We start from the raw sequence: 72,089 nt of genomic DNA, 5'->3' as shown, positions 1-72,089 counted from the left end.
CCCAATTGCCATATTTTGATTCCTGAGATCTAACAAGTACTTGAAGTTGACATGACCATATCTCTTGTGCCATTTTGCAGATAGTGGCATCTGTTGCATTTGAGCTGACATGGCATGTTTATCTGGTACGGTAGCTAGCATCCTGTACAAGCGTCCTTCTTTGACACCTTTTGCTACTAGCTGACCTCTTTTGGATTTGTCTCTGATAGTGCATTCATCACCGTCGAAGATGACTTTGTAGTTGTGTTCCGTCATTTGACCTACTGACAAAAGGTTCTTGCTGAGCTTCGGAACATAGAGCACATCTTTGACTAATCCTTTTGTACCAGTGAAATTGTTCATAGGGATAACACCTGTCCCTTGAACCGGATTCGGTGTATTGTCTGCTGTATAGATGACATTCTTTTGACCTTCTAATGGCTTCATTTCTGTGAACCATTCCTGATGATTTGTCATATGAGATGATGCACCGCTGTCAATGTACCAAGGATCTTGTTCCACTTGGTCGACTTGATAACTGAAATCTTCTTTGGGATTGAAATCAGTGTCTAGGTGCATTGTATCAGTCTGATGCAATTCCTCACTTGCAAGAAACATATTGCCATGTTCATTTGCAAAATGACTGTGACTAGAATGTCCACCACGATGATTTCCTCTTCCTCGAGAATTCCCTCAATTACTGCTGGATTGACCGCTTTGGTCATACTGCTTCTTGCGGCAATCTCTTTCATAGTGTCCAAACTTGTGACAATAGTTGCATTGAATGTTTGACACATTGGTGGATGCATTCCCTCGTCCTTGGAATCTTCCTCTATTGGAATGATTTCCTCTTTGCTGATTTTGATGTTGCTGAGGATGCTGCTGATGCTGATGCTGATTCTGACTTTGATTTTGACCACTTTTCTGATATGATCTACCTCTGTTTCTGCCTTTGCCTCTGCTTCTGTCTGAAGCGGTGAATGCCTGATCATTAGAATGACCTTTACGTGCTTGAATGGCTTGAGTCCTGAGTTCTTCACCAAGTAGAACTGACTGAAGTTCTTCAAGTGTTGGAATTTGCCGTTGGATGGCAATACTCTGGACCAGATTCTCATATCCTTCTCCTAGTCCATTCAGGATTACTTGAACCATTTCTGCGGGATTCATAGTTTCTCCTGCTGCTGCAAGTTGATTGTTGTAGTCTTTGATGCGGAGTACATAAGCATGACCGGTTTCACTGCTGTTGCGGAAACTCTGGTTGATCTGGTTTCTCAAGGTGAGAATCCTGGATGTGTTCTTGGACTCGTAGAGAGCTGCGAACATATCCCATGCTTCTTTTGATGTCTTGACTGTGTTGAGCTGTCCTAGCATGACATCTTGCACATTCTGCTTGATCAGGTGATAGGCATACTTGTCTTTCTTATCCCATTCTGCTTGAGCTCTCGGGCAATGGCAGGATCTGCTACTGGTGCGGAAACTATTTGTGTAGATGTAGATCCCGATGTAGATCCCGTTGCTGGTGCTGTGACAACAGATGGAGTAGAGCTACTGGTGGCTGGATCGGCCAATGGTCTAGGTATGGATCCATCAACATACTCCCATTTGTCCTGAAGCACAAGAATGGTCTCCATTCGGTATTTCCATGTACCATAATTGGAGTTGTCTAACTTAGCAGATGCCTCCAGATTGAGGTTGCTAGTCGACATGGTGCAAACAATGTACTCAAAAAGTGTCCTGGAAAACTCTGTATGAATCAACTGCAAATACACTGAAGATGCCAAGTGAAATCTCTGTACCGTCGGTGAAGATAGAACTGCAGTAAATAAGATCTGACCTGTGTTACAAGGCTTGTGGCAATGATGCCGGGAATAGCCAAGAGGCTTTACAAGGCTGAAAAATGATGTGCACGATGCCGTGAGATAGCCAAATAGGCTTTACAATGGTGGCATGTGTGTGTGAAATCAAGTGCTATCTGCCCACTGAATCAATCTGCAATGCCTCTGAACTCTGAAGTCTGCTCACTGAACTGATGAACGTAAGGTTTCAGGTAATGCAATGATGTGAAATCGGATGTGAGCGTATGGACTGACTCCGAGTAGGTACTAGTCGGGAATTTCGGGCATGGCTTAGATTGGCAACTTGGGGAATTCAAAGCGTCCCCTCTATGGCGATCTAGTCTACTCTGATCTAGATCTAAACCAACCGTCGATCGATGAAAGAGCAGCAAATAATTCCTTTTCTTTTGTTCTTTTTAAGTGCTGGGTCAGATGCGTCGATGTAGAGGCAAATGTGCGTGAAGGAAGTGGTTTTGTCGGCGAGGCTTAAATGTGAGTGTAACTTGCGCCGAAATGTGCGCGTGATGTAACGAGCGCGTAGAACACAAAAAATCGAGCGATTTCCTTTTTGGAGCACCCTCAAATTCTTCCTGGATCAAGAGATATGACTTGATCTAGGTGGAGGGGCAAAAGGAGTGCAAATGGTGCTCAATGATGATGTGTCACTGTGAGTCACATGCAGTGATGATGTGGCACTGTGCTTAGCAAGAGGTGTGCCAGTGAAGCTCTGTGCTGAGGTGGCAGTGCTGAGGTGTCACTGATGACGTGGCACTGATGACGTGGCCAGATGACGTGGCACAAGTGACGTGGCAGATGACATGGCACAGATGACGTGGCAAAAGTGACGTGGCAGATGACGTGGCATAGATGACATGGCAGATGACGTGGCCTGATGACGTGTCACTGATGACGTGGCAAGTGACGTGGCCTGATGACGTGTCACTGATGATGTGGCAGGTGACGTGGCCTGATGACGTGTCACTGATGACGTGGCAGGTGACGTGGCTGATGACGTGTCACTAATGATGTGGCAGGTGACGTGGCAGTCGGTGCTGACGTGGCCCACTTACGTGGCGCTGCTGACGTGGCAGATAGGATTGGCTGATGACGTGGCAGATGATAAGATGGTGACGTGGCAGATGCTGGAGTCTGCTGACGTGGCAAGATAAGATGCCACGTGGATCAACCCTATCCTTTCCTAACTGCACCTAGGTTAATTTGAACCAGAGGTGGGTGTGGTTTGAAGAGTGCCACGTGGCCTTATCTGCCACGTGGCAGTTTCTCTCTCAGAGAAAGAGTCGACGGAGGCGACCTTGTCGAAGAGGAAGCACGCTTTGTGGCTACGCTGCCAATAAGCTCGCCAGCAAACACCAGCGCCTCCACCTGCTCAACAATCACCACTCCTCCAAACTCCCGCAATGCGACATTTGCCAGGAAAAGACCGCTTTCATCTTTTGTTTGGAGGATCGCGCCTTGCTTTTTTTTCGCCATAGCCACACAGAGCTCGCTCCTTCATCATGACTACCGCAGCTCGCCCTACCTGGGCTCCCGCCAAAGGTGGCCAGGAACAAGGTGGCACTCGCATGTTCGGTCCCTCGCAGAAATTCTCCTCCCGTGACCTCGCCTCGCATACCAATCTCAAATCCAGGAAAGAGGGCCAAGATACTCAGGAGGAGCTACGCAAAAGAAATCTCAGGGAAGAATTGGACGAGCGCGAACGTAAGCATTTTTCATCAAAAGACAGAAGCTACGCCGATGATCGTGATTGGCAAGAAAGAAGGCAATGTTTTGCCTGTGGAGGCCGCGAGAGCTTGGACAAATACCTTGCTGCAGGGCTACTCTGGGATCAGATGGGAGATTCTGGAAACTATCGAAAAACTCCTCAACGCGAAGATGACTCCTATGCTGCCATTGCGGGGCACGATTACAGCGTCAGGAGATCTGGTGCCGCTCTGGAGAAGAGAGACGTGGAGGTCTCTGCCAGGGAGCAGGCTTCACTAGCCCGCGTGCAGGCTCTCTGTTGATGAAGAGCTGCTTTGTGAAGTGGTCTGGAGCGCAGGTAGCGTAGGAGCTGGTGGTCAGCCAGCCACATCGAAGCTCCTAATCACTGGAGGGCCTTAGATGTCGATGGAGTAGTTGCACCTGTAGTAGCCTTTGAAGAAGCCCGAGAGCTGGGAGTGCACGTTTGGATGGATCCTCCCATCTATCTCTCTCTCAGAGATCTCGAAATGAACCTTACAAAGAACTCTTCTAAAGAAGAAAACACCTCTCTCACTCTCAAATCACAATGGAAAGAACAGATGTTCTTTCAAACAAACGGAAATCTCTAATGAATGAAATCTCACAATGAACGGAATAATCTCTCAAGTGAACGGAAGTTTCTCTCAACGGAAGAGAAGATCACTCAAGAAAAAACTCTCAAATCTCACAATCTCTCTCACACTCTCAAGAATCTCAATGTCTCAACGGAAGACAAGGGAGCTCTGATACCATGACAAAATATGAAGAGGGGAGAGGAGAAGAGTGGAGATGAGGAGAGAGGGCACAGCTAGAGAGCACACCACAAATGACTAACTGTACACTAGAATTAGTTGAAAAAATAGAATATATACAAACCCTTTTAGGATTAGGGTTAGGGGATCTAACCCTTTCCTTTATAGCACTCTATAAGGTTAGTGCTATGCACATATGATCACGTGATGGTGCTATGCACACATGATCACATGATGTTGAGCGTGAACTCTCAACACTCCCATGGAGTCCCCCCCCTCCGACGGAGGCCCTCCCTCTAGATAAATGCAAATGGCATTGCTTTAGTTCTTTTCTATGGACCCCATTCTGATGTCGATGGAGGATTTTGTAGTCTTTTGGAAAAGTTTTAATGTTTTTCCCCTTATTCTCATTAGCATTCGATCATATTTATGTTTGACCTACTTCAAAGGCTTGCATGGCAGTGCAATACGTATTCCCTTCAAAGTGGAGCCCCACTAGCAACCCTATTTATGTCTTTGCAAGGTGGGGCAATATTCTTTTCACATTGGAGGTGCCCTATTTTCTATCTAACCTCCTCTAGGATGCATTAAGGGATGTAGACAACCAAAAATTTATACATAGTGTTCAAGGCTACACCTTAGGATGCAAATGAATAATTGTATATAGGGCCCAAGGTCATGCCAAATGGTGAATTTGCTTAGAATTGTAATAAAAATAAGGCTACCAAAATTTTGAAATATTTACAAACTTTAGAATAATACAAACACATTTCTCTTTCTCATATGTTGTCAACAGGTGCCAAATGGTGAATTTACTTAGACTATTGTAATAAAAATTGTATAATAAACTGGGCCCAAGACTACCAAAATTTTGTAATAATACAAGCACGTTTTGTTTTTCTCATATTATCTTCAACAAGTGCCAAATGGTGAATTTGTTTAGACTATTATAATAAAAGAGTGTGATTTTGTAGTAGAGAGTGTCACTGTATCGAGCTTGTATTTAATGTTTTACATGAAATTAAAGCTTCAATTTTATGTAAAACCTCTGTAAAACATTAAATTGAAGCTTTAGCTTGATGTTTTTGTTGTTGTTCATCTAGTTAAATCCTTAATTTAGTCAATTGTTTGAAGCTTCAACTAGATTGAAGCTTCAAAGTTCAATTAGATGTTAAACATCGAATTGAATCTTTAAATTGATGTTTAACATCTTGTTAGGTCTCCATTTAGAAGTTAGATATCCAAAGTAAATCTTGTACTCAACACCATACATCTATTTGCTTTTAATTAGGACACTTGATTCGATCTCAATGTAAGTTTAATGTGCTTAATCATAGTTGGCAACCTAGTCTACTATGCCATGCTAATTTTTTGTTACTTATCTACTTATGAAGAGGTTATGAAGTTTTGAAATTAAATAAGGACATTCCATTTGATTCTCCTCCTCAATTTAAGGTTTTCAAAGAGTGAGTATGCATGAGGAAGATTACATACCTTTACAATTGCTAAAAGATCTTTGATTTAAATGCAATTCAAAGAGCCCCAAAGATACTCCAAAGATAGTGTGGTATCTATTGAGGAGTTAAAAGAAGAAGAACCGAGCACATTGAGCCATTTTCAATTCCTATTAGACTCTCTACAATATTCAAGCAAAAAAATACTATCTTCTTAGCAATATGAAAAATTGGCTTTGTTGGTGGGTTTGGTTTGTGGATCTAGTGATAGTATTTTTTGTATCCTAGTCACTAGTGGAGCCTTACATATCTGCTTGAATGAGATTTGATATTTTCCCTTTCTAGACAAAGTGTGTAAGAAAAAATATCAAATTATCCTAGATTTGGTGGACAATTGTTAAGTGCAAACTACAAAGGGCAAGACACTGATATGGTATTTCTCAATGTGGTTGGAGAAGGGATTTTGAAGTCAATGAGAAACTCCCAGAAAAAATATTTGAGTGGCCCAAGTAGTATTTGGTCTTTTGTTGGTAAGACAAGAAAATATTATTGTGGAAAATTCTTTACATGAGAAGAGAGAATGGACATCACTTCGTCTTTAAGATAGGAAGTAGTCCCCTACGATTTTCCTTCACTACAACTCTCTCAAGGTTAGAATCTAGCAATATAGTGAATTTATAGTGTGTTGCTAGACAAAAGAGGCAAAAAAAACAAGGCATACTGAAAAGCCTGAGCTCAGATGAATCAAAAGAGCAGGATGTAGAGATTATTATTCTAGGTGGAGCTTGGCTTAGGTTTCATAGCTGGTATCAGAGCCCGGGTGATCTAGCTGAGCATGCGTGAATGCTTATAAGCTCAGCAGCTCTGTGGGAGGAAGGAGAAGCTCTGTAGGAAGCTTTGTGGGTGACTTTACTTGCATCCGAGTGTGCAGAGACCTTGGAGGAACCTTTGGAAAAGTCACTTTGCTTTTGTGAAGTGGTTTTGAGAGCCTGTTAAGTGTTTTCAAAGAAAAAGTCGTTTTTTGAGCTTTTCCCTGTTCCGTTCGATGACAGAGACTCCGTATTGACTTATAGAGGCAACTATTGCTTGCTTTTGGTATCCACATTACTTCAGGAGCTTGGAAACACTTTCATTCTTGAATCTGGGATCATTCCATTGGATTTCTGACTCACTGTGTCAGCTTTTGCATTTTTCTGCCCGGGTATTGGAACTCAAGTTTGGAGCAACCATTTGCAGATCTGTCAGTTCCGGTGGACTCATGAGGTCCTAAAACTTCTATGTTGCTCATCATTCGCACTCCAGTGGAGTTTACAAATAGCTCTGTTTCCAAAAACGTTTTTCAATCCGTGTGTTGGACCCAGTGATTGAGACCACGGTTTCCAAAACCGTCTGTCCCATTGCGTTCCGAATGCCCATAAACCCCTTCCTATCAGTTCTTGCGCGATTCGGTGGAGTATTTTCAGAGTTAGAGATCTCTGTGTATTCGATTTCATCTCTCTGTTATGCATTTTTCATTCTAAGGTTTTGAAACCTTAGATTTATGCCACATGGCAGTGGATAAGTGTTGACTCCCATTTCTCACTCATCGGTTGGGATTTTGGAGTTTTGACAGAAGAGAGATATTTGCAGATTTTCTTGTTGAGTCTGATTATGCAATGGCGCCCATGTATTGAGGCATATCAGGTTCTATTTTCAGTAGCGGTCATTACCGTGGGACTATGATTTCTTGAGGATACCTTATGCAGATCACTCTGGTTGCAGTTTGAGCAGTGTGCGCTCATTTGTGGTGTGCATTGGGTTGCAGTGGATGATTTATAGGCCATTTGGATGCATTGCGGTCCTTATTGGATGTGCTGATAGGCCCAAATTGCCTTGTGGGATGCTATTTTTATGGACGCTTTGCACATGGATGCTATATTATGCTGAGGGACAGCTTTGACACATTGCAGGTGATGCACTGATAGTGCTATGCTCTCTTGCATGAGATATTATTGATGCATATCCTAGTGGACGGTGTTTATGCTTGAGTCATTTGGCACTTATTGGCATTTTGGATTGCCATTACAGTTGGCATTTTCTTTTGGGCCAAATTTGCTCATATGGATGCATAGTATATGCACATGAGTCAGATGCATCTTTTGATGCTTTGAGCTTTGAGTTTTGGTGATATTTCACTCTATTGTGGCATACACATTTGGGTGCACTTGGTATTTGGTGTCATTCTCTCTTATAGGCACTAGCATTTGGGATTTTGCTTTATTTGCATCATGGCATCCTCTTCCATGTCTGAAAAGGAGTTTTTCAACATTAAAAAGTTTGATGGGACAAACTTTACTTTGTGGAAAGAACAAATAAGGGATGTGCTTATTCAAAAGAAGCAGATTAAACCCTTGGCAGGGATTGAAGCTAAGCCTGCAAATATGTCTGAGGATGATTGGAATGAGTTGGATGCATTAGCAAAATCTACTATTAGACTTCACCTTGCAGAGTCATTTTATTTCACAGTAGTAAATGAGCAGACTACGGAAGATTTGTGGAAGAAACTGTGTGCCACTTATGAAAAGGAAACTGCCTCTAATAAAGTTTACCTCATGAAGAGGTTGTTTGAGCTGCAGATGAAGGAAGGGGTCTCCATTGCTTCTCACTTGAATGAATTCAATATTATTTCCAGCCACCTTCAGGCTCAGAAGATGAATTTTGATGCGGAGACTAAGGCAATATTTCTCTTATGTTCATTGCCATCCTCATGGGATACGTTCCGTACAGCTGTCAGTAACTCTGCACCTAGTGGAGTACTGAAATTTGATGATGTTGTAGGTAGCTTGTTGGCTGAGGAGATTAGACGGAAGTCTATGGATGGCAACAAGCAGGATGCAGCCTTAAATGTGCAAAGGGGCAGATCACAGTTCAGGGGGAAGTCCCAAGAAAGAGGGAAGTCTCGTAGCAAATCCAAGGCATGGAACATTGAGTGTTACCACTGTGGCAAGAAGGGCCATATGAAAAAGGATTGCTACAAGCTGAAAAGAGAGCAAAAGGATAAGAAAAAGAATGCAAATTGGGGTGCAAATCAAAAGGAAGAGAGTCGAAGGGAGGACAAAGGAAAAGTGAAGATCGAGGAGATCAATGCAATCACACATGATAGTGACAATGACATTCTCTTCATGTCTAGTTTATCTGCAGAGTTGCTTACCACTTCAGATGATGCATATTCCCAAGATTGGATTTTGGATTTTGGTGCTTCATTCCATGTTACTCCCCATAGGGAATGGTTCTCCACTTATGACAGTGGAAAGATAGGTTGTGTGCATCTTGGAAATGACTATGCATGTGACATAGTGGGAGTAGGTGACATAAAGTTTTCTTTTGCAAACGGGTCTCCATTTATTTTGAAACATGTGAGACATGTGCCTAAGTTGACCAAGAGTCTTATTTTAGTGGGTCAGCTAGATGATCCTGGTTTTCACACCACTTTTGGCTTTCAGAGTTGGAAAATTCAAAAGGGCTTTATGCTTTTGGCCAGGGGTGCCAAGTGTGGGACTTTGTATCCCTTACATGTATCAAGGGTATTTGATCATGTTGTTGCAATAACCGAGCAGCCAAGCTCTTCTTTGTGGCATTGCAGGTTGGGGCACATGAGCCAGAATGGAATGAAACTCTTATGCCGTTTGGGTTATGTACCGCATTTGAGTTTCTTTGATTTTGAATTTTGTGAGCACTATCTCTATGGGAAGCAGACTAAATCAGCCCATAAAAGAAGGGGAAAGAAAGAGTTCGAAAAGCTTGATTTGGTGCATTCAGACATATGTGGTCCCATGCCTACATGGTCATTAGGCGGGGCTGAATACTATGTGACATTCATTGATGATGCAACTAGGAAAGTGTGGGCTTATGCTATAGCTCGGAAGAGTGATGTGTTCCAGGTATTTCAGAAATGGCTCGCCTTGGTTGAGAATCACTCAGGTAGAACGCTTAAATGCCTATGGATTGACAATGGTGGAGAGTATCTCTCTCATGACTTTCAGCATTTCTGTGATACACGTGGGATTAAGAGGGAGCTCACATCCCCTCGTACTCCAGAGCAAAATCCAGTTGCAGAAAAGATGAACCGTACCATTCAAGAAAGGTTGCAATGCATGCTTTCCAATGCAAGTCTTTCTGGTGGTTTTTGGGCTGAGGCAATGAAGACTACAGTGCATGTGATCAATAGATCGCCTAGTAAGAGTTTGGATGGTGGTATTCCTGAAGAGGCATGGAGTGGCAAGAAGCCCTCTTACTCTCATTTGCGTATATTTGGGTGTGAGGCATATGCACATGTGCCAAAAGAGCTTCAAAAGAAGCTAGATCCTAAGTCTAGGAAATGCATCTTTCTGGGTTATGGTGAAAGTGGAGAGATGGGCTATCGTCTCTGGGATCCAGAAGCAAAGAAGATCATACGCAGCCATGATGTAGTCTTCAATGAGAAGAAGATGCGTAAGGCACCCATGAGGGATGTGGAAATGAGGAGAATCACTTTCCAGGATGTGAATCCACCTGCATATGTTGATAGAGAGCAAGCTGTCCATGCACCAAATGTGCAGGAAATGGTACCACCAAGTACTCCCACAGGTATACAATCAAGGGTAGATGATGGATCATCTATTGGTGGAAATGATGAGCCAAATGTGGCTGATATGCAGGTGGGACAGCAAGCTGAAATGCCATTGAGAAGATCATATAGAGTGACTAGACCGCCTAATAAGTTTGTTCCAGGGGTAGACTATGTGATGCTTACTGATTGCAGGGAGCCTTCTTGCTACAGAGAGGCTATGATGCACGAGGATCAACGTAAGTGGGAGTATGCTATGCAATCAGAGATGAGTTCACTTATGAAGAATAAGACTTGGGACTTGGTTTCTTTGCCACATGGAAAGAAAGCATTGCCATGTAAATGGGTCTACAAAATGAAGGTCACAGGTGATGATATGCTTAGGTACAAGGCCCGTTTGGTTGCTAAAGGGTTCAAGCAAGAGAAGGGTGTGGACTTTGATGAGATATTCTCTCCGGTTGTGAAGATGACCACACTTAGATGCAAACCCTATCTTCATTAGTTACTGTACAATGATTTTTATTTTGATTCCATCATACTCAAAGTCTTTATGGAGGCGATCCAAGTTTTGCCCACAAATTGCTGCACCATCTCCCGCATGATGACATCTCTATCCTCCGCCTCTTCTGTCTTCAATTCCAACCCTCAATTTCATCTCTTTTCCTGCTCCTAAATGCTAAGGACTAAAATTTCCATTTCTTGAGGTACACACTGAGTTCTCTCTCTTCAAACTTGTTGCGATCCTGTACTCCTAGTGGGAGGGACTACGGAGCCCGTGGACCCCCCATTGACGGCCAGGGTAGTTCTCATTGCTCTTGCTATTTCATTTCCATTTCATTATGTCTCTCTTCGAGTATTATTATCTCTTTTCCTATCCTACCCTCTCTCTCTCTCCCTCTCCACCATGCACCTTCAGAGAGCAAGGGGGGATGACAAGGCAGAGCTCAGTGGGATTAATTTTTATGTTAATTTTGAGGACTCTTTGACTTAGGTTAATTAGAGTAAGTATTAGGGGGGGGTTTTACATTTTGGATTTATGCATCTTGATTGGACTTTTTTGGAGGAGATTGATTTTCGATTCTGGGGGTTCTATGCATCCTTTGCTATGCCATTAAATGTACAACATTGGAACTCACTCCAATATAGATTGAATGAAACATTGAATATATAAAGACGATTTAAATTTTTTTTTTTTGGCATTGTACTGAAAATGAAAGTGCCAACAATACACCCATAAGATAGAATCTTGAGCTGCTCTTGGGGCTTGAACTCAGGACCAGCACATACACACCCATACCTTTTAGTTGCTTGGTCTAAACAGTGTTGACAAACATAGTTGTATTTAACTCATCACTTTGAATTTAAGCCATTGGTTAGTGCGATTCCTTTTCAAAATTGAAGGTATCCGTTGAGGCAGTTGTCCTTGTAAACCTTCATATGAAAAGGCAATCACAGCCTTTTAAAGGCTCAATATATCTTAGTTTGGTGATCGCTATGAGACCTCAGATCTCTCCATCCCATAATTCTGCAATATTTTCGTAAGGAACAGAGACGGGATTGCATAGATACTGCCCATCGAAATTCTTCTTCTGGTCCATTTTCCTAATAATTTGCTGATCTTCATCGGTACGCTGCCAATCAAAGACCTGGAAGTTTTCTGTTTGTGGAATATCCTGGGAAAGACACTCACTCCTTGCTCCAATCCTCATCTTAAAGCTACCTGTAAAGTCAAGCACATAAAATTTCTGCCAAGCCACCTTGAACAACCCACGTTGAATTTGTCTGCTTTGCTAACCCAAAAAAGCTACAAACCTCTCTAGGGATCTTGCCATGCTTCAATGCAATCTGTTTGAAGAATAGCAACAAAACCCCATGGCATAAGTGGAGCTCCTAACGGAGACCACCAAGCACTGACGTGGATGTTGGCCTTGCTACAAGTCATGCATCTCCACCTGCCGAAGGTTCTCACATTACTCAGTCATACAAGATAAAAGCTAATGCAGCTACAACCCAGCCGTGAAAACCTCACATAATAGAGAAATCCAAAGACCTTGTGAACTACGTCGTGCAATTCTCCTAACCTCGCCTCCAAGTTGCAGTTTAGATGTACCTATTCACTGCTGGAGGGATATCTCCAAAAGCCAATAGGTCCCTAACTTTCTTAGATGAGAAATTGCTTACGCCGATGGCCCGCGTGAGGCCTTCGTTAAAGCAATGTTCCATTGGCCTTTTGCATCAAGAGGGAGCAGATCGTCAGGGCTGGGTTCATTCCGACTCCTTTTCCAAATCTATTCTGCGCGTGAATGAGGTAAAGGTTCAACTAATCGAGTTGCAATTCGCTGGAAAATGGTAGAAACATTAGAAGGGAGTCTACATAAAGAGAGGTTCAAGGAAACCGCTCCAAACTTTGGCAATGACAATTATTAATCTGCATCAGCAAAGCCGATTCGAGTGTCAGCTGAGGCTTTTTGAAGTGCGGGCAACGCGCCCTCCGGATAAGCATCGGAAGCCCAGAGTTTGGAGGTGCAGGCGAAGGGATCCTCGCGCGTCACGATGCCGAATCTGGAAAGCGAAGAAGAAATGAGGGGGAAGGCAGTGGGTCTGGTGTTAACTCGATAGCGGAAGAGATGGCAGTTGTTCGGAGGTGGAGGCTGAGGGAGTCGTGGGATGGAAGCTCTTGTGTTGAGCTTTACGGGGCAACTCTGTGAAGAAAAATAGTGGAACACTGTCAACTTCCTTCACCTTCACGGTTTCAACCTTGCTCCATTAAATAGGTGCCCACAAAATCCCCATTACTACAGTTCGTTAGCGAATTAACTTAAGCTTTCAGAAAAAATTAATTGGATGGAGCCATTAAGCTAAGCCAAAATATCGTGATCCACAAGGTTCGTAGGTTGTCCACTTACTGTTCTAGAATGCCCCATGTCTGTCTTGTGAATACTTTAAATGTGAGAAGTGCATGTACGGCATGCAACGCTCCTGTGGCATGTGAATTGTATGACATGCTTGGCATCGGCGCAACCTACTCTCCTGATCCGAGGCTACGTACAATTGAAATGATAAGGAGAGGAATACTTTTGTATACAAACATATTTATAATATAAAATTATTTTTTGTACATGAATTATCTATTTGCAATAATTGTTTTGAAGGTTTCTTACAAAGGTGTATTGAATTAATATTCCTGTTATTTTCAATTATGGAGGAATTTGTTTACGATGATAATGGAAATGGATCGTTTTCTCATAAAGTGTAATATTTTGTTCTAGTAATTGATCATTGTCATGGCGATTCTCCTTGTTGTCCTCATGATCATCGCCAGCACCTTGCTTGGGGTAACCATTGCTTGTGGTTGCTTCGTGGTACTATATCACCACGGGCCACACATTTTACTAGGGGCCCAGGCACCCACCAACCACCCGTTGTCACACGAGCTGGCTAGAAAACAATTCAACTTAATTTATTTTGATACTCATCTTATATGTGTGGAGCTCCTTCTTGGCTTACTTTTTTGCTGAGGCCATTTTGTATCGGGCAATATATATGCTCCCATGTTGTAACTAATTTTTTTGATGGCCTCATTTTGTATGAATAGTACCAATAATAATATTTTTGAACTATGGACATGCAATCTCCATGTCAAATTATTATTTTGAAAAGGCTGAAGTGCTTCATGTTGAATTATCATACCTTTGAAGTAAAATTGTTAAAAATGCAATGTTGTTGAAAATTGTTGAAGTAATTAACGTGGATGGATTGATTGTTGAAAATTATTGAAGTGATTGATGTGGATGTATTATTATTGTCATACTTTGAAGTGGAATTGTAAATAATGTAACGTCTACTCCACTTAAACAGAGTCTACTCGAGGAACTTTAATAAGAGATCACAATTTGCAAATGATAATTTTGTAGCATCCTTCAGTCAACTTGCACAACTAGGAATAAGTATAATTGTTGAAGTAATTATTATTCTCATAATTCAAAGTAAAATAAAAATTCAATGTTAGTTTCACCATATGCACCCTTTGCAAAATCAATTTCACCATACGTCAATTCAAAATTAAAAAGGTGATTTGCATTGCCTCAAAACAGTAATGTTGGACAACAGGTCCCTTAATGGTAGCAATAAGAGTTGGCAGGGCCCTAATCTCTTAGTCCCTTGCATTTTGAAATTCCTCTACATGCATCACCCAAGAAATGCAACCTCCTTCTTAAGCGAGAGCCAATGCATGTCTGATGACAGACATTACATCTCCACCATTCATCGTCTAGCATCATAACATTATTCTCAACATTTGCGACAACTTCAACCACATCTGTAAGATGCATTGTTATGTCAACATGAATACTAGTAGGTGGTTGCAAGATGGCGGCCACTCTTGATGCACCATCACCTCTGCACCGTGGCATTGTCCTATTAACATGTCCCACAAAGTGCCATAACATCCTTGCCAGCAAGCCTCAAAATTCTTGATGGCAGATATCACATCTCCAACGATTTTCTGCTATCACATTGGGGTATGCTTCCTTTGTTTCTTGGGTGGCACTATCAGTAGATGTGATGGGCATGGCCTCACTAGGTTATGGGATTGCAGTGTTGCTTGTTTTGCTAAAGGGCTCTTTTCTTTTTGAGTGGAAAGGACTTTTTTCTATGTCGCTTCTTTTTGTTGTTATGATTAAGATTCACTGCGATACCACACTTTGTGCAGCCACACTAGATCATCCCCAAGGGTACTTCAGGTTTTACTTCCTTGTGTCAAGAGGCTTTGTTCTTAGTGGGCAGTCCATGCAAGCATGCCAAACTCCACATTCTCTGCACACAAGTTGAAATGTAATGGGGTTACCATTGTGTGGGCATTCCGCTATGAGGTGGTTTTCCCCACAACTAAAACACTTGATGGGTGCTTGATATGTGGTCGGACTTACTTGATTTTAGCATACACTAGAATGAGTCCTTTGGCACCATCCATGTAGTACATAGGGTATTTTGTTTCATATTCAATGAGATTCCAGCTCTTCATGTCGGAGTTGTTGTAGTGGAACTACAAGAGCAATATTGGGAGCTTAAGGATATTGCAAAGGATTGGGATTCCTCAATAGTTGAGGCACTTGTGTCCTCACCAAAAGGGGGTTCAGCCATGGCACTTGTGCATTAGGTGCTAGTGTTGGTTGCCTATATACTGGGATTGGTAGCTATTGGTATTGTTGGGGCCAGGGTTGTGCTACCCTTATATTGTAGAAACATGTATTTACATCATGCCCTGCAACATTGCAAATGGGACACCATAGCCGTGGGGGCTAAGCCACCTCTAGGGGGTTGAGTTTGTTCCTTAGGATTGGGCATTCATTGGTTGTATGGTTGGACATATAGTGTGGGAACCAGACATTCTCTCTCCGTGGGTATTGTGGTGGTTGAGAAAGTTGCAATGAAGGGTCATCTTGCAGCCTTTCTATTTGGACCCTTCTTCTAAACTGCTCAGATAGCAGTGCCCATGTGGCTCTTTCTTCTACGAAGGTCGAGGTACCATTCCAAGGCCTCATGGGTCAAGGCCATTGGAAAGTAGGTGGCTTTGGTTTCAATTGACTAATCGCCTCTGGCACAACATGCTCTGTCGAAGAGTTGAAGAAATCTGATGGGATCCCCTCATCCATTGTACTTTGGCATTTCTAATTTGCCAAAGTGTCTTTTGCCATCGTTGTTGTTGTTGCGATTGCTTCATTGACCAAAGTAATCCTCGGGATTTAGATCATCATTTTCCATTTCTTCTATAATCCTTGTGTCCTCTATGCTGCTTCTCGATGGTGAGAGGTTGAATTCTTGGAGAGCATCAAGGGCAGAAGAAAGTTTGTGAAAGTATGTAGGTGCTAGTATTTGTCCAGATCTGAGGTGCATACACAACGCTTAATTGTATCTTTCAAGTGAGTGCATTTGACTTTGAAATTCACAATTAATTTCAACCTTTGTAGCATAAAAATGGTAAGAAATATGCAATTGACAGGTTGAAATTAGTGCCTATGTAGTCGCAATTACTGAGACTCAGTAAAAAGACTTGAAAATTTTTGTTTGATATAGGTCTTTGCATGCGTGAAATTTAGGTTCAGAGTGATTGCAATTTGGCCTACAAACCGCCAAGAAACGGACTCTCGAAGAAGGGGCAAAATTAGTTAATTTTTCACTATAGGTCCTCCCTTTTTTTTTTTTGAGGGGGATTGGTTAACATAACCTAGCCTAACGTCCCTAACTACCTATGAGTTAGCTCACTCCCCTCTCTCCCTGTTTTTTTTGTGTGTGGGTTGAGTCCTAACTGAACCTCACTATAGTCTCTCTCTCTCTCTCTCTCTCTCTCTCTCTTCTTTCTCTTTCCTCTCTCCTCTCTCTAACTTTCTCTGTTCACTCTTTCTCCTCTCTCCTCACTCTCTCTCCCCCTTTCTTCTCACTCACTGTGGCACGGATGCTAGAGCACGATGGTGGATTCGATGCGACGACGGGAGTGCAGAGTGATGTGGTGCTCAATGACGCCCATGCATGTGGCATGGTGCCCGATGGTGGAAGCATGATGTAGGTGTGCATGTGTGTGGCATAGTGCCTAATGGTGGAAGCACGATGTGGAACTCATGCATGTAGCGAATGCATCACCTAACAATGCTCATGCGTGTGCCATCATGCTCGGTGGTAATCACATAGCGCGATGCCCAATGGCACATACACGTGTTGCACAGGCTTGATGGTAGTAATGCGACATGGCGCTTGATGGTGACAGTGTGATGGGTTGAATGATGCCCATGCATGTGGCAAAGTGCCCAGTGGTGCCCGCAAGTGTGGCATAGCACTTGACGGTGCCTACATATGTGGCGCAATGCTCGATGGCACCCGCACACTTGGCATAGTGCCCGATGGCACCCGTACATGTGGCATGATGTCGGAAGGCACTAGCACATGGAGGTGGCGGCCGCACAAGTGCATTGCCCAGAGCAACGATGTTCGGGAGGCATGTAGCTAGCATGGCACAGTAGTCGAGGTGGCGAGTGACAGTGGCCGAGGCAGAGGCGGCGGCATAGGGGGTGGGGGGGGGAAAGGGCAGTGGCAGATAGGGGGAGAGGGGGGTAGGGGTAGGGGGGGTGGAGGGGGTGGTGGAGAGGGGGATGCCAGGGGAAAGGGTGGGGGGGGGGGGGGGGGGTGGAGAGACATGGGGGGGTGGAGGAAAGAGGTGGAGAGAGGTGGGGGGGGGAGGGAGGAGGGGTGGAGGGGAAATGGTGGAGACGGGTGGAGAGAGGTGGGGGGTGGAGGAAAGAGGGATGGAGAGAGGTGGAGAGATGGTGGGGTGGAAAGGGGAAAGGGGCTATGGAGTGTAAGGAGATGGAGGTGTAGAGGGAGGTAGAGAGATGGTGGAGTGGAGGGCAATGGGGGTGTAGAGAGAGGTAGAGAGATGGTTACCTTGAGTGGTGGAGGTGGGGGTTGGATGGAAAAAGTGGAGGTGGTGGGGAGGGGGGATGATGGGAGGTGGAGATAGAGGTGGTGGAAATGGAAATGGAAGACAGAAGTTGGAGGTAGATGGAAAATATGGAGGCCTGACAGAATTTGGAGATGAAGGAGAGATGGGAGTGGCTTGGAAAAGTGAGGGGGGTGTTGCTTTTATAGGATGTAGGGGGTTTAAGGGATAATTTTAGGCATTTAGTGTATTAATGTGAGTATGTAAGTCAACATTATCCTTTTGCACCACTTAGAAGCATTTTTTCACTTCTTTGCCTTGAGGGATGTGTCTTGAACGGTTTTTTGAAGGGGGTCCTCTTTCACCCATGCAAACTTGTACTCTGCTTTCGCTTTAGGTGCTAAACTCCCCTGCAGCGGTGCCAAAATCTTGTCATTGTTTCTCCCAAGTGTAGGTTTCGAGGGTGTTGGCCACCTACAATCGTGTTGTTGCTCGTTGTAGCATAGGTGTTCACAAGTGTAGCATAGGTCCTCGGGTCGTATTCTGGTGAGAGGTGTAGGTTAAAGTGTTGAAAGCACATCTCATGCATGCACATGGCTTTCACCTCCACAAGAGTTCAAGAGTGTAAAAGAGGGTTGTAGGGTTCAAAAAGGGGACAGGATTGAGAGAGCTATCTTGGAGTTCTAGGGTTTAGAGGGGGTTGCAGGGTTTAGGAGGAGTCCAAGGTTGAGGAGTGGAGAGCTAGTCTCCTTTTGAGTCTCTACACAAAGTGGGGAGACCTAAAAAGCGGGGACCTTTTGGGTCTCTATACAAAGTGGTAGGACCTTTGAGTCTCTACACAAAGTGGGGGGACCTTTTGGGTCTCTGTACAAAGTGGGGGGACCTCTTGGGTCTCTACACAAAGTGGGGGGACCTCAAAAAGAGTAGGCTTTTAGTTGTTCTCCCTCTAGATTTAGTATTTCTCTTTCTAGATCCTGATTTTGCAAATATGATTGGATTATTTCTAGAGAGGATTTTGGCTATCCTCATGCTTTAAGATTCATCATACCATCTTTCAGGCTCAAGATATTACAAGTGACATTGCCGCTACTCTTCTACACACACTATGATCTCGTCGTTGTTGCTCTAAACTGCACTTCTGGCCCTTATTGCCACAAGGTTAACAGGGCTTATGGTAGTTCAAGGGTGGTAGTCCAAGGGTGGGAATCAAAGAGCCCATGTAGTCAAGAGCTTCTGGTAGTTCATGAGTTGCAAAGGTAATCCAAGAGGTAGTGATAGTCAGTCCTTGCATGGCACTTGGTAGCATCTCCTAAGGTCTTCTCTATAGGTTGCCACATTTTAAAAAGGCTTCCTTATTTATTTATTTTTTGTCTATGAGAAATAGGTAGAATAGTTACATGATTAAACAATGTCATTACAATCATACTTCAACTCTCTTATCCATTAAATATTCAAATGCAATATCTACACTTAAAAGAAACAACATGTTTCACACAACCAAACTACACCTTTACCAATACACATGTCACTAGTGATGAAAAGAATACATTTGTGAAAATTAAAGAATACAAAGCACAAAGGAATCTCAATACTGGAATTATTTTGAAAATGCAAGCCAAAGATTTTTTTTTTGAAAACCTAGGTTCGCAACAACAATAGCAATAAAGTAAACATTAAATTTAACATACATGGTTCACTACATTCTTCTAGAAACAAACAAGCAAATAAATCACATGTAAAGTGTGAAATGGGTATTAAACTTTGAAGAGGTGTTAGATTGACTTAGTTTTGTTGACTTGAAAAGTTTAACGTTTGTCAAATACCATTTGTGTGGGTAGGCATGTGTATTTCCTTGTTTTCCCCCATGCAAACCTTGCATATATGACCCATATTAATTGATTGTACATCAAAGGATTAGATAGGTAAAAAACTTTGCAAAAGTGCAAGCTTTGGTTAGTTTCATGATAGTAGAGTTTCATGTCAAATGGATACCTTTTGTGTGAGTGGACATGCATATTTTCATATTTTTCTGGTAAACTTCTATCATATGTCAAAATGTTGGATGGTTATAATAGTTACCAATGGTGTTCATTCTAGTTATTTTCATCCACTACCAAAGTCTCATGTCAATTGGATGGCATTTGATGGGTGGGCATGCATATATCCTTGTTTTTGCATATGGGTCTTCTATCATATGTCAAAGTGTCGGATGATAATGACACTTTATGGAGGTTATTACTTGACATAGTCTCATGCTTTCACCAAGTTTCACATTTATTTTTTGATACCATTTGAGTGGATGGACATTTGTATTTCCTTGTTTTTACCCATGCATAGTGCGTACATGCATTGATGGATTTCTTTCACATGTCGAAGTGGTGGATGTTGAGATATGGTGCCATGTGCACATGAATTAGAGGCTAAGGTATGGTGTAGAAATAGCCACCCAAGGATGTGGACTACATGATGAGAGGATGTGGAGCAAGGACATCCACTAGGAGAATGTGGATTAGAGGATCCCACAAGTGTTGACTATTCTAAAGGCTCTCTCTATATAAGAAGCCTATCTCTTGTATTACAATATGCACATTTGGTATAGATTGAGCATTGCCTACCATATGTCTCTCTCATGGAGTTTCTTCTATAGTTGGATCCTCCTTGATCTTTTACTACTTCCACATTGCACTAGGAAAGCACGATCCACATTTTCACATGGTATCTGAGCTTAGGTCGGCTCTTCTAGATTACTTTTATATTGTTCTTGAATATTACAATATGCACATTTGGAATAGATTGAGTATTGCCTACCGTATGTCTCTCTCATGGAGTTTCTTCTACGGTTTGATCCTCCTTGATCTTTTTCTAATTCCATATTGCACTAGGAGAGTACAATTCGTATTTTCACATGGCATCAGAGATTAGGTCTACCTCTTCTAGATTACTTTTATATTGTTCTTGAGTGATTGTGAGCGATGTCCATTCACCTCCATTGAGAAATCTCTGTCTACTTATTTCTGTTCCATTTTTCTTGGGAGAGTTTAGAGAGTTTTTATTGTGAGATTCTTCTTCTAGTATCCACAAATCTATTGTGAGGGAAAGTGAAGTCTCCATTGGTTAGATAGAGAGAAATCCACCAGTTTACAACAGTCAAGGATAGCGACTCAGACTATTCTACATGGGCAGTCAGCAAAGATAGATTTTATGCCAATGGCCAATTCATCGTAGGAACAGAGCATGAACTAAGGACCTTCAGTCGTGACCAAAGGTACTACTCAGTAGCAAAAGCTCCTACAATAATGGACACAAGAGATACAAGTACCAAGCATCACCGACCTAGCTACAACCGATGCAAACTCAAGCAATAACTACAAAGCATGCCACATCCTAACTACAATGACTCCACGTAGCATCTACATGCAAGCAAAGAAGCAAAGCTCCTAGGGGACTCCAAGCGACCAAGCATTGACACAAAACCCATGACTTTAGAGTAGCGCGACACCAACTCAAGCAACACAAGCTCAAGCTCTGAGCATACCCGATCATTAACAACAATAGCTGCCAGTCAACTCAATGCTTCATAGCGCATAGACACAGCATAATCATGCCAGCCCCGACTCCTCAAAGCAAACGTGGCCTCCTACGCAGCGACGATCGGCTAGAGAAGATGGCGATGATTGGATCAAAGAGGCGACATCTTCTCCTTGTTGTTAAGGGCAAAAGCAGCAACAGCAAAGAGGAACTAGGGGGGGAGTCCTTAGATCATTATCATTAATACGTTGTATCTAGTTTATAGTGAGATATGAAAAGACGGAAGTTCTAGGACCAGGCGGAGAACTGAAGAGGCACGGCAACCATCACGGCAACCATCACGGCAACCATCACGGCAACCGTCACGGCAACCGTGAAGGAGTTATGTGTGCCGGTTAGATAAAAGAGAAGAGAGCGATCATTCGGGGGGCTCATTGATGAGGATCGGAGCAAGGATCAGTGTGATCAGAAGAGGAACATTGTTATGTATCAGAGAGTACGGTGTTGTACTGCTCGGAGAAGTGTAATACAGATATTCTATTGCATCTACCTTATTGTTTTATCATGAATGATTCTGTCGATCACTGTTCTACTCTATGAATTTTCATACGCAGTTCTGAAGTTCGATTACGCATGTAAATCTGTCGCAGTAGTGCGTTTCGAGTTAGTCTTCAGAGTAGAGAGGGCTAACACTTTGGCGACCACGGAAGATTTCCATGTTCGTCGCGGTGGATACCCCGGAGAGGTTGGATGCTCCCCATCTGTAATACTCTGATTCCTCGGTGCGTGGACTAGCGCATGAATGACGCTGGGAGTGAGCCAGGGGGAACATCGCGCTCTCCGGAACGGCCTCGGGAGCCTGCAACTCCAGTATCGGCACGTACAACCCACGAGGAACGGCATGACAGATATGTGGCTCAACGTGATCTTCTCTTCGGCTTCTTCACGGATAGTGAGAGTAGTAGCCGCTCTGACACACCTCCGCTGATCCCAGGAGAGGAAGGTCCAGTCGTTTCCGGTGTTCAGGAGGAAGGCGAATCCTCCGGACGCAGTAGCCCGTTCGATTTAACAAGTACTCCTCCGGAAGACGAAGCGTCACCGTTGCGGAATTCCCCACCACCGAGTCCCAGGAGACGGAGGGGTGGTGTGCCTGCAGGAAGCGGAGCCCCAGGTCCATCACCAGATCCCGGTAGGGGAGGTGGAGGCGGTGGAGGCGGAGGCGGGGGTGGAGTTCCGGCGGTAAGTAGCGCGGCTATTCCACCACTGGTACCCAGGATGACGGTGAAGTACCCCAAGTTTTCAGGACGGGATAAGGAGGATGCGGATGCACATATACTGTCATTTGAGATGGCATGGATGGTGAATACGGCTCCACCAGTGCAGGCGACAGATCTTATGAAGATGGCGACTTTCATCCCGACACTGCAGAAGCAGGCGGCAGTATGGATCGCGCAATATGGAGCTACCCATTTCGCCACGTTTGATCTACTGCGGGATGCCTTTTTGCTCCGGTTTCGGGAGGACAAGACCCGTGTTCATGTCCTGGCCAAACTGGGGAGACTGGAACAGAAGAACCAAGAAGTGGAGGCGTATGCGGCCAGGTTTCGGTCGTTGATCCGCCGCCTCGATGCAGCAACTACCCCGGCAGTCCCCATCCAAAATGCTTACTTCATGGAGGGGCTGATTAAAGGATTGAAAAGGTCCCTGGCATCGTTGGATCTGGAAGCTCTTTCATTGGAAGAAGTCGTCCAAGCAGCGGTGAGGGCGGAACAAGTTCTGTTTACTTCCAAGGGAAGGAAAGGAAAAGTGAAGTATGAGGAGGCTGAGGGAGACTCCGATACCGATAATGAGGAGGAGTCGGATCAGTCGGATGAGGAGGAGGACAAACGTTCCATGAGGCGGAAGGCTGGAAAAGCGGCAGGGAAGTTATTTCCGGAAGGATCTGCTGCCGGAGCCAAAAGCCGGGATAGTGGAATAGGGTCCTCTTCAAAAGTTCGCAAGGATATTTGGTGTAATCGGTGCCGGAATGCAAGACACTTAGCAGAGGAATGCGGTTTGAATGAGCGGTGGTGTGCGATTTGCCAAACAGCGACGCATACCACGGAGATCTGCCGCTATAACGCACGAATAGCCCCGACACCAGCGGTGGCGGCGGTAGTTGCGGCAGCAGCCGCAGCACCAGCCGCGGTACCAGCCGCACCGGCGAAAAGACCTTGGCGGCCGAGAACGGCTGGAACAGGTGCAGATGAACCAGCAGGGGAACGGACGTTCCTATGTTTTTATTGCAATCAACCCGGACATCGAAAGGTAGATTGCGAATTATTTAAGCGCCACAAGGCGGAAAAGGAAGCAACCCGGGGATCCGGAGAAGGCAAGTCCGCACCAGCAGTGAATGCGGTTCTGATTATCGAATGCGATGATGCCAGTCAGCAACAGGATAGCAAGGAGCCTAGTCCGAAGTCCGAAGAAGTACCGGAAGTACCGGCGGGTGTCCCTGTTGAAGGCAAAGTGGGAGGAAGTGCGAGCGGAGATGTGCTCGTGGTCACACGATCCCAGGAAAAGGTGCGGGAATACAAGGCCCAGCAAGAGAAGGGGAGACCTACGGCGTTGGACTGGCAGGCACAACAAAAGGTGCGGTCGACGGTCGGTGAATGGGTCCAGAAAACCCCAACGGTGTTACCTAGGCCGAGCGCGGAAAAGGCAGTCTCGGTGACGGAGAATGGTGCGAAGGTGGCAAGGCGCCTGCAAGGAGAGCAGTCAGAAGCGACTTGTCTACCTACCAGTCAGAAGGACAGCCTGATGACCGGCGAGGAGGGTGTTGAACCATATGATTTATGGCAGGATTTGCGGAAACAGCAAATACACATGACAATGGAGCAATTGTTAGCATTGGTACCCAATTTCCGGAGTTCTCTCATCAAACAATTGACAGAACCAGTCAGGGCGATGGAGTCGGAGATGGAAGCGGTAACAATGGAAGTGTCGTCAGACGAATCTGCAAAGCCTGCAGCGGAAGTACAGCCTCCTGTTTTTGACGAAGCGGTCCCGGTAATTTCCGTAACACTGGAGAACAGCCGTGTGGGAGGGGTGTTGCTGGACGGAGGGTCTGGGGTCAACATCCTGTCCGAACAAATGCTGGTGCCATTGGGTATCACAAAATGGGAATCAGCACCCTTCGCCGTTCGGATGGCAGACCAACGGAGAGTGCAGCCGTTAGGATTGCTCCGTGGATTGAAAATGGAGGTTTGCGGCGTGAAGTTCGAAATCGCTGCGGTGATTCTCCGGATGGAGGATATTAGCGGGTCATACCCGTTATTGCTCGGCAGACCGTGGTTGCGGCAGGCCCGTGTGAAACAAGACTGGCAATCAGACCGCATCACCATTCGGAAAGGAAAAAAGAAGCTGAAGCTCTCGGTACATACCAAACAAGGGCTGAGGACACCATTCCGACCGACGATGGCGGAAGGTATCCATATGATGGACGGAATGGGGGTCGAAGAGGAGGATGATTACTTCAGTAGGAATACGGAGCTGGTAAGCTTGTTCGAGGTCGATGTGGTTGCCGTTTTAAAGCAATATCAGCATCAGATTCCCTCGGCTACGCAGGAGTCATCCAGTTCCACGAAAGAACCAGTCGAAGGGAGTCTACCGGAAGGCACAGGAGACATGCCGGACGAAGCAGGAGTGGCGGAGGCGGAAAGAGTTTTCGAGCAGGAACTCCGTCGCTCGCGGAGGGTCAAAGAAGACGAGCTGCTGGATCTTAACCTCGGGACGGAGGAGGAGCCAAAGAACGTCCGTGTCAGTGCGAAGCTCGATAAAGGATTTCGGGGAAAATTGGAGACATTGCTGAAATCCTTCAAAGACGTGTTCGCCTGGGACTACACAGATTTGCTCGGCATCGATCCCAAATTCTATCAGCACAGGATCAATCTGCAGAAGGATGCGATACCGGTTCGGCAACAACGGTATAGAATGAACCCGAACTATGCCCAGAGGGTGAAGGAGGAGCTGGACAGGCTGCTAAAGGTCGGGTTTATCTATCCGGTTGACCGTGCAACGTGGCTTTCGCCAATAGTGATTGTTCCGAAAAAGAATTTGAAGTTGCGGGTCTGTGTTGACTACAGAAAGCTTAACGCGGCGACAATCACGGATCCGTTTCCCTTGCCGTTTAATGATACTATGCTGGATACAGTGGCAGGTCACGAGATGTATTCTTTTCTGGATGGCTTCAGTGGGTATAACCAGGTGCAGATGGCACCAGAAGATCGAGAGAAAACAGCCTTCATCACGGAGTGGGGAGCATTTGCTTTCCTGGTGATGGCATTTGGGCTAAAGAATGCTCCGGCAACATTTCAACGCATGGTCCAAGAAATATTTGATGATTATTTACGAATCTTTATGCAGGTATTTCTGGACGATTTCAATGTTTTTGGGAGTCGCGAGCAGCACCTTGAGCATCTGAAGAAATGCTTAACCCGGTGTAGGGAGGCACGGTTGTGTCTGAACCCTATGAAATGTGCATTCGCCGTGGGCAGCGGTATGCTGCTGGGTTGCATTGTCTCGGCGGAAGGCATTGCGGTAGATCCGGCGAAGGTCGAAGCGATTCGGCAGGCAAAGGTTCCTGGCAACGGTAAGCAGCTCGGGAGATTCCTAGGGCAGGTTAAATGGCACAGCCGAATGCTGCGGTATCTGGCGGATGTGGCGACACCACTGTATGACCAACTCAACAAAGTACCGGTAGTCTGGTCTCCTGCTTGTGACTTAGCTTTTCGACGGCTCAAACTGATGTTGGCGACAGCACCGGTGGTTCAGCCGCCAGATTGGACGAAGATGTTTCATGTCTTCGTGGATGCCTCGGACGTGGCTATTGGCAGTGTCCTCATGCAGGAAGCGACAAGCAAGTGGTTCCGACCGGTGTATTATGCAAGTCGCAGGTTGTCAAAAGCCGAACGGAATTACTCTACGACGAAGCGGGAAGCATTGGGGATGATTTATTCCGTAACAAAGTTTCATCACTACCTGTTGGGGAATCGGTTCACGTTTCATGTGGATCATTCCGCCTTGTTGTATTTGGTACACAAGCCCGAGCTCACTGGAAAGTTGGCCCGGTGGATGCTGCTTTTACAGGAGTTCGACTTCACGGTGGTCCATCGACCAGGAAGTACACATGCCGTAGCGGATTACCTTTCGCGGTTGGAATCTGGCGAAGACCCGATGGGTGTGGAAGACGATTTTCCGGATGCCCAGCTGTTCGAACTGGAGGCGGTGGTACCGGCAGCTCCAAAGACGTGGTACGACGACATGTTTCACTTTGTCGACACGGGCCAGATGCGCGACGGAATGTCGCGAGACCAGCGGAAACGGCTCGCGCTCAAGAGCAGAGACTTCCGGATTATTGCTGACCAATTGTATAAGCAGGGGCTAGATGGTGTGTTGCGACGGTGTGTGTACCCACATGAGCAGGAGGTCATCCTGGAAGAGGCTCACCAAGGAATCAGCGGTGGACACTTCGCAGGAGAAGTAACCGGACGGAAGGTACTCCAAGGAGGTCTGTGGTGGCCAACATTAATGGGGGATGCGCATAGGTTCGTCAAAAGATGCGATGTGTGCCAGAGGTTGGGCCAGCCATCAGGTCGGGACCGGATGCCGCATAATCCCATACTGGCCCTCGAACCGTTCATGAAGTGGGGGCTGGACTTTGTAGGTCCGTTTTCGCCGCCGGCGAGGAGGACAGGTAACCGGTATATCCTGGTGGCGACGGATTACTGTACCAAATGGGTGGAGGCCAGAGCACTGAAGGATAATTCGGCAAAGGCTGTGGCCAGATTCCTTTATGAAGCCATTATGACACGGTACGGATGTCCGGTTGAGCTCGTCACGGATCAAGGTGGGCATTTCATTAATGCGGTGTTACGGGAACTGGTTACCCGGCACCTAATCATTCATAAGAAGTCCACAGTGTATTACCCTCAGGCAAACGGACAGGCGGAGTCCTCGAATAAGGTGTTGCTAGTCATTCTGAAAAAGCTGGTCAATGAAAATCGGACAGATTGGGATGAAAAACTTTACTCCGCATTATGGGCGTTCCGGACTTCCTATAAGGTTGCGACGGGGTTCACGCCATTCAAGTTGGTTTACGGAGTTGAAGCAGTGGTCCCCATGGAATTTCTAGTACCGAGTCTGCGGATTGCAGCGGCAGAGAAATTGGGCTGGGACGAGTCCGTAGACCGGAGGATTGAACAGCTGGATCGGCTGGGTGAGGAGCGGTTCAACAGTGCGTATCTTGCACAGGTAGTCCAGGACAGACGGAAGGTCTGGGTGGACCGTCATTCAAAGAAGAAGACCTTCAAACGGAGAGATGCCGTGATATTGTTTAACACTCGGATGGGTCCGCATCCGGGTAAGCTGAAGTTACGGTGGGGAGGTCCGTATTGGGTGGTGGAGCGTTATGGTGACGGCACGTTCCGATTAGGAACAGTACAGGGGGAGCTGTTGCAGAAGCCGGTAAATGGATTTCGTCTCCGACCATATACAGGGCCCATGCCACCTTACCCATTTCCGGAGATACCACCTGTGATGATCATTTCCAATGCATTTATAGCCATTTCGGTGGAGAAACCGATGATGGGGGCTATTAGTACGCACGTATGGTATCACTCACCTTATTCCGAGAAACGGTGGGAGCAAAGCTTCGTGTCGCGGAGCGAGGACGCCGCCATGCAATCTACTGAATCTTCGAAGTGGGGCTTTTATCAGGATGATGGGACACTTGATCGTTGCATGCAAACAAGGAGTTCACCAGGGCATCCAAAAGGCAATTTGGAAGCAAAAGGGGGCTTATTTCCAACTCTTTGTTTTCCAGAACTCTTCTCCCTCGCATCCCAGCTTCTCGCCGCTATGGTGGTCTTCCATCTGATCAATCCGTTACCTGTTGGGGATGAGGCTGTGCAGTCTTGGCTGACACGAACTCGTCTGGTGGAGTTCGCGGGTTTGCCATGGGCTACGACACCAGTTCATCCATTGGCGCAAGATATCTTGGCGCAGCTTGCACGCGGGCGCAAGGTCGTGGTGTATGGAAAGACTTTCACCTTGTGCAAGGAGCTGGTAGCGGCCCGGTTGCACTTGCCGGTGGATGGTCCATGCAAAGTCACGAAGCTTACCAGTAGTGCCATGGAGGCAGCTCTCGGCGCAGGTTGCAAGGGGGAGTACAACATGAAGAAGCTGGATGCTTCGAAGAAGATATGCTACAAGTTTATTGCGGAGGCACTCTGGCAGAAGGTGAAAGCAGAGCTACTGGGACAGGCCCAGTTTACCTATTTCCAGAGGGCGGAGCAAGGGAAACCGGTTCCCTGGGCGAAGCTGATGGCGGACAGAATTCTGGAGGTGGCCAAGAAGCTCTTGAAGCCCACGGCAACATCCCGGATGGGGCAAGTCTTATTTCTTTTGTTCGGACCAGATGCGGAACCGGTAGTCCCAGGGTCGTATGTGGAGGTGGAGGAGTCCACAGACGATGCTTCGGACAAGGAGTCCAAGGAGGTGGAACCAGCAAGATCAACAACGGAGGGAGCTCTGACGCCAAGGAACCAGGTGACTCCGGTAGTACCTGCGGTGGAGGTTACGGCGGTAGTACCTGCGGTGGTGGTTCCGGCAGAAGTTCCACAGGGCAGCCAGAGGAGTAGGCCAGCGGTCTCAGCAACATCGAGCCGCATGGCCAGTTTATTGAAAAGAAAGTTGGCTCTTGTGCCGGAAGGAGCAATGTTGAAGAAAACCCGCCCGGAAGCGGAGGCCTTGCAAGGGGAAAGCTCAGTCCACACTCGGGAGGACAGTTCGGGGAGACAGGCATGTCAGGAGGAAACCCGTGTAGTCCCAAGGGGGAGTGGTGAGCTGCAGCTATCTCCGCCGGTGGAGACATATGATCTGGTCACGGCACGACGGTTGGCGGAGCGCTTGCTCCAATGTTTTCAGAAGGGGCAGCTGGAGGAGAATGAGGCGAAGTTGCGCCAGGAAAATGCCAGGCTGCTCGAACGCAATCAACAGCTGCAGGAGCAGTTGTTACAATTCCAACAGATGGATGCCCGGCGACAGCAGGATATGGAGGAAGCAAGGACGGCGATTGTCGCCCAAACTCAAGAATACCTGCGGCTGACGGAACGATGACGGTGGCGGATCCGGAATCCGGAATCCGATTCACCGGGAGTGCCAAGTGTTAAGGGCAAAAGCAGCAAGAGCAAAGAGGAACTAGGGGGGGAGTCCTTAGATCATTATCATTAATACGTTGTATCTAGTTTATAGTGAGATATGAAAAGACGGAAGTTCTAGGACCAGGCGGAGAACTGAAGAGGCACGGCAACCATCACGGCAACCATCACGGCAACCATCACGGCAACCGTCACGGCAACCGTGAAGGAGTTATGTGTGCCGGTTAGATAAAAGAGAAGAGAGCGATCATTCGGGGGGCTCATTGATGAGGATCGGAGCAAGGATCAGTGTGATCAGAAGAGGAACATTGTTATGTATCAGAGAGTACGGTGTTGTACTGCTCGGAGAAGTGTAATACAGATATTCTATTGCATCTACCTTATTGTTTTATCATGAATGATTCTGTCGATCACTGTTCTACTCTATGAATTTTCATACGCAGTTCTGAAGTTCGATTACGCATGTAAATCTGTCGCAGTAGTGCGTTTCGAGTTAGTCTTCAGAGTAGAGAGGGCTAACACTTGTGATGAGAAGAGACGACAAATTCAAAGATTTGGCCAAAGTTTTGTAATTTTTGACACGTGGTAGTGGTTAGGGTGTAGTCACTTTCAAGGTTTAGTTATGTTAGTAGAGTGCCACATGGCACACATGCCTATCATGACACATGTCACACACTGACATCTCAGAATTCTTTCTAAGCACTATTTTGAAAACAGCATATGAATACCCTCTACCACATCATGCCCACTCTTTCTTCATAAATTATTTGACAAGCCATAACTTTCAATCTAGAAAGAATTTGCATGTGCTCCAAAAAGGAAAAATAACCACGCCTATCAACTTAGTCTTAATGTATGCAATTTGACACTGTCATATTTGAAAGTTTCTTCAAATGGTAAGGCCTTTGCAATGGAAATACGCACCCCAACTGTTGAGAAGTTCACTTGGGAATGATTCCACACTTGGGCTAAACAAATGAGGTTTCTCCTGATGCATCAGAAGCTTTGGAAGACTGTAATAGAAGACATATCCACTGCACAAAATGAAGCATGGAAAGCAAAAGATGAAGCAGCACTATCACTCATTGGCTGGCAATTGGGTCCAAACACATAGACTCTAAGGATCATGCTAAAGATGCATGGGATGAGTTGAACATAGTGTTTAGTGCAAAAGCAAAAAACCAAGAAATTCATCTTAAGATTGAATTATATGGTTTGCACATGAGCTTCAATGAATCCATGGCACAATTTGTCAACAAGTTCAAAAGCATTATGACCCAATTAGAAGGCATAAATGCAAAATTAGGGGAAAAGGATGCACTTGCAATCCTCCTTAAAAGCATGCGTGAAGAGTACCATGCACTAACAAACACCTTGAAGAATCTTCCAAAGCCAAAGTTTGGGGAATGTGTATCATCTCTTCTTGAGAAAGAAAGAGAGTTGAAATCATCAACATCGACATCTACATCAACACGCATAATCAATCATGAAGAACAAGCGTTGTTCAGCAAAGCATCAACGAAGTGTTACCATTGCAGAAGAATGGGTCACTATCAAAGTGATTGCAGAGACTGAAGAACAAACCAAAGTGTCACCATTTCAAGAAGCTAGGACACAAAGAAGAAGACTGTCGATTGAAGCAACAACAAGTCAAATATGTGGAGTCGTCATCAAAAGCCATGAGTAGAATGACAACAACAACATGTATTGAGAAGCAAAAGCCTTTCCACCTTTAGCCTATTCTTGTAATCAAACCTGACCACCTACAAGTAGCCATGCAAGCACTCAGGGGAGGTATTGAACACCTTAAGTAACAAGGTACGCACTAAGGGGAGGTGATGGATTTGTAACTCACATCTGACCACCTTGCGATAGCCAATGGATCATGGCACCAAGGGGAGGTGTTGAGATATGGTGCCATGTGCACATGAAGTAGAGGCTAAGGTATGGTGTAGAAAGAATTAAAGTAGCACCCAAGGATGTGGACTACATGATGAGAGGATGTGGAGCAAGGACATCCACTAGGAGAGATGTGATCAGAGGATCCCACAAGTGTTGACTATTCTAAAGGCTATCTCTATATAAGAAGCCTATCTCTTCTATTACAATATGCACATTTGGAATAGATTTAGTATTGCCTACCACATGTCTCTCTCATGGAGTTCTTTGCTAATTCCACGTTGCACTAGGAGAGCATGATCCACATATTCATAGCAGATGGCAGTGATACTTTGCACAAGTGTTGCATTGGGCTATTTTCATACACTTGTAAAGGTTTATTTTGATTGGATTAATTTGTGTGGGTGGGCATGTATATTTTCTTATTTTTGAACGTGTGTAGTGCATACGTGTCAAGAAATATACAATAATTGATCATACAATAAATATCAAAGTGTTATATGGGGAAAGAGATTTGAAGAGGTATTATTTTAATTTAAATCCATACTCTTGAAATTTTTCATATTGGTTCAATATCATTTGTAAGGGTGGCCATGCGTATTTCTTCGTTTTTGCACATGCATCATGCGAAAATATAAACTAATTGATACTAAACCATTTTTCACGGTGTTTAATGGTAAAAACCATTCAAAGGTGTTGATTTTGGATATTTTAATGTTCTTGCAAACTTTCATGTTGATTGGGTAGTGTTTGTGTGGGTGGGATAGTATATTTCCTTTTTTTCTACCCATGCACAACACATACATGCAAGAAAATATGCACTCATTAATTGCAAACCATATGTCAAAGTGTTATATCCATATAATCTTTTCATAGATATTGGGTTGAGTTAGTTGCATGCACTTGCAAAGTTTCATATCGATTGGATACTATTTATGTGGCTGGGCATGCATATTTAAACCTTGTTTTTGCAAATGCATAGTACATATGTGCCAAGAAACATAACTTAGTGATTATAAAGCATAGGTCAAAAGCATATTATTTTACCAAGGTGATAATTTTGGTTAATCTCATGTGCTTTCAAAGTTTTATGTCCATCAAGCATCAATTGTGTAGGTAAGCAATGCTTATGTCCTCGTTTTTGCCCATGCATAGTGCGCATGTGCAAGGAAGTATGCATAATGCATCTCTCCTTATCTTTTCCCATGCAGAGTGTGTATGTACAAGAAAATATGCATTGGTGGGCCTCACTCACATGTCAAATTGCAAGACAGCTATGGTAATTTTCAAACATATCAAGTTGAGCTAGTGTCATGCACTTGCAAGGTGTCATGTGGATTGGATACCATTCTATGGCTATGGATGCATATTTTCTTGTTTTAACCATGCGTAGTGCGCATGTGCAAGGTAATAAACATTAATTGATTATGAACTATATGGCAAAGTGTGAGATGGGTACAAAATTTGTAGAGGTGTTAAGTTGAGTTAAATTCATGTTCTTGAAAAGTTTAATGTTGGTAAGATACACTTTCTGTGGATGGTGTGACGGGATTTTAGAGTTTGTCAATGGTGCGATGTGTTGGAGTATCCATGTGAATTGTGGCCATCATGAGAGTCGAGAGCAATGAGTGGAGGCTCAAGCATATAAAGGAAAAGCTAAGAAGAAAAGGGGAAAAGGGGGGGGGGGAGTAAAGGAGTGCAGAAACATGGGGAAGAGGACGAAAATGCAGATATATTGGTGTCATCGTCTGTAGTATAAGTGTAGCTTAGGACCTCGGATCGTATTCCACTAAGAGACGTGGGCTTGAGTGAACAAGCAAACAAAATTAGAAACCTCACTGCAGGAGCTTAACTATCAACCTTGGGCACCCTCGATTGTGTTCCTTTCTTTTTTTTTACGGAGGAGACGAAGACAGTGAAGGTGAAGTTGAAGGTTGAGTCACTTTCTTATGTTTTCTGAAGGATGAAGGTGTACCTGACTATCTCATTTTCTTTAGCTGGCCAAATGGGGAAATACCTTCTCTTTTTCATGTGGTCATGTGGTCTGGGGATGAAGGAGGAGTTGAGGATGAGGAATCAATGGGTTCAGAAGAGGGAGAGTGTTTGTTCGACGATGGACATTTTGAAAAAACCAACTACTTTCGAGCGGGAGAGAGGAAGGAGGGAGAGGGTTTCTCCCTCCCGCACATCTTCATGATGCCTCAGCTATGTGCAATAGAGGTGAGCCTCCAACAATAGGATGGTAGAACTAAAATTGGCAACCAGCATTGAAGGCAAGGAATCTGTAGAGTTTCATTCAGATTGGCACCAACTACGAGTTACTAAGTGTGGTAGCAAGCCTTTATTGCAACCACTACAAAAAGTGCTAGCTAGTGTATCACCCAATCATGCTTACACCCAGGTAGCATTTTGAGAGGAGATGATTGCTAGAATGGATTGCTGCACAAGTTTGGTAGCTCCTTGGACATTGTCGATCGCGGATGTGGACTTTGGGTTGATGTCATTTATTGTGTCCAAACTATGGATGAGTTTTGTCATATCTTCTTCTTCCTTTCTTTCCTATGTTCTCTTATCCTTTCTTGCTTTGCCTTCTTTCTTTGTCCTCTTCTTTCTGCTCTGTCTTTTCATCCATAATTTCTTGATCTCTCCCTTCTTTAGCAGCCTGTTCCACTACCTCTTTGTATGCAACCAACTTTGCTACTACCTCTTTTTGTGATGTAGGCCATGCTTCTTGGCTACTCTTTGCTTCCTTTGTGGAATTATTTGCATGTGATTGAGTGTCTGTGTGTGTATGCATTGTGAGGAAGACACTCAAGGGGAAGACAACACAGGTGGCTGTATGATGGAAAAAAATATTATAATATGTTTAATAACAAAGAGAGAGAGAGAGATTCTATATGTGATAAGTGTGAGAGGTGCTCAAGATAAAATAGGCATGCATGTGGATGACACACACACACACACACACACACACACACACACACACACACACACACACACACACACACACACAAAAACCTCTCTCCCAGAAACCTGTGTGTGTGTGTGCACGGGCGCGCATGTGTGTTTTCATTTCCTCCTCTTGGCCTAGGTGGTAAATTGCAAATCCATGTCATAAAAGAGGGCCCATTTAGTGAAACATGAATGTCATATAAATATGGAATGCCCATCCATTCAAAATTATAGGTTTACCATCTATACATCACCTATAGTGTCCCCTAACAAAGATTAAGTGAGCCAAGCCAAGTGGTTCCTACACTGGAAGGAGTCTTGAAACTTCAAATCTTATTTCTTAATATTAAAGACATTTTAAGATCCCCCCTTGAAACCCTAGTAGAGGAGGTCTCCTACTTGCCATAGACGAACCATGCTACTCGTGACTACAATGGAGGGTATGATCTCCTTTGAATGGAAAAGTCTTTTTTGCTATTCATCCTCGAATCTACAATGCATGTGGGCACACTCTAAGATCCCATCCTAGGGAAAGACCTATCAAAGCTAACAGATGGCCTTGAGGAAGGTTTGTGCATGTTGGTAATTTGTGTGGTCTACTAGACTTTTGTAGTAAATATTATAAGTTGTATATGAAGAGTAGTATGCATTATAAACAAAGGGGATCTCTTTTTAAAGAGCTCTCCTCAAACACGATATGCACATAGACCCCAAAATGAAAGCCAATACACATTGCAAACATGGGATAGTAATAAAAAAACTCATGGGCTCTTGGACCTCTTTAAGATGCCTCTTTTAATGTGATCAGACACGCATCCTTTGCTATGAGTCTTTGGGACTTTATTTATATTGTTAACATTTAATGGGAATGATTTCCTAGGCCAAAACCTAGGGAGGGGCTTAAGGTAAGGGAGGTAAATTACTCTCAAATCCAAAGCATAAAAAATGGCTCGATGACTCCAATATTATTACCAACATTAATAGTACCATTACTATTGACAATAGGTCCATTATCGACAATACTATCACCACTATTGGTGGTATTAGATGCCTCACTACGGGTGTACCTACTAGTACCAATAGTTGAATATCCTACCAAGTTTACTTCCAATACTTATGCCTTTGTGGAAGTATGCTATTGGTGGTATATTTATCATCTCATGCCAGTATTATTTAGACTATCAGGAATAGTTTGCCGATATAAATTAATTTTAATTAAGAAGGTTTTTTGTTGATTGCATTTGTCATTGCTTGAAAATGATGTTCACTTATGTACTATGGGCATGGCAACCTCTAAGTATCCACATAACTTGTGCCACACAATTGGTGTCCTCGAGAATTGAACCCAAGGCCCTAAAACCAACACCCCTCAAATTAAGGTAAGGATCTTACTTGTATATAATAGCCAATACCATAGGAAAAATACATGATGCTAATCGTGACATGAATATTGAGATGGATTAGAGATGAAGTAAATAAGTTTTATAAAAATGAAGATTAGCTTTATTGAAATGTACAAAAATCATGCATAAAAGAAGGAAGAAGGTGAAGATGAAGAGGCCTATGACTAAAAATGGAGATAGGACCTCATAGAAGTTGACAAAGCTATTATTGTTCTTCACAAAATTTCTCAGCAATCTACACTCACAAAGCTTATCCCACGAGCTTCAATCACCATCATTGGCCTCGCCATTCCCTCTAACAACACCTTAGGCTTGACTTGCAAACATTTGCACTATTGGGATACCTCCCTATACCTTTAAGGTAGTAGCTTCCAACTTTTCTTCTGCTCACCCACAAGCTTCTTTTTCACTTTCTAGACCAGCTACCTTCACTTTGACACCATAAGAGTCTATAACAATGAAGGATTACTTGGCCAAACTTTTGCTAATGCCCTCAAATCTGGCACTATGACTCACAAAGACCTCTTTGTCACCTCCAAATTCTTGTGCACTAATTCTTACGCGGACTTCAAAAAAGGCTCAAGAGTTTCTTGAATTGTCCTTTGCGTTTTTGTTGATGTAGGTTCATAATCTCATTGCTAAAGTTGTAGGTTCATAATCTCATTGCTAAAGTTGTAGCGGTTTCCTTGAGTCCCATCCCTTCACAGTTTTCTAGTGAACTCCAATGCAACTACTTGGATTTTTCACTCACTAATTAGATTTCGTGTCTCTAGTCCTTTACAAAAATGTTTCAAAAATGTGGGTCAGAGGATCTAAGCTTTCATTTGTACATGACAATTATTACCAAATTAAGAGAAATCTAGCCTTGGCATTTTAAGAAAAGGATGTGGCTATCTTTTATGTGAAGGCTTATAAGGACAAATCTCTAAGTAAAATAATGAAGGCAAGTCACATCAAAGAGTGGAGTTCCTTTAGAAAAGACGCTTGTTGGTTTGTGAAATTGTGTTAGGTTATGTAGATGTGTTTCGCATATTTTATTTTTGGGAAATTTGTGCACCTCTGAACTCCAATGTTTGCAACATGTCATGGCTCTTGTTATGTGTATCTATGTGCATATCATATTGGAGGAGAACTCTTTAAAATTCTAAATCCTTTGTTTATAATGCATATTTCTATGTATATATAACTAAAAACTTATCATCCATACTACAAAAGTCAAGAGGCCATGTCTCTAAGTATTGTGCACTAAACCTCCCTCAAGGCAATATGCTAGCTTCAATAAGTCTTTCCCTAAAATGGATCTTAGAGTGTGGCTGCAAGGATGTTAGATTTGAGGACGAACACCAAAAAACTGGTTTGATAGTGTGTTATCATTTTTTTCTATTCAACAAAGATCATACCCTCTATTCCAATCTAGAATGAAAAGCCCAACACTCACCTGTCATTCACTCCAAGCATCCCCCATTCTAAAGAAAAGGTTCCATGTGAATTTCTATAAGATCTATGACTCTGGCACCCTTAAGAATGAGAAGGTTGGCATAAGAATCTAGTCCATCAGGAATACAACTCAACCCATTAGTTGTTGGGCTATTCTTTGGAGGTTTACTATCCTTTATAGTTGCTTTGTGGAAGTGCTATTGACTAAACCTCCATGCAAGTGTCGACCAATACAACCACCTTTATTTGACCTAAAGTGAACATGTAATAGACCATCCCTTCTCCTCCATAATCCTAACTTCTAATTTTTTACTCAATTATTCATATTGGTGTGGTGATGTGTGAAATAGTGGTTCGATGAGATTGATAATATGGTACTTGTGGATAGAGAGATGTGTGATGTAGGCAATGATGTAAATGTGATGATATAAGCAATGAAGCGTACTACACCTTTTTTAAATCATATGTAAGGGTCATTGTTATAATGCTAAAGTAAGTTTGACCAATATGTAGTCTCTTGTCCTCTCTTTGTGCCTTCGTTTCTTAACAATTAATATCATAGCTTCACATTGCCATCTTCCAACCATCTACTAAGACGATTATTTACACACCTTAATTGAACATCAATTCGAAGTAGGGACAATTTTCTTCGCGTGTCGCAAAGTTAGGCACGGCTCGTAAGGCTATTTGGTCACCATTCATGTTGTAGAAGTCGGCAAGTCCAATTTTCTTCTTTACAGAATCACCCACTATGGCTACAAGCGCAAAGCTCAACACAGGAGCTTCCATCCCTCTCGTTGGCTTTGGCACTGCCTCCGACCTCTCCCTCAGCCTCGACCTCCGAAAAGCTGCCATCTCTTCCGCTATTGAGGTATAACCCCCATCGCTCTCTCATTTGCCTCCCATTCTGCTCACTCACAAGTTTCTCTTCGCTTCCCAGATCGGTTACCGTCACTTCGACACCGCAAGCGTCTACAATAGTGAAGGATTTCTTGGCCAGGCCCTCGCTGATGCCCTCAAGGCTGGCATCGTCAAGCGCGAGGACCTCTTCATCACCTCCAAGCTTTGGTGTGCCGACGCTTACCCGGACGGCGTGCTGCCAGCCCTTCGAAAAAGCCTCAGGTGTCGCACCAATCCCGCTCTGGGCTTCGTTGATGTAGATTCATAATTGGCATTGCCCGAGTTGTAGCGGTTTCCTTGAACCCCGTCGGTCCTCTCTAATGTTTCTACGATTTTTCCAGTGAATTGCAGCTCGATTACTTGGACCTGTACCTCATTCACTGGCCGATTAGATTCAAAGAAGGAGTGGGATTGATGCCCAGACCTGACGATCTTCTCCCTTTGGATTTGAAAGGCACCTGGCGAGCAATGGAGCATTGTGTCAACGAAGGCCTCACGAGGGCCATCGGCGTAAGCAATTTCTCATCCAAGAAAATTGGGGACCTATTGGCCTTCGCAGATATCCCTCCAGCAGTGAATCAGGTACGCCTGAACCGTAATACTGCAAGGGATTGAAAACCAATTTGGTGACTTTCAGCTCTGTTTTGGGTTTGGCCAAGACTAAGAAAATTCCGTGATGTAGTTGACAAGGTGTTTGGATTTCTGCCTATGATGTGAGAGGTTTTTCATGCCTGGTTTTATCAATCAGTTTTTCTTATACGAGTGACCAATACGGAGCATCTTTGGCAGGTGGAGATGCATCCGAAGTGGCAGCAGAAGGAACTAAGAGAGACTTGTAGCAAGGTTAACATCCACGTTAGTGCTTGGTCCCCGTTAGGAGCTCCACTTATGGTATGGGGTTCTGCTGCTGTTCTGGATGATCCAAGTATCAAGCAGATTGCACTAAAACATGGCAAGACCCCTGCACAGGTTTGTATATTTTTGAGTTAGCAAAGCGGACAATCGTGGGCTTGTTCAGGGTGACTTGGCCGATGATTTGAAAACTTTATTTGCTTGACTTTTCAGGTGGTTATAAGATGGGAATTGGAACAGGGAGTGAGTGTCCTCCCCAAGAGTTTCAACAAACAGAGGATGGCAGAAAACTTGCAGGTCTTTGATTGGCAGCTTACCGATGAAGATCATCAGATTATTGGGAAAATGGAACAGAAAAAGAATGTCGACGGCCAGTTTCTATGCAATCCCGTCTCTGGTCCTTACAAAAATGTTGCAGAACTGTGGGACGGAGAAATTTAAGATTTCATTAGTTATCACCAAATTGAGAGAAATGTAGCCTTGAAAGTTTAAACAAAGGCTGTCGTATGAAGGCTTACAAGGACAACGTCTACTTAAATTAACGGAAGCAAACGGGGTTGCGTCAAACAATGGACTTACATTTTTGTTGATATGTAAAATTGTGCTGATGGGTTCACAGCACTACATTTGAATTCACACGTTAAGGGGCTAGATGGGACTATTGTTGAGGTGCAAGTACCTCGAGTCTCCTGAGGGGAGAGGCAACTTTTGTCATTCTTTTATGTACATGAATAATTTTATTTTGTATGATGTTGCAAGTATGCATTCTTGTATAAAATCAAGAATTTTATTAATGTTTTCACATTTGCATTAATGCATAATTCACTGTCATCATTTTTGGTCCAAAATCGTGTGAATTGAATAAAATTCACACATGATTGGTAATCCTTAAAAAATCCCAAGTGAACCAAAAAAATATACTAGTGGCACTTATACTGGTGGTAATAGCAATAATGCGGGTGATCCATGGAGTAATATCAGTGGTAATAGTTTATGTACCTCTGATATGGTTACAAATATTACTGATATTAGGAACTTACTATTGATGGGATTTCCCTCCTATTTTTTCCTTGAAAAAATCTTGCACGAGCCGTGAGCCTCTTCATTTAGCAAGATTGTAGCCACAGCTCTTGCACTTAGCATGGTGGAGGGAGGTAAACCACCCATTGAGTTGTTGTGAGAGGGCGAGGTTGAGGGAGAGAGTGTTCATTGTGCAATGTGGTTGCAAAAGTGGTCAATTTCTCCACTATCTAGCATATTAGTGTAAGGGTCAACCAAAATTACAAGCCAATCAATGCAATAGAAGTTATGGGAGGTGATGACATTTCCAAAAGGTTATTTTTTCCCGGTTTTTTTTTGAAAGACTATATGTATGTTTTACTCGAACAATGCTCAGGGCATGGGAAAGAGTGCAACAATTAGTTAGCGCCTATAGTGTTTCTTTTAAGAAAGTAAAAACCTTGAATCTTCAAGCGTTTTTATTTTCTTGAAAGCAACATTCAAGGGACTAAACGTAGTGGCTATCTTTAGGATGACACCTGAGCCATTGTTTTAAGTAAAACATTCCTTATATAGTACATGTAAGGAACCCACACCAGGGATGTTTTTATCGAAGCTATGCTTATATATTAATATAAAATCTTGGTGAAATTTTTCAAGCTCATTATTTTAGTCAAAGTTGCATTAAAACCCAATTTTTCAACAAGTCTTATGTACAACCCTGGGGCGCCAACTCCCTTCGATAAGAATACCTAACAAAATCTTGAGTATGAGATGAATTTAACAATATGCCATAAGTAAAACTTGGTGGAACTAGAATGATTGTGTGCTACACTAGAAGAGCTTCAAATATGTCTTTACACCTTGAAATTTGGATAACACATGAAAAAGTTACATGATTTTGAAAGGAGGTTGGTTTTCATATTTTAGTGTATTTTTGGTTTACCCCACCCTCATCCAAAAGACCCCCCCCTTTTGGGTCTCACATATTATGAAAAATATGTACAAATCTTACAATCTTGCATAATTTTCAAGGTATATTCCTTATCATTTGTGGGAGGGGGGCATAGATTTTCATATTTTTCCCTTGCATATATTATAATTTTTGTAAGAAATCCATGCATATTTATATGGACCCTGTCCCCCCATACCCTAAATTTCGGACGAGGGTAGTAACATGATACATATGGAGTTGGTGCCCCTGGTGTACAACTATCAAAAAACACATTTTGAGGTGTGTTATTCGAACACGCACATACCCGATGGGCATGACCCTTTGCATGCATGTCAATTTTTTTAAATGTTGAGGCAAGCAAAAATCATCGTGCCCATCGGATAGGAGTTGCATGGTCGAAGTCACATTCAACTCTATTTTTCACTAGGTCTTTTACACAACCATTAAAAAAAAAGCTCTGAGGTGTGTTATTCGAATGCGTACATATCCGATGGGCATTTTGCTTTTCATTCACATAAATTGCACCCTTTTTTATGTGTGTGCAAAGTATTTTTCCCATAAAATGTGGTTTGTTTGTTCAAAGTTGCATTAAATCCTATTATTCACCAAGTTTTATGCATAATCGTGAAACAACAAGCTCTGAGGTGTGTTCTTCGAATGCACAGATATCTGATGGACACAAAAATTTGCACACAAATTAATCCCACCTATATTGAGGTGTTAAAAAAGTATGGTTCCTATCGGATATGGTTTGCATCGTCCAAGTCGCCATAAACCTTGTTTTTCACCAAGTCTTATGGACAACCATCAAAAAACACGCTGTGAGGTGTGTTATTCAAACTGCACATAAAAAATGGCATGATGCTTTGAACGCACATCAATCCCACCTTGCTGAGGTGTGTACAACGTATAAATCCCATTGGATAATGTTTGTATGGTCGAAGTTGCCAAAAACCCTACTTTTCACTAAGTGTCATGCACAACTGTCAAAAAACACGTTCTGAAGTGTGTTAATCGAACATGCATATATTTGATGGACATGCTAATGTGCACACACATCAATACCACCCTATGTTGAGTCCCATTGGATATGCTTAGCATGGTCGAGGTCATATACAACCCTTATTTTCACCAAGTCTTATGCACAGCCATTAAAAAACACGCTCTAAGGTGTGTTATTCAAACTTGCACATACCCAATGGGAATGATACTTTGCACATGCATCAATACCACATATTGAAGCTATTGAAAATTATAGTGCCTTATTGTATATGGTTTGCATGGTGGAAGTCGCATTAAACCCTATTTTTTACCAAGCCTTATGTACAACCTTCAAAAAACATGCTTTGAGGTGTGTTTTTCAAATGCATTCATACCCAATAGACACGACACTTTGCACACATTTCAATAACACCTATTTTGAGGCATGTGAATAATATCTTGCCCATCAAATATGATTTGCATGGTTGAAGTTGCATTCAACAATGTTTTTATGGGCACTCTGATTTTTACATGCATCACTAGCATCTATTATGCTTTGTGTGAAAAGTATCATGCCCATCAAACATTTTTTGCATGGTCTAAGTCGCATTAAACCCGATTCTTCACCAAGTCTTACGCACAGTCGTCAAAAAACACGCTCTGAGGTGTGTTATTAACATGCGCACATTCCTAATGGGCATGATACTTTGAACGTGCATCAATACCACCTATTTTTAGGCACATGATTTTTTTTAAACCCATCATATATGGTTTGCATGGTTGAAATCGCATTCAACCCTATTTTTCATCAAGTCTTATGCTAAACTGTCAAAAAACAAGCTCTGAGGTGTGTTATTCGAGTGCACATATATATGATGGACATGATAATATGTAAACATGTCAATAGCACCCATTTTGAGGTGTGTGAAAAGTATCATGCCCATCAGATATGGTTTGCATGGTCCAAGTTGCATTAAACCCTATTTTTTAACAAGTCTTATGCACAATCGTCCAAAAACATGTTCTGAGGTGTGTTATTCAAATGTGCGCATATGCAATGGCCATGAGACTTTGTACACATATCAATTTGGACTATTTTGAGTCATGCACAAAGTATTATTCCCATCAATGGTTTGCATGGTCGAAGTCGCATTCAACCTTATTTTTCACCGTCTTATGCACAAAACGGGCACACACCTGATGGGCGTGATACTTTTCACATGAATCAATCCCATATTTTTTGAAATACGTGCAAAGTATATTTCCCATTGAATTCATTTCTCACTAAGTCTTATGCCCAACCATCAAGAAATACACTCTGAGGTGTGTGATTCGGATACGTACGTCTCTAATGGGAACAATACTTTGCACATAGGTGAATCCCACCTATGTGGAGGCACATGCAATGTATCATGCCCATCATATATTCTTTGCATGGTCAAAATTGCATTACATCATGTTTTTCACGTCTCATGCACAATCGTCAAAAACACGCTCTCAGGTCAAAATTGCATTACACCATGTTTTTTCACGTGTCATGCACAATGATAAAACTAGATCCGAGCAGGTAGCTGTATTGATGATAGAGACTATGAAGAGCATGTTTTATTTTGATTTTTTTATTTACGTAAATGTTATATAAAGGAGCAAGTCAAATGGCAAACTAAAAAATTCACTCGTTTCTCCCAAAACAGCTGCCTCTGTCGATCTTGCATTCAATAAGCACATCAGTTCGTCTCCTATCTTGCAATACAATGAATTGCTTCGTTGTTTTTAGCAAGTTGATGCTTGTAATGCTTCTTAGATAAAGATGGTTTATGATGAAAACCTTTCGCATTTGTCCACTCTTTACTATGGGAGGATGCAAAAGTGTGATTGCAGAACATAGCATTGACAAGAAACTGTCAAAACTGCATCCTCGCTTCATACAAGGTTTTTTAGATCAATTTCAAGCTAGTGCCCTACCTTCCCATACAAGCCCCTCAATTTGATGGTGATGCTTCATGCGAGAAGCCTTTCACTATTTTTCAATGGTCTCCTGTGAAAATGCTTGTACAAACTATCGATTTCTCTAAGGGTGTTCAAGTGATATTCTTGATTTTAACTTTGTAAAAGAACCTATGTTAAATTCTATTCTACCACAAAATACACAATATTCAATCTTCAAAATATATTGAGAAGTAATTTGGTTCCATTTTTTTAGAAATTTATCGATGAATAGCCATGAAGAGAAACTCGGTTGTAATCGTCTTTTCTTGTTTTCTATGCTAATGTAGGAAGCATGTTCTCTTTTTTTAATAAGTGAACTTTTCATATTTGTAAAGTAAATTATATGTTAAAGTAGAAGCACCTACTTTATTTTCTCGTTGTAGATTAAATTGTTAAAAATGACTTGAAATTCACCAATTTGAATAATTTGCAAATAAAATATCAAGGTTGTTAACACTTTATATTTTTCACTCAAAATTTATAACATCTTTAGTTTATGTTGATACCAATTTGAATATAGCATATAGGAATTTGAATGTAGCATATGGCATTTCGAATATAGAACATGGTAAATAGCTCTTTCTTTTTGCACATAGGAGTTTGTGTTTAGCATATATTTTTTGGAATATATTTTGTAGCTATTTGAATTTGGGATATATCACTTTTCATTTATCACTTTGTATATATATGGTAGCAATTTGAATTTGAGATATAGCACTTTGAATTTTGTACATAGCATTTTGCATTGAGAATTAGCACTTAGCATTGAGCAACTAGCATTTTTGCATTTAGCATATAGCACTTTGTATCCAACACATAAACAAATAAACTTAACCACACATTCGTGTGGGGGGAGAGTCGGCACATTTCCTCTCCAAAAATTATAAGACCAAGGAACGTGCCCTTCCTTGGATTCATATCATTTTGCATTTTGCACATAGTATTTTGCATATAGTATGTAGCAATTTGAGTTTGGGATATAGAACATAGCACTTTGCATTTTGCACATGGTACTTTGTTTTTAGAAATATATGATTTTGTATTTTGTACATAGTATTTTGCATATAGCACATAGCATTGAGCAAATAGCATTTTTTCATTTAGCACAGAGCACTTTGTATCCAACACATAAATAAATAAACTTAACCACACATTTGTGTGGGGGGAGAGTCGGCACATTTCCTCTCCAAAAATTATAAGACCAAGGAATGTGCCCTTCCTTGGGTTCATATCATTTTGCATTTTGCATATAGCATGAACAATTTGAGTTTGGGATATAGAACATAGCACTTTGCATTTTGCACATGGTATTTGCATTTAGGAATGTATGATTTTGTATTTTGCACATACTATTTTGCATATAGTATGTAGAAATTTGAGTTTGGGATATAGAACTTTGCATTTAGTATATAGCAATTTTCATTTAGATATTAGTGTTAAAATGGCTAACATGCCATATCAACATCTTGGGTGGTCCTTGTTCTGGGTATATGTGCACTGAGCTATATGGTGTGTTGACTTTGTATGGTTTCAAGCTTGCAGAAGACGAGCTAGGAATGAGGAGGAGCTTTCCCACACCTAGGTTAGACGGGCACCATAAGAGTGGGCTTGTGAGGAATGAATGCTTTTGTCCTCTTGAAAGCCTGTATGATGAGATCCATTGGGTGAGGGCTACATTGAGTGAGATTTATTGTGGGGCGCATGAGATCAATTGATCAAACATAAGCAATGATAAAAAAATATTGATTAACATAATTGAGTTTGTGTGTATCAAAATATTAAGGAATCTTCTTGTAGTGCCATACCTCTATTTTCATGTGCAAAGATTGCACAGAAATTTTGATTTCCCTTTGAACAATGGACGTTTGCTGCTTTATGAATTCTTTCATTGCCATACCTCTGGTACACTGTGCATAGAGATTGCACAAAATTTTGATTTTCAATGGAACAATGGGAATTAGTTGCTTTATGAATGGGTAGCAATTTACTTTAGCAAACTTTTGAACTTACACATTCTTGTTGCACTCTCCTAATCACAATTACTAGGATTAAGATGTTGCTTTGTTGCATGATAGAACAAAATTACATAGAGTTACCCACAGACAACCATATTGTATCTACCTTGTCTGTAAAGTCAAGAAGCGAGAAGAGACTAGTATCAAGGCTGGACGCTGGAATCTTTCTACAAGATTTCCGAACTAAGCTTGCAAAGTTTCCTTGTCTGTTCCTTCACTGACAAGGTTGCCTTGCAGTAGTTCTCACTATTGTTGCTCATTAGTTTTCACTTCTAAATTACCCTCCTCTTGGAACCCAATGAAAACTTCTCCAAATTGCCTTTTTCAATTTTGCATATGTCAGAAGAGATGGTAGAAATGTCACATGAGATCATTGCTGCCACGAACAGTCTGATTGCCTCACATGCTTTCTAAAACTCTAGGGTTTACAGCTTCTAGATGAATGGCTCCAAGAAGCACACAAAGGCAAGGAGGGAAAAAGTGAGAACCTGATGGATTGGGAAAGAGCATCGGAAGATCTGCTGCTTGTTCAACTTCACACCCTCGAGAGGTTGATGTGGATATAGAGTTGCTCAAGAGCTACTCGATGGGAAAGTCCGTCAACAATATGCACAGCCACAGAAATCTTGAGATCCAAAATAGGGCGAGAAAGATGGTGGAGATCTATGAAACAATTTGGTGAAGCGAATGCCGGACTGAATCAAGGGATGTAATTGCCGTCGAAGCAACCCGGGTGGATGCCTCAATGTCAAGCTTTGCATTGCCTTCGACATTTGAATTAAATGGCATTCCAAGCGTGTAAGAGGGTGGCGATGAAAGCTTCTCTAAATCACAGATGGACGATGTTCCTTTGCTTTCGAGAGGCCAGAGACTACACCTTCTCCTTCCTCAGCCATAGTATCTTTCTCTGTGTCTTCTCCCAATGCACCATCATCATGCTTTGCTCTACTTGAACTGCCTCTTGCACAATGCTGCCGCTCCTCACATTGGAGGAATATGGTGGTGACAGCGTGAAAGTTGCTTGCATGACTCATCCACCTCGTACTCATTGAGACTGTTCAGTGGTAGCATCAACTTGTGCCTCGCTCCCGTCGAGAGCTTGTAAGCAGGATTGGCCAGATAGCCCGAGATGGCCTTGTACATACCCTTACCAATCTAGCCTTCCTTATGCATCTACTGCCGCGCTATTGCTGAACTACCTGCTATGCTTGCACATTGTGACAAAGGCTTGACACCAACGTCATGATAAAGTGAGACAAGATCTTGCAACCACAATGAAGAGATGGAGCTCGTCGTGACTTTGGGTGGAGGATTTGCTGTTTCGAAGATGCTTGCCAGTATCAGATTGTTAGGGTAGAAAATGTCATCCGGTTTAGCCAACTCCAATTGCTTCAACTTCAAACCAGCAACACAAGCCAAAACCCCCTTCGAGCAAGATCTCCAATCCTATCAAAGAGATCGATCATCAGGGACAAGAAACCGTTGCAATTGATGGAGCATACGGGAACAAAGATGCTGGCAAGAAACAAAGAAAGAGGAAAATCTAGGAGGAACAAGAAGCAATGGCGGAAAGCTGTAGATTAGGCTGAGGGCAAGGTGATATGGTGATTGCTTGGAGGTTCTCGGCTATGGCGATGACTACATATAGCTTGTGAGTGAAGAAGGTGACAATTTTATAGGCCCGTATATATATATATATATCTCCGTCCTTGGGAAGAGGGAAGGAGACGTTTGAGGGAAGAACAAATGGGAACCGAGGAAGTAGTTACCAAATTCTACAACCCTTGATTGATTAGTGTAAACGCAAGGTTTATAAAGTAGACACGTGGCACAACTATAAGCTAGAATTCCTTTTCATTCCACAATGCTAACTGCCTAACCATAGTTTCCAACTAGAGAACCTCTAGTCTCTGTTATCCAAAGAGTCACACCGATAACTCCTGTGCTTTCACCTTTACCCTATGCAACTACTACTATGAATGCATTGAGCTACTTTTACCTCCTGGTGTTCCACCTCCGCTAATAAACCTATGCTCCAAGCTTCTGCACCCAATTAGGTTGGGCCCCTTACTATTATCCTTAGCTGTATTACCCACTGTACCAACCATCTGCTTCAAGATGGACTGCACTACAAAAGGTTCACAACAAGAGGATAAAGAGATGGCTACCTTAGATGGGATCTCGTGAATGGTCAAAGTTATGGAGCCGGCCTGGATGGGTTGAGATAGTGCCAACTCAAAAAGTAATGATCGGTTCCTAGCACAAGGGAATGCATGTTTTTTTTAAAAAAACTCTGAGGTGAAGGTAAGGGGATATCAAGACATAGCCTTACATTGTGGCTCCTCCTTGGCGTAATCGGATGTCTATGGGGAAAAGTAGCATGCTAAAGGTATACATCCTCAGCTAAGGGTCTCCTGAATTGAATCCACAAATATCAAGCATGCTCATTCATGCCTGTGATAGTGACATGTATCTAGAGATGAGTAGACCCATGTCTGTGAGAGTGCTCTCAACGGAAGCAAGAACGGAAAAGGGAGAGAGAGAAACAGACAACCATACAAGTTTTGGTGGGTACAGAACCACCCTAATCTTCTTTTTCATTCATTTATATATGTGTTGGAGTATTGTACATAACCGAGGTAAAGGCACAGTGACCTTTAACCCCCACAACCTCCCACTTAAAGGACAATGTGCCTTTAAGGGAGAACAACCAGTGAGCATACTATCCAATGCCCATCAATACATGACAATACTCAAACCGCTAACTAGGTAGACTCTTCGTTAGCATATCTGCAGGGTTAACATCTGTATGAACCTTGACAAGCTCTATGCGCTTGTCCTCAAGTACCTCCCTGATAAAATGGTACCTGACCTCAATGTGTTTGGTCTTTGCATGAAAGACCGGATTCTATGCTAGCTGAATAGCACTCATGGAATCACTCTGCAATGTCGGTACACCTATATGAATCCCCAAATCTCCCACTAGCCGATCAAGCCATATAGCCTCCTTGCAACCCTCTGTGGCTGCAACATACTCAGTCTCTATGGTAGACAAAGCAATGCACTTCTGTGCGCGAGACATCCACGACACTGCGCCACCTGCAAAGGTGAACACATAACCAGAAGTAGATCTCCTACTATCCACATGCCCTACATAGTCTGAATCTATGTACCCAAGTAAACGCATGTCTCCTTTACCAAAGCAGATGCACATCTCCTTGGTACCCTTCATGTACCTCATGATGCACTTAACTGCCTCCCAATGCCTCTTTCCTGGATTAGCCATATACCGGCTAACAACTCCCACTGCAAATGCAATGTCTGGTCTAGTAGCTATCATAGCATACATAAGACTCCCAACCACTGATGCATAAGGAACCTTGGCCATCATGGCCCTCTCCTCATCTGATTTGGGACTATTTGTATGACTCAGTTTCACATATGGAGGAAATGGAGTACTCACTGCCTTCCCCCCCTCCATATTGAAACATTGCAATACTTTTGTAGCATACTCCTTCTGTGAAAGCCAAAGGAGTTTCCTACTCCGATCACGCATGATGCACATACCAAGAATATGACCTGCAAGTCCCAAATCCTTCATATCAAAGGCCTCATGCAACTTTGCCTTTAATGCATCTAGCTCATAAGTATTCTTACTAGCCAATAGCATATCATCCACATATAGTGCCAAGATTATCAAGCTATTATCCTTAGCCCTTTTAGTGTAGAGGCAGTGATCAATCTCACTCCTAAAACCCTGGGACCGAATGAAAGCATCAAACTTCTGATACCATTCTCTAGGCGCTTGCTTAAGACCATAGAGACTCTTCTTCAGCTTGCAAACTAAATGCTCTTTGCCCTTTTCTTCAAAGCCTTCCTACTACACCATGTAAATTTCCTCATGTAGATCCCCATGCAAGAAAGCTGTCTTGACATCCATCTGCATAAGCTCCATATCTTCTGCTGCCACTAGTCCAAGCATGCATTTAAGTGTGGTCATCTTCACAACTCGAGAGAATATCTCATCAAAGTCCACACCCTTCTCTTGCTTGAACCCTTTAGCGACCAAACGGGCCTTGTACCTAGGCGCATCATCACCTGTGACCTTCATCTTGTAGACCCATTTACATGGCAATGCTTTGTCTCCATGTGGCAAAGAAACCAAGTCCCAAGTCTTATTCTTCATAAGTGAACTCATCTCTGATTGCATAGCATACTCCCACTTGCATTGATCCTCATGCATCATAACCTCTCTGTAGCAAGAAGGTTCCCCGCAATCAGTAAGCATCACATAGTCTACCCCTGGAACAAACCTATCAGGCGGTCTAGACACTCTAGATGATCTTCTTAAGGGCATTTCAGCTTGCTGTCCCACCTGCATATCAACCACATTTAGCTCATCATTTCCACCAATAGATGATCCATCATCTACCCTTGATTGTATACCTGTGGGAGTATTTGGTGGTACCATTTCTTGCACATTTGGTGCATGGACAGCTTGCTATCTATCAACATACGTAGGTGGATTCACATCCTGGAAAGTGATTCTCCTCATTTCCACATCCCTCATGGGAGCCTTATGCATCTTCTTCTCATTGAAGACTACATCATGGTTGCATATGATCTTCTTTGCTTCTAGATCCCAGAGACGATAGCCCATCTCTCCACTTTCACCATCTCCACAAGATGAAGTTTAATAGTAGACTTTGCTAATGCATCCAACTCATTCCAATCATCCTCAGACATATATATAGACTTATCTTCAACACCTGCCAAGAGTTTAATCTGCTTCTTTTGAAAAAGCACATCCCTTATCTGTTCTTTCCACAAAGAAAAGTTTGTCCCATCAAACTTTTTAATGCTGAAAAGCTCCTTTTCAGACATGGAAGAGGATGCCATGATGCAAATAAAGCAAATTCCCAAATGCTAGTGCCTGTAAGAGAGAATCACACGAAATACCAGGTGCACCCAAATGTGTATGCCACAATAGACTGAAATATCACAAAAACTCAAAGCTCAAAGCATCAAAAGATGCAACTAACTCATGTGCATGTACTATGCATCCATATGAGCAAATCTAGCCCGAAAGAAAATGCCAACTGCAATGGCAATCCAAAATGCCAATAAGTGCCAAATGGCTCAAGCATAAACACCGTGTCCATGGGCATATGCATCAAGAATATCTCATCCAAGAGAGCATAACACTATCAGTGCATCACCTGCAATGTGTCAAAGCTGTCCCTCAGCATAAAATAGCATCCATGTGCAAAGCATACATAAAAATAGCATCCCACAAGGCAATTTGGGCCTATTAGCACATCCAATAAGGACCGCAATGCATCTAAATGGCCTATAAATCATCCACTGCAACCCAATGTACACCACGAATGAGCGCACACTGCTCAAACTGCAACCAAAGTGATTTGCATGAAGCATGCTCAAGAAATCATGGTCCTACGGTAATGACCGCTACTGAAAATAGAACCTGAGATGTCTTAAAACATGGGCGCCATTGCATAATCGGACTCAGCAAGAAAATATATCTCTCTTCTACCGGAACTCCAAAATCCCAATCGATGAGTGAGAAATGGGAGTCAACACTTATCCACTACCATGTGGCATAAATCTAAGGTTTCAAAACCTTAGAATGAAAAATGCATAACAGAGAGACGAAATCGAATACACAGAGATCTATAACTCTGAAAATACTCCACCGAATCGCGTAAATATAACCAACAAGTAGGGGTTTTTGGGCGTCCGGAATGCAATGGGACAGATGGTTTTGGAAACCGTGGTCTCAATCACTGGGTCCAACACACGGACTGAAAAACGTTTTTGGAAACAGAGCTATTTGTAAACTCCATCGAAGTGCGAATGATGAGCAACATAGAAGTTTTAGGACCTCATGAGTCCACCGGAACTGACAGATTTGCAAATGGTTGCTCCAAACTTGAGTTACAACACCCGGGCACAAAAAACGCAGAAACTGACACAGTGAGTGAGAAATCCAATGAAATGATCCCAGATTCAAGAATGAAGGTGTTTCCAAGCTCTTGAAGTGAAGTGGATACCAAAAGCAAGCAATACAAGTCAATACGGAGTCTCTGTCATCGAACGGAACAGGGAAAAGCTTAAAAAACGACTTTTTCTTTTAAAACACTTAACAGGCTCTCAAAACCACTTCACAAAACCAAAGTGACTTTTCTAAAGGTTCCTCCAAGGTCTCTGCACACTCGGATGTAAGTAAATCACCCACAAAGCTTCCCACAGAGCTTTTCCTTCCTCCCACAGAGCTGCTGAGCTTCTAAGCATTCACGCATGCTCAGCTAGATCACCCGAGTTCTGATACCAGTTGAGAGTGCTCTCAACGGAAGCAAGAATGGAAGAGGGAGAGAGAGAAACAAGGAGCCACACAAGTTTTGGTGGGTGCAGAACCACCCTAATCTTCTTTTTCATTCATTTATATATGTGTTGGAGTATTGTACATAACCGGGGTAAAGGCACAATGACCTTTAACCCCCACAGTCTGTACAGGTCTGTTCGCAGATCTCTGGCTTATGTGTGCATAGCATGCACTGTGTGTAGTCCTTTCTTCTAGCTCCAGTGTGTCTCAATGTAGACTACAAGATCTTTCCCTCGGTGCCCAAGGGTGATTGGAGACCGTGCTTTAAAATTATGATCTCACACAGGCTCATAAATTTACACACCTACACAAACAAAAACCATTTGAACAAGGCCTTTGTCAACTCCAAAGATGAGGGGCAGCCCCATCATGATGAAGGTTCGCACTTATAAAAGAATATATTGAACCTTTCCTTCTTAAAGGAGATAGGCCCTAGCACTTCTCCAATTACATGAAAATACTGCCGATTCAACATCACTCGTTCATTTACTTCTCTTTCAAATATTGTGGAATGCATGCCTTTTCACATCTCACAAAAGAATAAAAGGATAGAAGTGCATAAACAGCTAATAAAACCAAATCAACCCCATAATGGAAATGGACTAATATCAAGAAAGTATATCAAGTGGAAAAGCCAACAAAGGTGAGTCTCACTATTGAACCATATCTAAACAATCCAATGTAAAGAGTAAAAGTCAACCTCATATCATGCTCTATGAACCAAAAGAAGTCCAAACCCTGACAAGAGCAAGCCCCTAATCTGTATCATCCTGAAAATCTGTTTTCATCAACCATATGTACAATTCTATATTTGACTCACGAATTCAAGCTCTTAAGCAATTGCAATGATTGCTCTACATTCATCTAGATCTCTCTCTTATATCAACTTCAGCTCAGCTTCACAAGGACATTGCTAGTAGATGTATTAGATCAGGCAAAGAAATCCTCTCCATAACTTGTTTAACATAAAATGGCTACCCAAATGCATCATCGGAGATGAAAATCTTTCCAGTATCCCAAAAAAAAAAGAGAGATTGTCCCAACCTTCATTTCAAAAAGCTGATTCTCCAAAGAACTTCCACTATACAAATGTCCTTGCCTGGCTTCTCCATTGTTTGGAATAGATGCAAGCAACAACACAAGGGGCTCTCGATGAGAATATAAGTCCTAGGATTGATTTGAGCTCCTGATTAAATCAGAAAACGGACTAGACAATGTTCTAACTCTGCAAAAACTATGTTCATAATCTTTGCATTGTCCAAATATATGTGCCTCAGGTATGACCAAAAGGTTAGTTACAGGCCCTGCATCATCCATGCATCAGAAAACAATCCTTCAAAAAACCCATGAAACTATGATCCTTCTTGCTTCTGTCAACTGGCAATGAGACCCACTTACACAAGCCTCAAATAGAAACCCTAATCTAGCTAACTTTGAAGAAGACTACCTTTAATGTACAATTCCCTCACAACATTTCCAGTAACAGTATCCCACATGCATACACAACCATCTTCTGAACCAAATGCTAGACACCTTCCATCAAAATTGATAGCTAAAGCTGTAACTGGGGACCTGTTTGGAATGCCACAACAAGTATTTGTATTTTATAATGAGGAACCTGTTTAAGCCTACACGCCTAATAACTAGAAGCATGCAGGAAAATACAATGTAGTGCTCATGCCAGCTTCACCTGTGAGCGAGAAATTCGGGGAAAAGACCACTAATATCAATATTAGATACACATAATGGCCATTGATTCACAACTCGAACAAATATTTTCCCATCCGTTGTCCCAGCATACAATGACTGCTCATTGAGATGTAAAACAAGGGAGTTGATTGCTAACTGCAATTGAATTGACTGCAAGAGCTTCCCAGGCCCCAATCCCCAAACCTACAAATGCAGTTGCATCAAATGTCACAATTCATAATCTGGACCACATCGCACTCCTACTGTGTAAAACGTTATGGAAGAAAAGGGAAATGCATACATGGAGCAAGAAAGTGATCAATTATCTGATCCTGAGTAGCCAAACAAACCTGCCAATCATATTTGAGCTAATACAACCACTAAGCATATAACAGAGTGAAAGGGACAACTGGATCACCCTGGTTATTTGCAACGAGAACGAAAATACATCATAATATTGTTGGAATGGTCACCTCCCCATCTGTAAGCCCCCAAATGAGGAGAGCGTGGGGGAGGGAGACCTATAGGGCAGGATGTGCCCAAGAGAGAAGAAAGAGAGGGGGCTGCCACATGGGCAGCACCTCACATCAAAGAGACCAGCATGGCTGCAACAGACGGAACCTGTGGAAGGAGTATAAGGCAGGGACAGCAAGTCCTAGATCTAACCTGGCAGGAGGTCAGTCAGGGGCAGTAGATATGGCGCGGGATTGCACAGACAAAGGCGCCTATGTGCAGGGCATCTGTGTGCAGATGGACAGCTTGCAACAGAGCCTACAGGTCGCACAACCATGGAAGGGAGCAGCAGCACCTGGGTACCCTGGCTGAGGCTGGTGGGTCTGCTTGGAGCCAGCAGATCAGGCCTGGAGATGGTGGGCTGGCTAGGGGGCTGAATCCCTGGAACAAAGGCTGAAAAAGGGCCTAGAAAAGACCCTTATACAGGGCCCTGGTTGGGCTGGTAGGGGCAGCCAACCAGGTCGGTTTCTCAGGGCAGGAAGAATTGACCAGGTTGGCCAAATCTAGGGGCCTGGGTCAGTAGGTTTTGCCATCCCCTTGGGGCCTATAAAAGCAGAGGCCTCAGGCCTCATTTCATACCCAGCAACTAGCAGTTCCAGGGCAGAAAAGAGCAGTAGGAAGCCTACTCTCTGGGCCTATCTACAAGAGGTGAGAGAGTGCAACAAGGGCTCTCAACTTTCTTCTCATCCTCTTGCATGTGGGCATCTACATAGATGTTAGACATCAAGACATAAGCTGCAACATCCTTTTGATCTAATTGCAGTGCATGTTCAAAGGCTTGTCTTTAAAGTTCCGCTTGACCCATTTTTTACAAGCCCCCAGCACAGTGTGTTACACCATAAGATTAGGAGGGAAAGGCTTCTTCTTAACCATAGCTACCACATCATATGGAGACACACCCTCAAGTTGTATCTATTTGATCAAGATTTCTCGCGGAGCCCCTCATCAATATATCCTACAATTAATGCAAGCCATGAGATCTATCGCTTTCCAAACCCTCTCTAACAATGCATGTATTTCTCGATCGTTATCTATAGCTCCTATGCTACCACAAGCTTTGAAGCTGCAAAGAAATGCGATCATAGTTGAAAAGACACCACCAAGTTGCATCTGTTTGAAACACTCCAGTGCTTCCTCACCAAGACCATGCTTGGTATAACCAGCCATTAGTGCAGTCCACAAGACATCTAAAACTGAAAGCCTATCAAACAGGTCCTATGCTTTTGCAAGAAACCACAATTGTCATACATATGTACCAAGGCACTGCCAACAAAAAGATCTGTTACTGACTCCTTTTTGGTAATTTCAACGTGTGTTCTTGGCCTTTGTCTATTGCTCCTATGCTGCCATAAGCTTTCAAGCTACAAACAAATGTGACAGTAGTTGGAGACACATCCTCCTATTGCATATGTTGTATGCAAAAAAACATTTGCATTCACCCCATCTAGAACAATTCTATTCTCTGCCTTCCACTTTAGATAGTCCTGTCACAAGAATACGGTAAAGCCACTACCATTTTGTCCAATAGTGCATCATTAATAGTCTCTATCAGCATAATCAAAGCTGCAATGCTAACACAAAGAATATGGCACTTTGCATCATTGTCTTGGAATTTCCCACCATTTTTTGCTAATGATAATCTTTTGACGACCTAAAAACTTTAACTTATCCCTACGCATGGCCTCTTCTGCCTAAGCTGCGTGACCATCTCTGCAGGAGCCTGAAAACAGAACTTGAAGTGGTTGGCTCTTGGAAAGACTCATCCAGCTCTCGATCGTTGTATGTTTGATCTCCATTTACAGGAGGCCAACTACCGTCTATGACAATGATGTTTTTAAGCCTCATAGTCGGTGTATTGATGCAAGCTGTGGATTTGAGTCCTCTGTCACCAATATCTCTCATTAAAAAAGTAGGTGGGGAGTAGTGGCTCCAAAAAATGGAGCATGGCTAAGTCAGTTCTAGGATTTGCATGAATTTGTTAGTAGTAGATGATTTCAATAGAAATTAATACCAAAATGATTGATTGATCTTTGGCAAATTATCGTAGATCTCCTTTGGCAGACCATATCTCAGCATCATCCGGTGAAATGGATACCCTTCTCCTCCCATAAAAGTTCACAAGTCTGCAAGAAGACGATGCCTTCCAATTAATGTTGGACGATGAGGGCAAGGAGGAATAGCCATGGAATGGCACTGAAATTGGTGAAGCTGAGAGAGGAGAGGGGTTCCCATGGCGACAAAGTGAGGAGTGGGAAAGAATCGAGAGCAAGCAATAGAAGATGTGGGGATGTGAGTGTGGGGGTTAAAGGTCACTGTGCCTTTACCTCGGTTATGTACAATACTCAAACACATATATAAATGAATGAAAAAGAAGATTAGGGTGTTCTGCACCCACCAAAAACTTGTGTGGCTCTCTGTTTCTCTCTCTCCCTCTTCCGTTCTTGCTTTCGTTGAGAGCACTCTCAACTGGTATCAGAGCCCGGGTGATCTAGCTGAGCGTGCATGAATGCTTAGAAGCTCAGCAGCTCTGTGGGAAGCTTTGTGGGTGACTTTACTTGCATCCGAGTGTGCAGAGACCTTGAAGAAACCTTTGGAAAAGTCACTTTGGTTTTGCGAAGTGGTTTTGAGAGCCTGTTAAGTGTTTTCAAAGAAAAAGTCGTTTTTTAAGCTTTTCCTTGTTCCGTTCGATGACAGAGACTCTGTATTGACTTGTACAGGCAACTATTGCTTGCTTTTGGTGTCCACTTCACTTCACGAGCTTGGAAACACCTTCATTCTTGAATCTGGGATCATTTCATTGGATTTCTGACTCACTGTGTCAGTTCCTACGTTTTTCTGCCCGGGTGTTGGAACTCAAGTTTGGAGCAACCATTTGCAGATCTGTCAGTTCTGGTGGACTCAGGAGGTCCTAAAACTTCTATGTTGCTCATCATTCGCATTCCGGTGGAGTTTACAAACAGCTCTGTTTCCAAAAACGTTTTTCAGTCCGTGTGTTGGACCTAGTGATTGAGACCACGGTTAACTGTCTGTCCCATTGCGTTCCAGACACCCAAAAACCCCTACCTGTCATTTCTTGCACGATTTAGTAGAGGATTTTTAGAGTTATAGATCTCTGTGTATTCAATTTTGTCTCTCTGTTATGCATTTTTCATTCTAAGGTTTTGAAACCTTAGATTTATGCCACATGGCAGTGGATAAGTGTTGACTCCCATTTCTCACTCATCGGTTGGGATTTTGGAGTTCCGGCAGGCAAGAGATACTTGCAGATTTTCATACTGAGTCCGATTATGCAATGGCGCCCATGCTTTGAGGCATCTCAGATTCTATTTTCAGTAGCGGTCTTTTCCGTGAAACCATGATTTCTTGAGCATACCTTATGTAGATCACTCTGGTTGTAGTTTGAGCCATGTGCGCTCATTCGTGGTGTGCATTGGGTTACATTGGATGATTTATAGGCCATTTGGATGCATTGCGATTCTTATTGGATGCGCTGATAGGACCAAATTGCCTTGTGGGATGCTATTTTTATGGACCCTTTGCACATGGATGCTATTTTATGCTGAGGGACAGCTTTGACACATTGCAGGTGATGCACTGATAGTGCTATGCTCTCTTGGATGAGATATTATTGATGCAAATGCCAGTGGACGGTGTTTATGCTTGAGTCATTTGGCACTTATTGGCATTTTGGATTGCCATTGCAGTTGGCATTTTCTTTTGGGCCAGATTTGCTCATATGGATGCATAGTACATGCACATGAGTTAGTTGCATCTTTTGATGCTTTGAGCTTTGAGTTTTGGTGATATTTCAGTCTATTGTGGCATACACATTTGGGTGCACCTGGTATTTGGTGTGATTCTCTCTTACAGGCACTATCATTTGGGATTTTGCTTTATTTGCATCATGGCATCCTCTTCCATGTCTGAAAAGGAGTTTTTCAACATTAAAAAGTATGATGGGACAAACTTTTCTTTGTGGAAAGAATAGATAAGGGATGTGCTTATTCAGAAGAAGCAGATTAAACTCTTGGTAGGGATTGAAGCTAAGCCTACAAATATTCTGAGGATGATTGGAATGAGTTGGATGCATTAGCAAAGTCTACTATTAGACTTCATCTTGCAGAGTCAGTTTATTTCACAGTAGTAAATGAGCAGACTATGGAAGATTTGTGGAAGAAACTGTGTGCCACTTATGAGAAGGAAACTACCTCTAATAAAGTTTACCTCATGAAGAGGTTGTTTGAGCTGCAGATGAAGGAAGGGGTCTCCATTGCTTCTCACTTGAATGAATTCAATATTATTTTCAGCCAGCTTCAGGCTCAGAAGATGAATTTTGATGCGGAGACTTAGGCAATATTTCTCTTATGTTCATTGCCATCCTCATGGGATACCTTCCGTACAGCTGTTAGTAACTCTGCACTTGGTGGAGTACTAAAATTTGATGATGTTGTGGGTAGCTTGTTGGCCGAGGAGATTAGACGCAAGTCTATGGACAGCAACAAGTAGGATGCAGCCTTAAATGTGTAAAGGGGCAGATCACAGTTCAGGGGGAAGTCCCAAGAAAGAGGGAAGTCTCGTAGCAAATCTTGGGCACAGAATATTGAGTGTAACCAATGTGGCAAGAAGGGCCATATGAAAAAGGATTGCTACAAGCTGAAAAGAGAGCAAAAGGATAAGAAAAAGAATGCAAATTGGGGTGCAAATCAGAAGGAAGAGAGTCCAAGGGAGGACAAAGGAAAAGTGAAGATTGAGGAGATCAATGCAGTCACACATGATAGTGACAATGACATTCTCTTCATGTCTAGTTTATCTACAGAGTTGCTTACCACTTCAGATGATGCATATTCCCAGGATTGGATTTTGGATTCTGGTGCTTCATTCCATGTTACTCCCCATAAGGAATGGTTGACAGGTTGTGTGCATCAATGATTATGCATGTGACATAGTCGGAGCAGGTGACATAAAGTTTTCTTTTGCAAATGGGTCTGCATTTATTTTGAAACATGTGAGACATGTGCCTAAGTTGACCAAGAGCCTTATTTCAATGGGTCAACTAGATGATGCTGGTTTTCACACCACTTTTGGCTTTCAGAGTTGGAAAATTCAGAAGGGCTCTATGCTTTTGGCTTGGGGTGCCAAGTGTGGGACTTTGTATCCCTTACATGTATCAGGGGTATTTATTCATGTTGTTGCAATAACCGAGCAGCCAAGCACTTCTTTATGGCATTACCGTTTGGGCCATATGAGCCAAACTCTTATGCCATTTGGGTTATGTACCGCATTTGAGTTTCTCTGATTTTGAATTTTGTGAGCACTGTCTCTATGGGAAGCAAAATAAATCAGCCCATTAAAGAAGGGAAAAGAAAGAGTTTGAAAAGATTGATTTGGTGCATTCAGACGTATGTGGTCCCATGCCTACACGGTCATTAGGCGGGGCTGAATACTATGTGACATTCATTGATGATGCAACTAGGAAAGTGTGGGCTTATGCTATAGCTCAGAAGAGTGATGTGTTCCAGGTATTTCAGAAATAGCTGGCCTTGGTTGAGAATTAGTCAAGTAGAACGCTTAAATGCCTACGGACTGACAATGGTGGAGAGTATCTCTCTCATGACTTTCAGCATTTCTGTGATACACATGGGATTAAGAGGGAGCTCACATCCCCTCGTACTCCAGAGCAAAATCCAATTGCAGAAAAGATGAACCGTACCATTCAAGAAAGGTTGCAATGCATGCTTTCCAATGCAAGTCTTTCTGGTGGTTTTTGGGCTGAGGCAATGACGACTACAGTGCATGTGATCAATAGATCACCTAATAAAAGTTTGGATGGTGGTATTCCTAAAGAGGCATGGAGTGGCAAGAAGCCCTCTTACTCTCATCTGCATATATTTGGGTGTGAGGCATATGCACATGTGCCGAGAGAGCTTCGAAAGAAGCTAGATCCTAAGTCTAGGAAATGTATCTTTCTGGGTTATGTTGAAAGTGGAGAGATAGGCTATGGTCTCTGGGATCCAGAAGCAAAGAAGATCATACATAGCCATGATGTAGACTTCAATGAGAAGAAGATGCATAAGGCACCCATGAGGGATGTGAAAATGAGGAGAATCACTTTCCAGGATGTGAATCCACCTACATATGTTGATAGACAGCAAGCTGTCCATGTACCAAATGTGCAAGAAATGGTACCACCAAGTACTCTTACACGTATACGATCAAGGGTAGATGATGGATCATCTATTGGTGGAAATGATGAGCCAAATGTGGCTGACATGCAGGTGGGACATCAAGCTGAAATGCCCTTGAGAAGATCATCTAGAGTGTCTAGACCGCCTAATAGGTTTGTTCCAGGGGTAGACTATGTGATGCTTACTATTTGTGGGGAGCCGTCTTGCTACAGAGAGGCTATGATGCGTGAGGATCAACGCAAGGGGGAGTATGCTATGCAATCAGAGATGAGTTCAGTTCTGAAGAATAAGACTTGGGACTTGGTTTCTTTGCCACATGGAAAGAAAGCATTGCCATGTAAATGGGTCTACAAGATGAAGGTCACAGGTGATGATGTGCCTAGGTACAAGGCCCGTTTGGTCACTAAAGGATTCAAGCAAGAGAAGGGTGTAGACTTTGATGAGATATTCTCTCTGGTTGTGAAGATGACCACACTTAGATGCATGCTTGGACTAGTGGCATCCTAGGATATGGAGCTTATGCAGATGGATGTCAAGACAACTTTCTTGCACGTGGATCTGCATGAGGAAATTTACATGATGCAGCCGGAAGGCTTTGAAAAAAAGGGCAAAGAGCATTTAGTTGGCAAGGTGAAGAAGAGTCTCTATGGACTTAAGCAAGCGCCTAGAGAATGGTATCAAAAGTTTGATGCTTTCATTCGGTCCCAGGGTTTTAGAAGGAGTGAAATTGATCACTGCCTCTACATAAAAGGGCTAAGGATAATAGCCTGATAATCCTGGCACTATATGTGGATGATATGCTATTGGCTAGCAAGAATACTTATGAGCTAGATGCATTAAAGGCCAAGTTGCATGAGGCCTTTGATATGAAGGATTTGGGACTTGCAGGTCATATTCTTGGTATGCGCATCACGTGTGATCGGAGTAGGAAACTCCTTTGGCTTTCACAGAAGGAGTATGTTACAAAAGTATTGCAGTGTTTCAATATGGAGGGGGGAAAGGCAGTGAGTACTCCATTGCCTCCATATGTGAAACTGAGTCATACAGATAGTCCCAAATCAGATGAGGAGAGGGCCATGATGGCCAAGGTTCCTTATGCATCAGTGGTTGGGAGTCTATATATGCTATGATAGCTACTAGACCAGACATTGCATTTGTAGTAGGAGTTGTGAGCCGATATATGGCTAATCCAGGAAATGTGGGAGAGGAGAGCACACACAAAGGGATAAGGAGACACCAAAAGTGGTGGAGCAAAAGCTACTCCAGCTTATTCCTCTATCATATATATATGAGTATACATGGGCATTGTACAAGTGGATGGGCACACTGCCCTTTACCCCAACAACCTCCCACTTATAGGCAGTGTGCCTTTAAGGGAGTATAGTACACATATAATACAATCAGCCATAGGCTGAAAAACAAGATGATTAGACCATCATCCTATGCCAATCGGCACTTTACAATGTGCAAAGTGCATAGAGGATAAGCTGCTAGCAGACATCAGGTTTGCAGGATAGAAAATGACAAGCTATAGATGCCTGTCAACCAAGATCTCATGCCAGATCTCACTAGGAGAGTAAACTCTCACCACCACGTGCTCCTGTGCTAAGTCCATAGCACCCGAATAGTCACTGTGCAAAGAAAATGTCTCTGTACCACTTGTGACCATAAGCACATGACCTACAATAGACCTTTGTTGGTCTACCCAACCTGCATCACCTGCATGCTGCTCCTGGAAGCATAAGGATCTGATGTCCACAACCGCTTCCCTACCGCCAAAATCTACCATAATCATGCTACCAACTCCCACTGCAATGGAAGCAAGAACCGGAAGTGTAGCCCCAATGGCAAACATGTGAGAACCAAGTCTCAACACAGTCATGGATGCATGAAGTACTATGGCTGCCATATCAACCATAACTTGCTGCTCATCTGATCTGTGATCGTCAAACCTACTGTGTTTTAAGTGTGTTTTAAGTATGGAGCCAATACAAGCAATGGAGTACTCAGTAACTTCCCTCTCTCCATACTGAAACAACCAAGTATCTGGCAAACATCATCAAGACCATGTAGCTCCCACTGCAAAGCATCCCTGTCCATAAGGAACCATATGGCAAGTAACCTCAGAAAGATAGCAACCTCCTGAATACTGAGACCATAACCTGTCTCATTGCGCATCACAACCTGAGCTCTCGTAACAGTATCAAATCTATGAAGCCAAGCTCGAGGGGATTGCTTCTGGCCATGGAGGTAGTTATGAAGCAAACATATCAATGATTCCTACCCATGTGCAATATGACCCGAGACAATAACTACAGAAACCACATCTGTCTTGGCATAACCAGCCAATGGATCATACCGGGCATCATTAGCCAAGGTATCATCCTCACCATGCATAGCCTCATCCTCATCTGCAAGAGGCACTCCGCATCCTGGGAGTAAACTGTAACTATCCATAAAAGATGCATCAATAATCTCTATAGGAGTATAAACCTGTGGAATACTCGAGACATCTGACCATGTCTGACCAAAATTAGGAAGTAATCGTGGCTGTCCCAACTTTATAACCTGCTCACTGTGGGAAAAACCTCCCACTCTAAGGGATATGGGCTGCCCCTGCAAAGAATTCGGAGGTATCAGTGCACTTACACCCTCCTGAAACACCACTCTCCTGCTATCCACAGTCTTGGGCTGTCTAAACATAGCATCCTCTCTGAAATAGACATTATGGCTACGTATCAACTTTCTAGTTGAAGAATCCCATAACCTATAGTCCCTACTGGACTCACTATATCCAAGGAAGATACACCTCCTCAATCGGGAACCATGAGCATAAGCCTCGCAGCCAAACACACGTAAATGCTCATAACATGGTGTCCTGCCTATCAAGAAGTCAAATGGCACTCTACCATTTAGAGATCTCATGGGTGACCTGTTAAGCAAGTATGCAGCTGTCTTACATGCCTCAACCCAATAGCATTCAGTAAGACTTGCATATCGTAGCATGCTACCAATCCTGTCCAATAGAATCCAATTTATGCCTTCTGCCAAGGCATCGTGAGCAAAAAGATGAGGAGTGGTCAACACCCTCCTGATACCAAGTGTATCACATAGATGCTGAAATCTAAAAGAGGTAAACTCTGCATCACCATCAGTCATCAAGCTCAATAGCTTCTTTCCTGACTGATTTTTAGCATTACCCAAGAAGCGCTGAAATGTATCATATACATCATGCTTCTGCCGAATCAGATATACCCATAGGTACTTTGTAGCAGCATCAATAAATCTCACAAAGTAAGAGGCGCCACCCAGTGAAACGGTAGGCATAGGCCCACAAACTGCACTATGAACCAAGTGCAATGGCTCAACATACCTCTCATTGACTGTCTTCCTCACAAAAGAGGATCCTGACTGCTGATCATCATCACAATCATGACATAAAATTTGAGAGACATCCATAACAGGAATGTATCTCAATGTTGTAAGGGCTTTCATACCTGCAGTAGACATATGTCGAAGTCTGGCATACCATAAACTAACTGATGGCTGCTTACTAATCATAAGCATCTTATCTTGGACACCTGATACATGCAATGCATAAGAGAATCCAACCCGTGATCCCCTAGCTATAACCAGATTGCCTCTGAAGCTCAACATGCTTCTTCTCCTTCTTCCTGTCATTCTTAACCTTGCTCTTCTTCTTGTATTTTCTCAGCCATTTCTAGCAATACTTTTTCATGTGGCCATACTTTCCATAATAGAAACATCTAACGCAAGTCCGAGAGCTAGACTTGCTCTTGGAATTCCCCTGTGAACATGATCTGTTTCTACCAATTGATCTATCTCTGGAGTGCATATCAAGGCTATATTTCAGCACATCAGGGCATTTCAACCCATCATGCTGTAACATAACACTATCGTGGTCATACATCCGGCATATACGAGTATAGAACTCATATGCATGGTAGTCTACACCCTGTACACCATCCTGTACCTGCAAGTAGACAGACTTCGAGAGTGATGACTGAGTGATGCTTGCTCATCCATGTCATCCCAATCACTCTATTTAATGCTATTAGGCTTGACACCTTTGCATTGAATGGGCTTATGCTACTTTTTCTGCACTAACACATCATAAATCTACTCTTTCCAATACTGAAAGTTTGATCCATCCAACCTCTCAATATCAAAGAGGGCACTACCAGCTGTAGATGCCATATCTGTGGCACAATAGCTCACAACCAAAGAGCAATATAGTGCAATAGGCAACCCAAATGACCAAAAATATAGTGTTGTCTAGACTAATCAGGTCTCCAAATAAACTGGCTGATCCACTACTCAAAAGCACTCAGCCATAAAGAGGCATAAACAAGAATATATGCAGCCCAGTAACCTGCCAATGCCTGGCAATCCAAGTAAGAAATGCACTGAACCAAATGAGCAATGCCTGCTCAACCAATGGCAATAGGAGCCCAGGTCAACTATCCATAAACATCAGTGCGGCATCCACCAATGCAAATCCATAATGCATCGAAATGGCATTTGCTGCATCACCAATGCATCACCTCAAGTGTGCAATCCTTTGGCAACAAAATCAAGCATTCACCACTTGCCAAATGTGCCAAAGTGACTTGCCAAAATGCCAATAATGCCCTTGGACTAAAGTGAGATCCCAATCACTTTCTGTAATTTGCTGTGAGTTCCCAATTCACTGTTGTTCAAGAGAAATTCCTACAACAATACCTCACAGTCACTTTGGGCAAAATAACACGCTATCCCTGTTTTTGAACAGCGATATCTTTTCACTGAAAGACCGGATGCCAAATCTATAAACAGCAAAGTTGTAGCTTGTAAAAAGATCTACAACTTATCAGTTGACCTCAAGAGCCAAATTCTTGTGGATTCTCAGATATTCTCACCTGAAAAACAGCTTCCTGCACATTGGTCACAAATAGACAGTAGACTGCAACTTTTTGTGGTTTTGCAGAGGCTGTAACTCCTGCAGCTTATACCGGATCAATTTGCTTCCAAGAGAAAAGTTGTAGTATGTTCTATGAACTACAACTTTTCAGTTCGGCACAAAGTGCAATTCCACACCAGAAAAGAGATATTCAGTCCTGAAAATGACTGCACATTGGTCACAAATAGACAGTAGACTGCAACTTTTTGTGGTTTTGCAGAGGCTGTAACTCCTGCAGCTTATGCCGGATCAACTTGCTTCCAAGAGCAAAGTTGTAGTATGTTCTATGAACTACAACTTTCCAGTTCGGCACAAAGTGCAATTCCACACCAGAAAAGAGATATTCAGTCCTGAAAATGACTGTTTTGTCATAAAAAACAGCAACAGCAGCAATTGTAATGTCCTGACCAATGGCAAACACAATGCCATAAAATCAGCCCTGAATACGGTAACAAATCAGCCCCAAAATGCTAACAAACCAGCCCTAAAACAGCTCCAAACAATGCTAATCTGACAGGATCTCAATACATCACCGTACCACCGTATGTATCCAACATAGGCAAATAACCATGCATCCAACAAACTGTCAATGCATCTCAACCAGGCATGTACCACTGTCAAAGCATGTGTCACTGCCACTACCAAAGTGATGTACCTGCAAGAAAAATATGCAACCCACTGACTAGACAGAGAGAGCCGAGCTCTATGACGAGGGAATGAAAGAGGCCTGGAAGATGATTGTATGGTATGAATGCAAGGTGCTCGAAAAGAAGAGTGCCGATGAAGACCACTTGCTGGCCAAAACCACTCAATTCTGTAGTATAACCAATGCCAAAAAAAATCTTTAACGAAATAGCTTGGTTACGTGCTCCTTAGCTTCTTCAATAGCCACCAGGCGGCTCACAGCCAAAATGAGGCGGCTCTCCAAATGCCTTCAACTCGCAGCTGCATGCAAGGCATCCTCCTCAAAGGCTTCAACTCCCATGACCCATGCAATTCCTAGACAAACTATACCAGCAACCAGTCGCTCCATCAATGTTGCTCAAGTTGCTCAGCTCTCCATGCAACAGACTACCACGAGTGATCGTCAACAGAGCTAGCCATCATCAACATTGCAACGGCCATAGCTCTTGCTCCCAGGCACTCAGCCATCCACAGTAGCTTCAAGCAAAGCTTTAGCACATGTTTGCCTCCAACGTGAGCAACTCTTCATGCCTCGGCAAGCAAGCTGACTCGACATAGCTCACAACACAGTCAACCCTCCATCGGCCAAGTCCTCTGTTCAATGGGACAAACCAGTCCGCAGCTGCGCCTCCACCACACACGGACGAGCAAACTAGCAGCCCCCGTAGACAGTCAACCATACGAGTAGCCAAGCCATATCCCTCAGCTACTCTCTCACGAGCGCCATCTCCATAGCCCTTCAGCAGCGCCACAGCCTCTACTCCGACGCTCAGCCTCAATGTCCATTGCTCCAAACCCACCAACGGCGATTCGTAGGCCAAATAACAAACGGCTCCAGCATCGACAAACTTAGTAGCGACCTCTCATGGCATCCCTTGAATGTCAAAGCAGATCTTATCCTCCACGCACAGCAACTCCAACAACCTGCAGCCAAGAGCTCCTCGTAGATCAAATGCCATGGGCTCTGATACCACTTGTGGGAGAGGAGAGCACACACAAAGGGATAAGGGGAGACACCAAAAGTGGTGGAGCAAAAGCTACTCCAGCTTATTCCTCTATCATATATATATGAGTATACATGGGCATTGTACAAGTGGGTGGGCACACTGCCCTTTACCCCAACAGGAAAGAGGCATTGGGAGGCAGTTAAGTGCATCATGAGGTACATGAAGGGTACCAAGGAGATGTGCATCTACTTTGGTAAAGGAGACATGCATGTACTTGGGTACACAGATTCAGACTATGCAGGGCATGTGGATAGTAGGAGATCCACTTCTAGTTATGTGTTCACCTTTGCAGGTGGTGCAGTGTCGTGGATGTCTCGCACACAGAAGTGCGTTGCTTTGTCTACCACAGAGGCTAAGTATGTTGCAGCCACAGAGGGTTGCAAGGAGGCTATATGGCTTGATCGGCTAGTGGGAGATTTGGGGATTCATATAGGTGTACTGACATTGCATAGTGATTCCATGAGTGCTATTCAGCTAGCACGGAATCCGGTCTTTCATGCAAAGACCAAACACATTGAGGTCAGGTACCATTTCATCAGGGAGGTACTTGAGGACAAGCGCATAGAGCTTGTTAAGGTTCATACATATGATAACCCTGTAGATATGCTAACGAAGAGTCTACCTAGTCAGCGGTTTGAGTATTGTCATGTATTGATGGGCATTGGATAGTATGCTCACTGGTTGTTCTCCCTTAAACTTGTGTGGCTCTCTGTTTTTCTCTCTCCCTCTTCCGTTCTTGCTTCCATTGAGAGCACTCTCAGTGAGCTGAGAGAGATGGTAGAGATCGATGGTTGAAGAGAGAAAGATGAAGATGAGGATGAAACAAAATCTATAGAGCTTTCACAAATCCTCTGCCAAAATTTGCAATCTATACAATAATGAATGGGCTTACCAAATGCATGATCGTTTAGAACTTGTCGGTCGATCTTCAATGTGCTTTCGCTTCTTATTTTCTGGTAGCCGAATGAGATTTTAGGACCATGCTCCTGCAAGAGCACCCAAAATCGGGGCGACTACATACAACCATAGGCTCTTCAAGTTGTTGGCTGCCACCGCTGGTCTGATTGACCTTACTAGATTCATAGATGCTCCAAAGATTGGCCTGAATCCGCGGCAGGATGCATTAGGTTATATCTTCAGCCCGGGATCTAAGAGCTAGTGATTCTGAGTATGAATCCACAGAGTTCAAAGACACGAAGAGAGATTGGAACTTAATCAGCAAAGATTGCATTACGCCAGAGCGTGCTGCCGACCACCAACCTAGAAAATTCTCTAATCTACATCTCGCAATGCCTCTTCCATCGCTCTTCTCTATCTCCTTGGAGTCCTTTTCTTTACGTTTCATATGTTTCTTTAAAAAGGCATTTGCTGCCTTTTCAAGCTCTCTTTCCTTCACCTCTGCATTCCATTCCTTCAACATCTTTACCGTATTCACCTAGCAGAGTTTGCATACAAATAATATCCCGAAAGGCATCAAAATTTTATGTCTTTTTCTAGTTAGTTTTGGTACCAATGCCTTTGAGAAGGGATCCAAAGCCCCCTTTACTGCCTAGAAGATAGAGGAGTAGGTTGCAAAAAGGGAATAAGCCATTGGGGTCAGCATGGAGGGAAAGATGAGGAGTGATTTCTTGAGTTCCAGTGAGGATATGAAGTGAATCAATGGGGATGGCAAAGATCCCACAGATGTAACCGTGAAGGAGAAGGCTAGGGATTGAATTCAAAGAGAATTGCAAGCAGGCAGTGCAGCCATCGCCCCCTCTCACAAGCAGTTGCCACATTCAATAATCCTTGGATTAGTGTAAATCCAAGGTTATTACCTAGACACGTGGCTCAACCACAAGCTAGAATTCCTTTTCATTCCACAATGCTACCTGCCTAAAAACATGATCTCAAGTCTGTTATTCAGACACACACATATTTGATGGGCATGATAATTTTCACACACATGAATCCCACCTATTTTGGGAGACGTGCAAAGTATCGTGTCCATTGGATATGGTTTGCAGGGACAAAGTCACATTAGACCACATTTTTCACAAAGTGTCATGGATAACAATCAAAATACATGTTGCTGGGTGTCTTCTTCAAACATACGCATATTTAATAGCACGATATGGTGAGTATGTGTCAAATTTTTTTCTCTTGTGGCATGTGCAAAGTATCATTCCCATCGGATATGGTTTGCATGGTTGAAGTCACATTAGACCATGTTTTTTACAAACTTAGTGTCATGCACAACAGTTTGAAAACAAGTTTTGGGATCTGAAAAGTGTGTCTTATTCATGCGTGCAAGTTTGATGGTGTGTCTTATTCACACATGCATGTCTGATGGGTACAATACTTTGCAAACGTGTTAATCTAAAACATGTGTCTTATTCACGCGTGCATCTAATGGGTACGATACGTTGTACACACATCAATCCCACCTATGTTGATGCGGTTGCAAAGTATCGTGATATGATAAATGATTTGTATGGTTAAAATCACAAATTTAAACCATGTTTTTCTCCAAGTATGATGTTTCTTTATACTTGGTTAAAATATTGTACTTATAATAAAAGTTAAATTAATTTTAGGTGTTAAAAATAATGAAAAAAAGCATGCTTATAATTATAATAAAAGTTAAATTGATTTTGGTTGTTTAAAAAAATAAAAAAAAACACTCTCAAATGTTGAGGCACGTGTATAGTATCGTGCCCATTGGATATGGTTTGCATGGACAAAGTCACATTACACTACGTTTTTCACAAAGTGTCATGCATAATGGTCAAAATACACGCTGCCAATTGTCTTCTTCAAATGTGCACATATCCGATAGCATGATACGGCACACATGTGTCAATTCCAACTCCCTTAAGGCATATGCAAAGTATCGTTCCCATCAGATATGGTTTGCGTGGTTGAAGTCTCATTAGACCATGTTTTTTACCAACTTAGTGTTATGCACGGTGTTTAGAAAACACATTTTGAGGTGTGAAATGTGTGTGTTATTTATGTGCACGTGTTCGATGGTGTGTGTTATTCATGCATGCGTGTCCAATAGGTACAATACTTTGCACATGTGTCAATCTAAAAGGTGTGTCTTATTCACATGTGTGTGTTTGCTCGATATGATACTTTGCACATGCATCAATTCCACCTATGTTGATGCACTTTCAAAGTATTGTGCGATGGTAAATGGTTTGTATGGTCAAAATTGCAAATTTAAGCCATGTTTTTCTCCAAGATGCTTTTTTAGACTTGGTAAAAAATAGTATAATTATAATAGAAGTTAAATTGATTTTAGGTTTTGAAAAATGGAAAAAACACGCTTATGATTATAATAAAAAGTTAAATTGTTTTATTTGTTAAAGAAAATGAAAAAAACATGCTCTCAATCACATTATCTTAGTCTTTGAAAAAAATATGGTGATTAATATTTGATGAGAGCACAAAGGCTTAACTAATTCATGTGACCATGGAAGGATTTAATATTGAGTACTTGGATGGGAGCATCAAGGCTTAACTAATTCATGCAACTGCGGGAGCATATGAGTACCTAGAGGGATTCAAAGTAAAGTTCAAAGAGATATGATTTAGAAAAGAGTTGAGAGAGTTGACAAGGATGGAAACTTTAAAAGAGGATTTAATATGAGTACTTGGAGTTGGAGTGATTTAAAAAAGAGTTATGAGAGAAAGAAAGGAATTGAGAGAGTTGACAAGGAGGAAATTTAAAAAAATTTGGGATGAAAAACCCTAAACCTAAATGTGTATATAAAGGACTGCCTCCACATTCTCTCATTCCAACTAAAATAGAAGAAGAAGAAGAAGAAGAAGAAGAAGAAGAAGAAGAAGAATAAGAAGAAGAAGAGAGATCAGAAGAGAGAGAGAGATCACAGCACATTACTATACATTACTCAAGTGAGTGCCCCTTCCCTACCCTTTCCTATCCCCTCTCTCCTCCCCTCCTACCCCTCCCCCTCCCATGGAGTCCCCCCCCTCCGACGGAGGCCCTCCCTCTAGATAAATGCAAATGGCATGCCTTTAGTTCTTTTCTATGGACCCCATTTTGATGTTGATGGAGAATTTTGTAGTCTTTTGGAAAAGTTTTAATGTTTTTCCATTTATGCTCATTAGCATTCGATCATATTTATGTTTGACCTACTTCAAAGGCTTGCATGGCAGTGCAATACGTATTCCCTTCAAAGTGGAGCCCCACTAGCAACCCTATTTATGTCTTTGCAAGGTGGGGCAATATTCTTTTCACATTGGAGGTGCCCTATTTTCTATCTAACCTCCTCTAGGATGCATTAAGGGATGTAGACAACCAAAATTTTATACATAGTGTTCAAGGCTACACCTTAGGATGCAAATGAATAATTGTATATAGGGCCCAAGGTCATGCCAAATGGTGAATTTTCTTAGAATTGTAATAAAAATAAGGCTACCAAAATTTTGAAATATTTACAAACTTTAGAATAATACAAACACATTTCTCTTTCTCATATGTTGTCAACAGGTGCCAAATGGTGAATCTACTTAGACTATTGTAATAAAAATTGTATAATAAACTGGGCCCAAGACTACCAAAATTTTGTAATAATACAAGCACGTTTTGTTTTTCTCATATTATCTTCAACAAGTGCCAAATGGTGAATTTGTTTAGACTACTATAATAAAAGAGTGTGATTTTATAGTAGAGAGTGTCACTGTATCGAGCTTGTATTTAATGTTTTACATGAAATTAAAGCTTCAATTTTATGTAAAACCTCTGTAAAACATTA

General features: G+C 42.9%; 1 protein-coding gene, 1 long non-coding RNA gene and 1 pseudogene across 2 annotated transcripts; 1 reads left to right on the top strand and 2 right to left on the bottom strand.

Moving 5' to 3' along the window:
• Nucleotides 1-11,847: 11,847 nt before the first annotated feature.
• Nucleotides 11,848-13,269, bottom strand: LOC147890105 (NADPH-dependent aldo-keto reductase, chloroplastic-like; annotated as a pseudogene).
• Nucleotides 13,270-37,881: 24,612 nt separating this feature from the next.
• On the top strand, nucleotides 37,882-39,583 carry LOC147890104 (non-functional NADPH-dependent codeinone reductase 2-like). Its single transcript, XM_087390951.1, has 5 exons — nucleotides 37,882-38,065; nucleotides 38,135-38,316; nucleotides 38,436-38,676; nucleotides 38,884-39,063; nucleotides 39,160-39,583. Exons 1-5 carry the CDS (start codon nucleotides 37,946-37,948, stop codon nucleotides 39,385-39,387), a joined length of 951 nt encoding a protein of 316 aa, XP_087247077.1. The 5' UTR covers nucleotides 37,882-37,945; the 3' UTR covers nucleotides 39,388-39,583.
• A 14,384-nt stretch (nucleotides 39,584-53,967) lies between these two features.
• On the bottom strand, nucleotides 53,968-68,329 carry LOC147890103 (uncharacterized). Its single transcript, XR_015542699.1, has 2 exons — nucleotides 68,219-68,329; nucleotides 53,968-54,181 (listed from the first exon to the last, which is right to left on the bottom strand). It is a non-coding gene; the product is annotated as an uncharacterized LOC147890103 (long non-coding RNA).
• Between the last annotated feature and the right edge of the window lie 3,760 nt (nucleotides 68,330-72,089).

The sequence above is a fragment of the Dipteris shenzhenensis genome, chromosome 19, assembly GCF_047967505.1.
Source record: "Dipteris shenzhenensis isolate YYH24624 ecotype China chromosome 19, Dip_SZ_1.0, whole genome shotgun sequence".
In the NCBI taxonomy this organism is placed as follows: Eukaryota; Viridiplantae; Streptophyta; class Polypodiopsida; order Gleicheniales; family Dipteridaceae; genus Dipteris; species Dipteris shenzhenensis.
The sequence above is the reverse complement of the archived record's forward strand: the minus strand, read 5'-3'. Positions and strand labels throughout refer to the sequence as shown.

Excerpts from the sequence above, each read along its gene's own strand:
- LOC147890104 (XM_087390951.1), top strand. The coding sequence starts at position 37,946 with ATGGCTACAAGCGCAAAGCTCAACACAGGAGCTTCCATCCCTCTCGTT. Across the intron at positions 38,066-38,134 it reads CCATCTCTTCCGCTATTGAG|ATCGGTTACCGTCACTTCGA; the intron begins GTATAACCCCCA and ends TTCGCTTCCCAG. Across the intron at positions 38,317-38,435 it reads GCCCTTCGAAAAAGCCTCAG|TGAATTGCAGCTCGATTACT; the intron begins GTGTCGCACCAA and ends CGATTTTTCCAG.